The sequence below is a fragment of the Trematomus bernacchii genome, unplaced genomic scaffold (genome assembly GCF_902827165.1).
Source record: "Trematomus bernacchii unplaced genomic scaffold, fTreBer1.1, whole genome shotgun sequence".
NCBI lineage: Eukaryota > Metazoa > Chordata > Actinopteri > Perciformes > Nototheniidae > Trematomus > Trematomus bernacchii.
In genome coordinates this window covers 2488943-2559514 of record NW_022988098.1, presented here as the reverse complement: position 1 = coordinate 2559514, position 70572 = coordinate 2488943, and the positions used below count along the sequence as shown (strand labels likewise).

Below are 70572 nucleotides of genomic sequence, written 5' to 3'. Positions count from 1 at the left end.
TGCGGTTGACCGAAAAATAAAGTTAATCTGTCTACTATAAAACATTCACACAGAAAAGACTGAAACAAATCCACACACTGTTGACCCTGGGCGTCATAAAGAGCAGAATGGAGGAGAAAATAGAAATCCCCGTAGCAAAGTAATAAAATCACCTCTAAGACTTCCACTGCACACTTTGTGACTGCTGTTTTAAAGGTTTGGTTTCGATCTATAAAGGGACATCTCATGGGAACGTAAGGAGAAACGAAAGAAGGGAAACTGGTGAAGTGAACAGCACGAGAGGAATTGACAGTGTGCGTGCGCGCTGCAGCCACTTTGCTGGGCTCATGCTGGAGGTTTCCAGCTGGTCCGTTCGCGAGCAGACTGTCTGATTGCCACCAGAGGCTGGAATTGGGAAGATAAGGGGGCAAGGGTTGGGTTTGGAAATGGAAATGTAGAGAAGTAGTGAATTCTTGTTTAAAAGAGGGCATGCATCAGTTGGAAAAAGGACATCTGAAATACCTGCCTGAAAGCTGAGACTGATTACAGAAAGGGGAAGGAAGTAGAAAAGAAGCCAGCAGCAGCGGTAAACAAGAGGTCCCAGGGTGCAGAGGTGGCAGCTTCTTTTCCACTCTAAACTCTTACATCACCATAACTACTTCTGGTTTCCGAGTTGCCTCAGGTGCCCAACAGGCTGCCTATGTCCCCAAAGACCTGAACTCATGATTGCCTGAGTGAAAAGCATGATGGCTGCACGGGTTGGATGCTAAGCACAGGAAAAAGCAATTTGGTCGTAGTACAGCACAGTGACTGATATCTATATGATACACAGGTTTGCCTGTATCATACCAACTTTTTTTACTTAAAATGATTTTGTTATATATTCTTTCCGTAGGTGCCTCTGTTAAATCTATCTGAAGAAAAAGTTGAAAAGGACATTGATGTGAGGCAGAGGTGTGAAAAATCAATTGCTATGACACTGTTCGACCCGCCTCACGCCTGACCCTGGAGAGAACTGTGTTGTTTCACACTGTTCTTTATCCACAAGTTACTATTTATTAGTTATTTCTTAATTTAAAAAAAACTTGAAACCTTGTCAGAAAGCAGCTACACCACTCCTGGTAATGAGCTGTGAGCAAGAGGCGTGCGAGTGTGAAACCAGGTGCCTTTTCCTAAGATGGCGTCCTAATTATGTTGAGGAAGATGCTCCACAGGGAGTGCTCCAGGTGACTGTGTGTGTGAACATTTTCTCGCTTTCCAAATGGCAATAATCTCACCTAGACCCTTTCTGAGAAGCAGCGAAAGGTCAAATCAAGGAGATTGCATTTAATCAGCGTTCGCCCTGCTGCAGCAACACCTTTTCCACATTCGAAGGTAATGAGGTCGAATGTGAGCGCAATGACACATCTTCATAGAAACCTGAACATCGATGGCCTGTTGCAAAAAGTCTCTTCATTTAAAATGTTCCTTAGAAAAAAATCTGCTCAAGTCCTGTCCTTCATGTTCTTTTAAATAAAAGGCAAGGTCAATCATCCTTAACAACATCTTAAAGAAAAAACTTGGAGAAAACTAACCATAGTTACATTTCTTCGAAGAAGCATACATGCATAGCCAGGATTTTTCTAAACGAGGAGAAGAATGTGGTTCCAAAATGAAGACTAAACGAAGCTCTGCCCAATGTGTTCTTGGCGTAAGCCTCATGTAATTGCAATATGATGCAAATAAAGGCCAAATTGCACTCAGCTCCAACTTTTTATGGCGTTTTGTGGCCTTAACGGGGCCTTATTCTGCTTATGTTATCTTATTCTATTTCATATTTGTATTTTGTGTCTCTCCTGTGACATGTCTCCATGCTTTAATGTTCAAAAAGGTCTTTATTTTTCTCATACTGCCTATGCTGCAGCACCTCTTTTCACCCTCTGTCTGAAACCAGAGCCCAGTCTGCTCTGATTGGTTAGTTGGCCGGCTCTGTTGTGATTGGCCAACCGCTTAGAGATGTCCCGGAGCGTTGATCAGTAGAAGCCAAGTGTAACACAGTGATGTCACTAGGTTATTAAGGCAAGGCAAGGCAAGGCAAGTTTATTTATATAGCACCTTTCAACACAAGGCAATTCAAAGTGCTTTACAAAAAAATGAAAGACATTAAGAAAATGGCATTTAAAATCAGTCATTAAAAAGAAAAGATAATAAAATAAACATTAAAAGAAAAAATACATGGATAAAAGTTACAGTGCAGTTTAAGATGTGAATAGTTAAATTAAAAGCAGCGGCAAAAAGAAAAGTCTTCAGCCTGGATTTAAAAGTAGTCAGAGTTGCAGCGGACCTGCAGGTTTCTGGGAGTTTGTTCCAGATCTTTGGAGCATAATAACTGAATGCTGCTTCTCCATGTTTAGTTCTGACTCTGGGGACAGAAAGCTGACCAGTCCCTGAAGACCTGAGAGATCTGGATGGTTCATAATTTAGCAGTAGGTCAGACATGTATTTTGGGCCTAAACCATTCAAAGCTTTATAAACCAGCAACAATATTTGAAATCATTTATTTGACACACAGGAAGCCAGTGTAAAGACTTCAGAACAGGAGTGATGTGATCCACTTTCTTAGTGTCAGTGAGGACTCGAGCAGCGGCGTTCTGAATCAGCTGCAGCTTTCTAAAGAAAGTAAAGAAAGGAGTCCAATGGAGGCGTTTCAGTGTGATTACCTTTTGCACATTTTATTGTTTGATATAAATGTTGTTCTTCGTCTTATCTTGCTACAGTTGATGTTTGATATTTTCAGTGCAAAATGCCAAACATTGTACACATTACTATGCAAAAGTCAAAGATATTCATATTAAAAATCTGCACAGCACTTGCCATTACCTCTGAGTCCTGATCCCTAATCCTTTGATTTTGATTCAGTGTATCTGTGCTTTGTTTGATCTCATTTCAGCTCTATGTTGTGATAAAACTTACAATGTCTGTATATGTTGTATGTGACCGGTTTATGGATGCTTCATTGACGTCAGTGTTCTTCAGGATTAACAAGTTGAACACTTAAGCTATTCAGGGATTCAAAGTGAAATAGTAGACATGTGGTCTTGCTAACAAACTTACATAAAACGTTTGTTGGTGTGTGTTGCTTCACCAATGTTTAACAACCATGATATTTCTACCCAGATCTAAGTGATGCACTACAATCTTTTCCCCTTCAGTGTAGGAAGCCAGATTTAGGTGACAAGAGACTTCACAACATGTATAATTGAACAGCTAAAGCCCCATCTGCATCGGCAGCACAAAGATTAAAAGGCAGGGAAGATAATCTTACTATTCCTGTGAGACGCGCTGATGTAACAGGTTGTCAAAATCATAGTGACGAGACAGGAATGCATAAGACATATCACAGTAGAGGCACAAAATACACATATGAACCTTAAAACTAACATAATAGGACCCCTTTAAATAAAATCAAGCAACAAGTGCTGTATATATTTGTATATTTGAACCGAGTGCTAACATTATGAGATAAAAATGACGTAATGAAATAAAAAGCATGACTTAAAAGACTTAAAATCCTGCTAGCAGATCTGTGAAACTTGACTTCAAATCATGACTTGGTATGGTACTTAAAGTACATTTTAATTTTAATATGTTGTGCTTTTACTAAAGTAAACAATTTTGATGCAGGATTTTGATTTGCAACAGAGTATTAAGGTGGTTTTGTTGCGTTTACTCTAGTAAAACATTTCAGGGTTTTCTTGCCTACAGAACCTTTATCATTAAGATATCAACATATTTCACTTCACCTAACAGATGGTTATTCACATATTAGCATCGCGGGTTATAGCAGTTTGAAGTAAATCAGTTTTTCTTCATTAAGATGCAAAGTTATTCTGCAAAAATCGAATTACACCATCAACTGAACCGGGGGAAGCTCTGGGGAAAGTATTTAGTTTCTGTCCTGTACTGTTGTTGATGTGAGAGTCAAAACACAGTGCGCAGAAAAGAGCCAGTGATCAGGCCCGCCATTTACTGATCATATTTCATTTGGGCTAACATGAGATGACACAGGAATCCCATTACAAGAAACCCCAGGTGGTCTTTGCAATGATTTTTTTAAAGTTTGGAAAAAAGACAACATCTGTCCGTCAGAGTCTGTGCCAAAAAGGCAGCTTCAATCACTCGCCATGACAACGTGTAGTGAAAAATGTTTGTCTTCTTCGAATAAGCTGGACCGAACAAAGACTGGCACAGCGGTGAATTTATCAGGACATACCGAGGAGGAAACAAGAAAAGAAAGACAGCATTCCAGCCTGAGAGTCTGCTGTGTGAAGGGGGCCGCGGGTAATGACAAAACGGAAAAAATATACTGTACCCTCCCTCTATCTATGCAATAAACTCCCACCAGTATGTGTGCGTGTGTGTGTGTGTGTGTGTGTGTGTGTGTGTGTGTGTGTGTGTGCGTGCACTGGTGTAAAAGACTCCCTATTGAGACATCAAACTGTTATTTGAGCACTCTCTCCGTGATGGAGACAAAAGGTCAAGTCAGAGCAAAACACTCGCACACCACTGCTCGTCCTCAGCACAGCTGGCCTCGGAGAGCAACACACACACACACACACACACACACACACACACACACACACACACACACACACACACACACACACACACACACACACAGACACAGACACAGACACACACACACACACACACACACACACACACACACACACACACACACACACACACACACACACACACACACACACACACACACACACACACAACACAACACACAGACACAACACACACACACACACACACACACACACACACACACACACACACACACACACACACACACACACACACAAACACAAACACACACACACATTGATAGTAGTACGTTTGTGCACAAATCCACACACAGAGTTGTAGAACATGACACCTGCTGAGTCAAAGTGGTTTTGGGGCTGTAGATGAATACAGAGAGCACCAAAGTTTTATCTGGCGCAGCACTGCAGTGTAGGGCTGTAACTGCTAGCGATTAAATACAAGTTAAATACAGAATTCCCCACTGGGTCTGACCTACAGCTGGTTTTCCGCCTTCAGTACGCCAACCCTCTTGAGGCTTGACCTTCAGATGTGAGGACGAATACCATTATGTTTACCATTTTCAAGAGTATCTTAGTGTATGGAACGTTCTAAATGCAAATCAATTGTTGTATACAGCCAATAGGTCCACTTCATGCATGTACATAACTACACTCTGTGAAACCCTCCTGGGACAACATCATATTTACAAACCATAGACTGACTGCAATTATATAGCGCTGTTCCAGTCCTGCTCAGGGAAACTAACTTTCACACACATTCACACACAATGCTCTAGGAAGCAATTTGGGGTAAAGTATGAACTCTTATACTTCCCAGAAGCATCTCCCATCCATTATAACTAAATGTGTCCATGTTTTTGGCATGCTTTCTAATGGTACTCTCTGCAAAATATCTCCACTAAATAAATCCATTGATGACTTTATAACCCTGTGGTGAACACGTGATGAGTGTGTTTCTTCTCTTCAATCAGACTGAATTTAACCAGTGTTTCCGAGTATCTTTGAATGTGAAGCAACTGTGTCCGGGCAGGTGAATAGCTCCGAGGCAAAGAGTGTGAAGCTGTTTGTATGAGCAGTTCTCAAAAAACTGCGAACAGCGATATCACAGGTCAAACATTTGTAGTGTCTGAATGGGCATGTTTCAAACACGCACTGCAACAGTTGCAATACACAGTAAAAAGTGTTAAGCAGTTGTGTCCACAATCTGCATGCTGCCTATCACACTGTCATTTGTGGAGGTTTTCTTTTTCACGTGGCTTAATTCAATCAGAATTAAGGCAGGTGATGGACGACCATGGTTATAAAGAAATATCTCGAGGGAATTAGAGGTAATGTTAGCAAGTTAAGCTATAGCTTCCATAGACTAAGAACACAAAGGGTCCACCCAATGTTTAATGTTGTAAAGGGACAGATGTCTTACATTGCTAATGGTTGGTACTGCACCACAAAAGTCGAAACATCTCCTAGAACTTGCCTTCAGATGTCAGTAGGCCGCCGCTATGGGAGTCATTCATCGAGAGGTTTGAGGATGCCGTTTCCACAACTATGTCCAACTATGGATTTAACTTGGAATTGTTCACTTCAAATTGGAAAGAATTGCACAAGCTTCAGTATAATTAGACTTACTTACTTGAACAGTGAGGAACATACACATTTCAGTTGAATTCTAACTGCTTATGACCTCTAAAATATTCAAAAGTAAAATGAAAGAAGAAGTTGCAAGTTCTAAACAACACAGCATGTAAATTACTGCATGTCCCATGATCTACACACAAACAAATATCGCTCCTGGACACTCCTAACAATCATTACTGTGTTAACATCACAGCAAGGGCAAGGGTCAGGGGTCTGCTTCAATCTGATTGGTTTATTGACCCCTCCATCAAGGGGGTTGACAGCCATCAATTGTTTCTGTTGTTAAAGCTGCATCTATACTTTCTATACAGAAATCCATTTTCATTTCAGTCTTCGTGGTAAACATGTTCTACCTGTTTCTTAAAGGTAGGGTAGGTAAGAATAGAGAAACCAGGTCGAGTGCACTAGAATTTGAAAGTACGCAGCCGAAAAAAATCTGCCCCTTCCTTCAGACTTCCTTACAGAGCCCCTCCTCCAACACACACGAACCCGCACATGACCAATGAGGGCACGAGATAAGTTTGTGCACAGATGGAAGGCTGACAGGCAGGTAGGCCATCCAGTTATTTTAGCCGGGCCGGCTCAGATGATTGGTCGTGCTTTTTACAGTATTACGGCTTCCACAGATAACATTTTTTTATGTATTTATTGTCAAAGCATTTCATATATTCATTGCTATCGGGATGTTAAGAGCATTCCATGGAATATAACAAACAGTGTTTTTGAAGTGAATTACCTACCCTACCTTTAAGGAGAGTATGTGTATTTAAAGTATGTGTATTTAAATTGCCTCTTAAAGCAACTGCTGAGGAGAAATCTGAGAAATAACTAAGAGTGAATGCACAGGGGCCATTTCAGCCACTGACCAGACTACACTACAAATCCATTATTCAGGTGACTGTCCAAACGACAGGCAATTCAGGTTTGAGCAAAGAATCGGCTCTCACTGAGGACCTTTCTGTTGTCCTGTTCCCTGAATTATTTATCACTGAGCTGAAATATGGCCCTGATATAGCCAGCCATTGAAAAACATAAGCTTGGGGAAGAAGCAGCAAATAAAGGAAGAAATAGAGACAAGATAAAGGTGTGTGTTAACAGACGGATGACAGATGCTGAACAGAAGACCACTTGGTGAAAAATGATGAGGTTACTTAACAGCAGAAGGAGGCAATTAGAAGACGATTTATCCATTTGTGTGTGAGCTGGCGACAGAGAAGGGATGATGATGTGTTGATACAAAGGCAGAATGTCTTCAGCAGGATTTAGTTTACCTCCTTCATGTTCCCAATCAAAGTGTCTGCGGCAGAACACGGGGACGGCGTGGCGGAGAGACGCAGCTCAGGCCCAAACGCTTTCATCAAGATGTCTCTCTTTCTCTTTGCTTTCTTCCACCTCCACACTGTTGCACCCAGCCCCTCCCTTCTCCGTTATACTCCTCGTCACGCCTGCTGTGTCTTACTGCATTTAGTTTCACTTTTATAGTCATTATCTGTCCCTCTATGCATCTCTCTTTGTTTTGTTCTTTGTCGTTTACACTGTTGTTTGTGACAAACAGCTGAGAGAGAAACGGCATGATCCAGCATGTGGACAATATGAGAGAATAAGTCTGAGTTGATTGATTCTCAGAAGGCAGATTCCACCTCTGCAATGCTGAGTATTATCCCACGAATACTGTTCGCTTTACTTGCCTGACAAACAACAAATGCAATCAATTAAAAACTAAAACTATGCATGAGTTATGATTCATTGTGGATGTAATACATGTTCTTCATTTGGTGTGAAAAATGCTCTAGTCCAAAATGTTCACCATTGCTAAAGATCAAAGGAGATGACGATAAATGGCTTTTGCTATTATCTGTTTTTGCCGACCAACATTCAAAAGCCAAACAAGTTATAAAAATAACAACCACAGGAGACAACAAGGGCATTGCTAATCAAGCTGGTCGGTCACAAAAACTGAAACCTGGTTATGGATGGCAAATTGCCCTAAAAACACTCACACTGCGTTCATTGTGGTAAAATGTCATCACCATATAATCTTGAATATTGCAATATCACTCAACCTTTATTGATGCAGGGGGGCTTTTAGATGTATAGTTATCTTATTTAAAACTGTTTTTCACAACAACAACAAAAAGGATGTTCATTTAATAGATGTAATATCTGTGATTCATTATAAAATGTTTGCTTGAATCAATATGGATTATGTTTTATTGCCAACTAAGTATTATATAATGATTATAGGGATAGTAGGTTGAATTGCAATTATTTTGGCCATGATAATGGTTACAATACATCTGTATTTCGTTCCTAAACCAGATGTTTGTGTTGTTTGATGTTTTGTGTCTATGAACTTGTACATTTGGGTAAAATAAGACCTGCTAGAACAACATGTTCCATATTAAGGTCTAGCTTTTTATTACAGTAAAACATTAATATTAGTTTAAGAGGCCATGTGTCTAGTCTTATCTTGTTTTACTCATTCTGCCATGATGTATTGAGGTGATTTCTCGCCAGGGGGGGTTTAACCATAACTCAGCATCTAACAGACCGGGTCGGACAGTGATAAAAGACTACGAGAGGTTTTAAGGCATTTATCGGATATTTTAAGGTATGTTTGGCCCCCAGGCTGTGGGCACACACAACAGCAGCTTTGATGAAGCCCACAGTGAGCAGGATGGGGAGATGCTTCTGCGGTGAAGTCTCCCCCAGGAGCGTGGGAGAAATACAGCCTCAGAGCCCGTAACTGTGTCAAGCACCTATCCTCCCACATACAGCCCGTGGTTTCTAATAAAACACAGATTACTATGCGAAATCGATATTTCGTGGAGATCAGGGTGCCAAACAGCACACAGAGCGAGGTTAAATCCATCTCCGCAATAAGTCAACACAGAAAGTTGGAGACAATGGCGCTAACAAGTGGTTTTATTAAGATATGTGCACGATAAGTGATGGCTTAATCGGATACAAAAATTACGCTGCGTAAAAGTGCAACTACGCTAAAAGTTATTGCATGCTTTTATTGAGTCAAATGTTTCAATCATACATTATTTATTTGGCAATGTAAGTTATTTGACTGGATAAGGGTTACATGCAAATCGCTATTTATCTCTAGAATGTCTTTATCAGACAATCTGCTGCACACACAACAACAGACATATTGCAGAATAAAATAAAAACACATGAAATTGCTTTAGTAAAAGTGCTCTCTTACCTCTTGTTTCGGAGTCGTGCGCTCAGTGATCCATGTCCGCAGCGTCTCTTCTGTCCTGTGGATGTGCAGCAGCCGAGCACGCGCTCAGCATCACATCCAGCAGCTCCAGCAGATCCAGCAGGGGCCAGCAGGGGGCCACAAACACAGCTGCTCAGTGGGAAGGGCCACTACAGGAGGAGCTAAGGACCCTGTCAGGATGATCACTGACCGACTGGATGAGGAGGAGGAGGAATCTGGAACGAGTTTATCACATCAGGTCTTGGTCTTTGAACTTTAAAACCCCCACTCTGAACATGTTCTGGGCTAAATATTAATATTGTCAAATGCATGTGGAAAAAATGTGGAGCTTTGCACAGAGAGCAGCACAAAAAAGAGATGCAATGCCCCAAGTGATGACATTTGAGTCACCTGGATTGGGGCTGAAGACTAGAGGTTTAATGGTTTGGGTTTGAAGACTGCACATGTGGGATTTAAATAATCTAGGAGTGGGGGGGTTTATAAATGAGATTACATCTGTATGTATAGTCTATGATTTATGCTTGAGCGACATTAGCATAATACATCCTACTGTCTGAAGGTGGGCGAGTTGCTTTATGGGTATCGTAGGCACCAGGTTCTGAAAAGGGAGAATTCTTGAAATACATTTAAAAATAAAAATAAAGGAAATTATGGTGCAAAAATGTTTCTGATCCCCTTTTTTTCTATTGTTTCTATTGCTCATGGTCAATCTGAAGTCAGTGGAGCACTATACAAAGTATAACTGCAGATCATGTGATGGGATCACATGCCAAAGAACATACCAGGACCATAAATTCAGGGAGCCACTTCCAACCCCCCTACTTCCAGTCATTTTAGTCGGACCACAGCCATCGAGCTCTAACTTCATTTTGATGCTTTGTCTTAAATTCCTGCTAAGTGTCTCCAGGAATACAACATCATTTTGTTGTTTTTTATGGCAGAATTCATCTTGTGTTTCATTTGCTGGTGGTGTGGACGCTTTTGTTTCCTTTAGGATCAGACGCTGTGACTTTAGAATTTACAGTAAAGCTCATACTTTAGCGTTTGATCTGTGTGGGGGGATACTGTGAAGCACAACACATGTAGATCAAAGCACGAGATCTGTCAGACAGCATGCACCTCATGACTCATTCCAGTGCAAACCTAGCAACATCACGTGACTATTAGGTTTGCAATGTATGCTATAGTGTTTATGCATTCATGACATAAGGGGTGCAGTACCAATACAAAACAATATAATAGTGGAATGTGTTAGTTATTCCATCATTACATTCAAACAAACATCCACATCCTAAAATACATCTGCAAACAAACCAACTATTGTTTGCATTGCACATTAACATGAACTTAATCAGAAACTGTGGCCAGATTTCTATTTATTCCAGTTATAATATAGAAAAAAAGAGACAAAAGAAATATAACACCAGGTTTGTAGCCCACATTCACACTCCAACTGTTGACCTGCTGAATGTTAACCTCAGACATGTATCTTCAGGTATTATCAGAGAGCCAATTCAGTTCAAAACCCGTCCAAAGCTGCCACCGTTCACATCAAGATAGCAAAAGGGAACGATCTGCCACCAGCTGAAGCCATCATCTCTCTTTTCTCTGGGTATAATAGCTTGTTTCCGTCCCTCGCCCCCTGCAGCTGGTTTCTCTTCCTCTGCTTTTCTGAGGCAGGCTGCAGCTGACAGGACGGTGCAGGCCGGGGGACAATTAGGGGAACGTGGGAGGGACAGCTGGACCTGTTGCCAATTACAGAGACTTCAAACAGGAGTCACACACACAAAGCCAGCTAATGGGCTAACTCTGCACATACACTATAGGCCCATTCGTAGCTGTATGTATATTTAAATGGACATTCTGCAAGGGGAAGTTTAAAGAGGCGTGTTTTATAGGATTGTGTGCATGTTAATGGTCTGCAAATGCTAAAATCCCAAAGTTCCCTCAAAAGGAAGTTTTCTCTCCAACACCCCCTGCCTGAAACGCCTCCATTGGACTCCTTGGATTTCTTCCGTATCATAATGACATCCATATGCAAGACTTGCACTTCTATTGGCTAGGGCTACAACACATTGTACGTGATAGGCTAAGGGGCGGCACATCTTTAAGCGATTGAGCAATCACAACAGAGCCGGCCAGCTAACCAATCAGAGCAGACTGGGCTCTGGTTTCAGACAGAGGGTGAAAAGAGGTGCTGCAGCACAGGCAGTATGAGAGAAATAAAGACCTTTTTGAACAATAAAGCATGTAAACATGTCACAGAGGCACAAAACACAAATATGAACCTGAAAAAGAGCAGAATATGTCCTTTTAAAAACAGTTGTACTTTTATTTATTCATTACCCTAGGATGAAGCTACATAAGTGAGTAAAGGTGCTTTCTGTCAAATACAATGTGGTATCAGCGTACATAAAGTGCATAAAAATGTAACAGAGCAAGAAAGTGACAGACTGATGCAATGTCCGCAAACTGGGACATGAACATGTAGAGATCCCCATCTCATCTGTGACCATCTACATGGTGTCCTACGTCTCATAGTGGACCATTGTCAGCTTCAGTTCTTCATCAGCGTATGATCTTCGCCAGCAGCATGCTCTGCAGCTGCCTGATCCGGCTCGCCTGCGGCAGCTCGATCCGGCTCTCCTGCGGCAGCTCGATCCGGCTCACCTGCGGCAGCTCCAGGCTCCTCTCCGCCCGCTCCTCCTCCTCCAGCAGCTGCTGCTCGATGTAGCCGGAGGAGCCCAGCAGGACGTGTCCCGTGGCCTGCATGGTGAAGATGGCCCATCGCAGAACCTCCCTGGAAGCACAGACACAGAAACAGAGAGTGGGCATGGGTTGAGTAATGAGTCACAGACAAATGAAACAGGCCACATAACCTGGCGAGAGAACGACTGACAGGAAATACGCACAACCTGAGACGATCTCTTTTGGACACAATCTAATGAAACAATCATCTAAAAAAACAAAACCCTTATACTGCAATGTGAGCACAAAAGCCCAATGTTTGCCATGTCTGCAACATGTAATCCTCTCTGACAGGAAGCTCCGTGCCAAAGCTGAAAACCAGCAGATCTCAGCAACGATGACATAACTCCTCCCAAAATTAATCTCGGTAAAATCTAGCCTATGTTCTCCAGCAATCTGATCTTTTCAACCCCGCCACCCACGCAGGTATACACATTAAAATATGAATTTAGACTTGATGTTAGTGGCTGTGTACAGAGCACTGCAACTGGTGGTAATATGTCAGAAAGGATGCTGATACAAAGTGTAAAATTAAGCAGGAAAACAATGGGTGGTTGCATTGCAAATGTGATAATCTGCTTGGTATTTTATGGATTATCACCTCATTAAAATGAATACATTATCCCCCACTAACATGATTAAACTATTGCTAGTGATCCAAATAGCAGTTCAGTAAAACATAGATATGCTTTGAAGAAAAACAAACACAATTATATAACAACTCATCACAAAAAGCAGAGATATTTGGATGACTGTTTCACTCACTTCAGCATGTTTTTGGCATTGTGACAGCGCAGGTCGTAGGACAGAGAATAAACACCGTACATGGTTGCTTTCATGTTCAGGCAGCCGATGAAATCCTTGGGGTGGTTTTTGTAGAGGTCAAAAGTCAACTTGACCACATCTTTCCGCTGCTGTGGCTTGAGCTCACTCAGCTGGTCTTTGGAGGGGCTGTTCTGAGGGGCGAAAGGGACGGGTCAATAGGGAACAGACAAGTTTTGTTGACGTTATTTCAGACACAGCAGACTGAAGCAGCTCCTGCCGATGATGATGGGATAGGAAAATGACAATGAAGCAAGGTCAATGTGAGGTGACCGGAATAAACAGGTAGCGGGGGATGCAAATCACTGCATTTACATGGAAATTAATTTATTGTCCGTACACACAATTCAAATTTGATGACATCTGATTAATATTCGACCTTAGCTTTTAATTTTCCTCAAAAGATTATGAATGGAAAAAACTAATGTGTTACTGACGTATTACTCCCCTATTCAGTCGGAAGGGGACAATATTTGCTGATTTAATTTAACTTATTATTCAACGTGTTATTCTCTAGTCTACAGACGTTTTGTGCTTTCCATATTCATGTTAGCTGCATAAAATATATTTATTTCGGTCACTACATCAATGGCATAACCAGCGCTGCACAAAAGATGGAAATCAATTTGTGGAGCATCACACTGAGCAGCTGATCCACAGTGTCCCCCAGTGGTGGGATGTGAAAGATGTGAAAGATGTGAAACACCATCATACCGGAGGTGGGGTCCACTTGCATTCCTTCTCCAGCACCATGAGGACGGCGTTTTCAGGCAGCGTCTGGAAGTACTCCTCTGTGTCCACCCCTGTGCCGTCTTCATCCAGCACCAGGGCGCCGACACACGCTACATTCAACGAGTCGATGACCTGAGCAGAGGTGGAAGAAGTATTTAGAATCTTTGCTAAAAGGAAAATACTAATACTACACTGTGAAAATACTCTATTACAAGTCCTGCATTACACTTTACGTAGGCAGGAGTTTTTAACATATGATCTGCGCAGTAAGATATTCCCTGTCAGGGTTTTATGTGATGGTTTTGGATTACTTGAAACTGTGGGTGTTTTAAAATATGTTGACATGCTGTTGGGTAGTTTAATCTTCAGCGATTATTCATATTTTATAACTTCATCGTATGTTCATAGTGTTGCTGCCCTCTGAGAACCACGTAACTCTAAAGGGTAAAACTTTCATCTGTTTCCAAAAAAGAAAATGTCTGTTTTCTTACACAAGGGAACACAAATAATTAAAATGCCCACGTCTTGAGATACATGGTTCTAGCTTGACAGGAATGTAAATTTAAGTTAAAAGAACAATATTTATGAAATATAGTGGACTACAATTATAAAGTTGTATACAATGAAAATACTCTAATTTCTGTTATTTCCTTAGGTACAGTACTTGAGTAAATGAACAGAGATACATTCCTAAGGTGTTAGTTTAACACAAAAAAAGTTTTGAACACCAGTTGTAAAATCTGCTGCCTAACACAGAGGCCACCACTTTTCCTAAAAAGATAGAGTGGAGCATCTCCTAAATATGTATATAGAATACATCCACGCTATAATATCAAAATTCCCTTACCTTGTTAATCAGGTCTTCTAGCGTGTCGGCCATGATGCCCTTCTTCACGCTGCGGTCGGCATTTGAGACCCTGAAGGGCTTTGGCCGAGGAGCTCGACCCGTCAGGAGCTGCTGAGTCATGGAGGTCACAGAACTGAGAAAAATAAAGACAAAACCTTATTATTAACTATTAACTGGCAATTGTTTACTATCCTATCCTCATCATGAAGTAGGGCTCTTACCTGGAGAGGGAAGATGGAGTCGGCAGGGTGAGCATCTTCATGGCGTAATCCATCTGAGATCACCTCCACCTGTGATTGGAGGTAGCATCAGGTTTTAGACTTTAACTGCAGGTTCACATCATCACGATCAACATTACTAACAGGCTTCACAGAGGGAGCTAGTAGCGGCTTAAAATGTAAACTGCAGCTTGAGAATATAAACAAGCATAGAAGGTAAATTCTGGTAATTGATGAATAATGTATTGCCTAAATCTCCATGTCAATATAAGGGCAGCAAGATTTCTTTCTGTGGATTATGTTTTCAATTTATCAAGAAAATAATTCAGAAAATGTGTAAAAATGATCAGTGTTTTCTAAAGAGGCAAGATGACATGTTTAAAATGGTTAGTCTATAAATAGTTATATTCATTTTACTTTCATAGAGGAGTAAAGACAACAGATGTTAACATTTGAGAACTAGAGATTTAAAAATTATCAAAATAGATGTTGTCAATTTAACCGATGACAAACTCAAGTTTACATTTTATATAACTCACGTTGTACACACGGTAATGATCTGCTTAAAAGAAACAAAATCCACAACATATAACAAAGAATCTCCTTGTTATAGAAATGTCCTGACCGTGTTTGAGTATAATCCTTATAGCGGTCGATCCTGAAGTGCTGCTTACTCCACCAAACCTCTCGAAAACTCTTCTCTTGTTCCTCTGTCTTGCTCCACTTGGTCACTGAACTTTGTGCTATTGACTGTCGCAAGATGTATTGAGTAATTCTCCATGAACACTCCCACTAATCTTACCCTATAAAAAACTTGGATTCCAGTTATTATATTAAGAAACAGTTACATTAATTGATCCTCTTACAATAACCTTTATCACTTGAACTAATTTCTATTACATTAAAAGTCACTCAGGGTAGAGGTCTATTTGTTTAGTGGCTCTTAAGGAGAGCAGATTTTTTTACATTAGGACGTTGTGGGCAAAATGTCCGTTTCCAACTATATGTTCCAATAAATCAGATTTTAATGGGTCTTTTATTTCTTTATCATTAGTTGTATGGTATAACAAAAAAAGGTCGCAAATACAATAAAAAGCCCTATGTAAAGGCAGTCCATTCATAATGCTAAAATAAATGTATTTGTGATACTAAAGCATGTTTAAATTCACATTATTTCAAAGGGGAAAACTGATAGTGTTTTTAATATATACCTACTCAAACTTCAATTTCTTAAATCACTTTGAGAACCATTTTCACCCTTTGTATGTCATAGGTCACGGAGAATATGTGACATAGGGTAATGTCATCTCTTGGAAATTTCCCAAATTAGGTCATCGTTCATGCGCTATCTTGCACATTGGTGTATCCAGTTATAGAGAGAATGGGTGTAGTTACAGTGTTATCACTTCTTGTTACACAACTAAAGCTACAGGTAGTCACTCTGAGATCACCTGTGTGCACTACAATTAAAACTCAGTGACTGATGTGAACAATGACGCAACAGGAACTCACCAAAGTACAATCTTAAATCTACACATACTGAGTACTGACATTATGGTTAAGCATATTGTTGGTCTACTGGAAAATATAATCCTCTATTCGTGTTTACTAGCCTACTTCTGTGCGAGTAATACGTAACAAAACAAACTTGAGGAACAGTGAACAATCAGCCTATTGTTTTCTAAGATGATTAACATTCAGATAGACTGAGGTAGAAAATTAAGATTATACAACCACTTAAACAGGAAATAGGAGAAACTGGTCACCTTCCACCTCCATAGCATACATTTGTAGTAGCCACATGTGTGCACCAGCCTGTTTATGACCAAATAAAACGCAGTAAAAGACACCGTGACAAAGAATGGGGTTACAGAGAAAACATTCAGACTTACTGTTCCCCTGAGTGTTCCTGCTGTCACATACAGACATAAACCGGTCACTGCCTCAGCGTTAATTAACAACACCTGGATTGGATTGATTAGAGACTGGAGTAAGCGCCATTTTGGCTCCTTTCTCCCCCTCTGTTTGAATACTAGCTGCTGAGCATTTGGAGAACAGTCTGTCCTGGAAGTAAGGGGAACAACTAAATATATTAGACGATGTGAGGAGCCGTTTTTACCGAGCTGTAAACTAGTATTGGCCATAGTTAATTTCTGTAAATAATATGATGTGGAAGGGGAGAACCAATGAGGACACCGTGTGGACAAACGATGCACTGCTTCAGGACCAAAGCAGGCCCACTGATGTGTAACCCCATTTTATGTAAGTAAACTCTACCTTCAGTTATCTAATGTTCACAGACAGGCTCTCTTTGATATTATAAAGTATAATATATAAGTAAATGTTCTATGACAAATGGGAACAACACCATATTTAGCTGATGTAACAAGTACTATTGTGGCAGGTCTTTCTCTCATACAATGATTTATTTAAAGAAGTATTGCAATACCTGCACAAGAATATAGCATAATATCAAATATAGCTCCTGCAGGGAAGCAAGGTTTTTGACCAATGTTCAGTTAAATAGCATCAACTTAAATTATAGTATATGTAATAACATATTTTTAGACACATTACTCTGCAACTACTCGTAGGAAACACTGTTGAACTACCACTTTGTGGACATTCATTGGGAATAGATTTGGGCTTCAAAATAAATATAATATGATTTTTTTATGACATACTATACTTGAAATAATATATAGTATGACATTCTAAACTATGACTTTTTATTGACAAATTAAAACATACATTTACTTAGCTGTTTGTGACACAAGCTGTACTTTTAAGTGATATTATTTCACTTATTTTATGTATTGCTGAGTAGCTAGAACAACACATTGATTGACATTGACAACACAGGTAACTGTAAAGGAGCAATATAGTGGAAAGTAGAATTAAACGGAAAGTGATGTCTCAAAATTGTAGAGTACAATATGTATTTCTTGTATAGAAATACACTTGCCAAGGGTTATTTGTGAAACAACTTGAAAACCCAAAGTGAAATGAGCATTGTGGTTCCTCAGAGTAATGCAGTCATTACATAAAAGCCTCCATATGTAGCCTTGAGTTGTTTTGATAACTGCCTTTATTAAGATGAGTGGAGTTTTTATTTTATTTTATTGAGAATACAGCATTTTGCGACTGTATTTTTAATAAACAGAATGTCTCGTAGAAATTGCACTTTTCTTAATTGCCAGTGATAACGCTTAAGAATTAAGAAAAAGCTTAAGGAAAAACTATTTTGCCTTTCTTAACTAGATGAATGTTAAAATGATTTAATGGCAACATGGATACAAGTTTCCCTTGACGATATGACAGCAGCTGCAGCAACAATACACTGCTAATGTCGGAATAATTGCTGGATAACGTGTTTATTTTACATTACATTACATTTAGCTGACGCTTTTATCCAAAGCGACTTACAATAAGTGCATTCGACCAAGAAGATACAAACTTGAAGAAAACAGAATCATATAAGTACATCAGGTTTCATAGAGCCACAACATTTCAAGTGCTACTCAACTGGCTTTAGATAAGCCAGTCCTTTATTAGTATATAAGTGCTTTATTAGTATATAAGTGCTTTATTAGTATATAAGTGCTTTGTTAGTAATTCTATCGCTCGAAGTGGAGTTGAAAGAGATGAGTTTTCAGTCTGCGCCGGAAGATGTGTAGGCTTTCTGCTGTTTGAAAGGGTTGGAGGGTTTCTGTAATACCCAGTAGTGGCCTTACTTACAGTGCTGCATCATATCATAAAATATATTGTAATATGTGTAATGAAGTCGCTTTAGCTGTTATAAAACTAAAGCTACGACAACCTGAAGTTAAACAAGAAATAATTCAAGGTCATGACGAGACGAGCAGCTTATTTCCCTCTGTTGCTTCATATTTCATGCTCATTGCAGGAGCACAGATGAGTCATGCCACAGATATTAGTGTAATGTAGAGCAGATAATGCATCAGACTTAAAATAGAATTTATTGAGTAGTGAACAAAGGTCTTTAGAAAGGGTCTGTTCTTCTCTCAGAGGTCAATATCCTGCCCGTGCCTTTGTCCCGTTATCACACATCAGACGCTGCTGCGGGTGACGCAAGCTCATTTAGCCCAGAGCCATTCATTTGTGCTTTATGTGTTTGCTGATGCTTGTAATCATGCGCGTGCCTGACATCAATGCAGAGTGAAATGAATTAGACTTGGGCAAAAAAATAATATTTTTTATCACATTGGATTTAATTGAACAAGCTTTTCTTTGAATTCAAGATTACACATGGAAACACAAGAAACCTCATCACAGTTTCTGAGACCAGCTTCATCCTTCTCTGTTTGCAGTTTGTTTTCTACAGAATTATTTCTACTTTCTTCTCTTTTAATTCAGACCTTGGGTGTCGAACGAGGTAATATAATCAGATAATACAAGTATAAAAGTAAAGCAGATCTAAGCTCTAAAGGACAGATACTGACCATAATGACTGATTTCCCCTGAACTAACACTGTTTCTAAGCAGGTGTCGATGCCACGATGTAAGAGGCTAACTCCTCTGTGAGGTTTGTCCTTGGAGCCCCTGAAGCCTCCCAGGGGCCCCGGGCACTTCTTATTTCCTCTTGCCTATCCGTGCCATCAGTTCTGCATTAGCTGCCGCCTTGGTCCTCATGTCCTGGTTCTTGGCCAGGCCTATGAGGACGCTGAGGATGCTGGTGGGCACGTCGAGGGAGAGGGCGAAGCGGGACCCCTGCTGGGCTCTCTTCGGCACCTGGGAGGCCGGGCGAGGGGCTCGTTCTCGACGGAGCACCGTGTGGCGCTCTGATCGGAGCAATGAGTTCAACACCCCGCTGCGGTTTAGGATGTCGACAGCCAGCACATCCCTCTGTGTGTCTTCATCGAGTTTAGCGAGAGAGGAAGTGCCGCTCCTCTGGCTCTGGACACACCACGGCAGCAGCAGAGCCAGGCAGAAACACACACTCACACTCCTCATGGTCTGCAGGGAGGGAAGAAGAACCGATCAGCTATTGGCTCACAATTACATAACTGCACCCGGCATGTCTTCTCCGGCTGATGGCATGCAGCAGGAACTGTGCAATCATTTCAACAAGAAACATCTGGAAACAGCCATTCTTTGCAGATTATATATCATATTGAACTCTCTCTCCATTAGTGGACTTATAACTGGATCTTTCTTCACACTGTTCATTTTACATTTGATTAATATGCCATTCTTTACGCATTTAATGTAAATAATATCCTGCTTTTAAATTATGTTAGCTGTCATTTGGCCCTTCAGAGTGTTATCTTTCACCGTCAGCTTGTATATATTTTACTTTTACTCTTTTTATTTTACAAATTATGGGCAATGCCTTTGTTTTAACATGCTGCTGTAACGAAACTATTTCCCAATTTGGGATCAATAAAGTATATCTTATCTTATCTTAGTTATACAGGAGGCTTTCACATGGGAATACAGAGTGTAATGCAACCATAGGATGAAATTCCTAATAATTTGTAATTGTAATATCAAGCAGTACTCATGCAAGATTAAACTTCAGTTGTCATCCACAAAAAACACACTGGACGCTGATAGGTCAGAAACCAGAGGAGACTGTGAAGTCCACCGCAGACGGACCACTTTTGGACAAAATGTCCTCTCCATTAAAGGCAGCTCATTGTGGAATAGCCTCCCAACTGAGACACGGGATTGTCCCACTCTCAATAGTTTCAAAGGTCAACTCAAAGAATGGTTGAGAAACAAACAGACGTGCAATCACCGCTAAATGCACTTTAACACAGGGGTATCTCCTCTCGCACTTTAGGTAGCTCTTGTATCCTCTCTTGCACTTTATATGTCGTTGCTGCTATATTGTATTACCATGTCATAAATACTTGTATATGCTGCTCTTGCTCTTTTGCACTTTTTGCATATCATGTATTTTGTTTTTGCTATGTTTGTAAAATGTAATTTTCTTAAATGTTTTATGTGAGGGACTGCGGATGGAAATTAGCTCAAAGCTAAATCTGGCACTGTTACGTGTTCATTACTGTGCATTGTCCCTGCCAAATAAACGATTAAATAAATGAAATTGTCCATGCGGGGAAAAAATTACTGATATACCCATTTAGCAATACTTGGCATATTTGAAATCTTCAAAAAGGTATTAAAAGCAAAAATATTTATAACATTTTCTGTATAAATGTAAAGATTCTCAGAACTACTTTTGCTATAAGTTATCAATATTTTTTACAATTTTCTAATAAATCAGCCAATGTTCTGAAATATGGATAAACATTAGAAAGCATCAAGTGTCATAATCCCATTCAGTACTTACTCAGTGTCACTTGAAGTTGGTATCTTGTCAAAAAAGGCACGTCTCCTTCCTCTGGTCTAAAGCAAGGCTTCTGTAATGATCTGTTGTCTTTGCTCCTCAGATATCCTATCTTCTCTCCTCCAGCTTCTTCTTCTTCTTCTTCTTCAGCGACAGGAGGATGTGCCACGCAGTCAGATGTTCAACTGGACTTCTGCCCGCTCGTCCACGACTTGGTTTTTATCTACGTCTGTCTTCTCCGTGACACTGCCCCTTCCCTTCATTTGTATCTCTTACATCTCAACACCCCGTCACCCACCCCTCATTTCATCTCATTTCCTCTGCACTCATTGCAATCTTTCGTTTTCTAAAAATAACATGATGGTAATCACAATAGTTTGCCTTGAATGAATTGGATAGTTGCCCCAGTCTGCAGTCAAAGCACAAGTGAAACATACCGTCTCGGTTCAAAGTTAAGTACCAACGCTGCAAAATAAACCCTATCCCTTTCTTATCGTGGTGATATGAGTCATTGTCACTGATATGCCTAATTTTTATCCCATTACAAATTTAAAAATCTTTGTAGTTCCTATTGTGTTTGTGACATTTCTAATCCTTTCTTGTTTCAAGATTCTGTCTTGATAGAAAATGCTCAGTAATTGTAATAAACATTCAGATGTATTTCATAAGTATCAATCAATCAATCAACAACTTTATTAATCCCGCAAGGGGCAATTGGTTATGAGCAGCAGTTTATGTCATGTACACAGGCAGGAACATACAGGAAGAAAACACACAGATACACCCGGGAGCACAGATGTGGATCATTCCAATTTACACTATAAATAGTTCATAGCATCACAATAATAAATAAATAAATAAATAATCAAGTTAAAAGCCTTTCAAGAATTTAAAAGTTTGAGTGCAGAAGGGATGAATGATTTTGAAAAGCGATTAGTCCTTTGATCAGGTAGAGCATATCTTCGCCCTGATGGCAAATCACTGTCAGATTGTGTTTTAAGTGTGGAAAGTGAATGATAGTTACAAAGATCTATTGTTTACAAAGCCAAACATCACATGTTATTCAGATTACACCTGATATCCTGCAGCAGCTGGAGCTTTTACCCACCTGTAACCTGTTCAATTAAACATGTTCTGATGAATTAGTGAGACTACAGAAACATCTCCTGCACCTTAAATCAGATATTAAGTGGTGAAGATTTTTTTCTACATCACAAACTTCAAAAAAATAGTTCTGCATGAAAGAGCAGGCCCCCAAATTCAATGATTCAATTATACAGGGAGCATTACGTTGAGGGTAACAGCCGCTAAATGTGGTGTCATCAATTAGTTAAGGGAGGCAATTGCATTTCCTAAAATTTGATTTATGTGTTTCATAATAGTTAATAATGAAAGGACTGCAAATCTGCTCCTTTGGATCCAATTTTAAAATGATAGGCTGGATTTAAGATGCAAACATCAGTATCAGTTCTTTGTACTGATTTTGTGTTACGACAGCCCAGTTATATATACATGCGTGTCCTTGTGTGGCACCTTAAATAATACGGAAATGTTCAATCAAAATGCTGAACACTGCGCATTGTTGCGACTTAAAGGAACATCATGTAGTACACAAAGGTCTATTTAAAGCCCACAGAAGAGGAAGGGGGGGTAAGATGGGAGCAGTGGAGCTCTCTGGAGAAGGAGCAGGAAGAGGCTGTCAGACCCAGGAGGGACTCCGACAAGACAAAGGTTTCCTGGGTCAACTCCTGTCCGGACATCAAGGGACTAATCCTCATCCGACTAATGATGGAAATATTACAAGTGCAGCCTGATTACAATAGCTGGGCCCTCAGGGGCCTTCAGGATTACAAACCGTCTCAGTTACCCTCAAATAAACAAACATGGGTCACACAAATGTCAGCCAGCAGCACACATAATCATATATATATATACATGTTGTATTGCATTGTTGTCACAGATACTGGGTGACGCAGTATGTACACTCATAAGATTATGTCATCTCTATGATTCAAGATCAAACATATATAGCAATGTATACTCTATATCAGGGGTTCTCAACTGGTCAGGCCTCGGGACCCACTTTTTCCTTTGTCAATAAATCACGACACGAAATTTTGAACCACTCAAATCTATTCAACTAAAAATCGTGCTGTAATATGTACGCTTTTCAGCATACAATATTAATTAAACTGAAGTACAGTGCATATCAAATCAAGTTTTATTTATATAGCACATTTTTAAACGATTTTTGGTCGAGCCAAAGTGCTGTACATATAATAAAAATAAGAGATAAGATAAGATAAGATAGTATTTTATTGATCCCAAATTGGGAAATTGTTTTTGTTACAGCAGCATAATAGACATTTTACAATAAAACAAAACTACAAAATAAACAAGAATAGAAAGATAAAATAAAATAGAAAATATGCATGTTGAAATAGAAAATATACATGTTGATATATATATATATATATATATATTCAAAATATATGACATATGGAATATGGAGTATTAAATATTGAACAGATTATGTGTGAGATTTATTGTACAGTATTATAGCAGTGGGCAGGAATGTTTTCCAGTATCTGTCCTTGTGACAGCGGAGCTGCAGCAGTCTGTTGGAGAAGGAGCTCCGTTGACTGTCCAGCTGCAGGTGGAGAAATACCCTACAGTGAAGACACTTTACAGCAAATACAACAGCACAGTTTGTGCAGAATATCAGTATGAGAAAACGACACCCTCTGTCCTTAGACCCTCACATCGTACAAGGAAAGACTTCCAAAGAACAACCCACAGTTTAAAGGGGAAAATGGGAGAAACCTCAGGGAGAGCAACAGAGGAGGGATCCCTCTCCCAGGACGGACAGACGTGCAATAGATGCCGTGTGTAAATCGAAGAGATAATACATTTTATATATATCCCTTATATCCCTTCACAGAACAAAAGCATGCTTTTAAAAAAGGTTTAATGAGATGATGGAATCAAAGCTGAACTGTATAACATAAAAAGGCACACATGCTGAAAACCCAACCCCAGCAGGGGGTCTGGGGGGATTCTCCCCCAGGAGATCTTTAGAAATACTAACATATAAACTACGCATTCTGGTACACTCTGAGAAGAAAATAAATAAATCTATTGCTACCCGACATATTAATAATATTTTATGCCATTGTTTGTTTTTCACTTTGTTCTGACATCTTGCTGCTCCTCACAGAGAGAAGAGCAAAGATGAGATAGTGGGTAGTTTAAATTGTGGGTAAGGGTAGATAGCTCCCATTGTTCTGTGACCTGTCAATCATCAAACCGGGGGTCATATTTCATTACGTGTTTATTTTTATCTGAAGTTGTACCCATGGTTGTATAAAGAGTAGTTCTACCGCAAAGTTATTCTCCGTGGGGACTTCCGGCAACAATCGTGACAGTTTTCAAAACCTTTTATGGTCTCCGGTACTTCCAGTCCAACGCCGACTGCATGCACAGCGTTAGAAAATCGGGCCTTCCAATAAAAGTTTGATTTTTTTCCAAAAAAAAAAAAAGGAAATTCTTCACTCACACATCTGGGACCCACTCGAAACGGGTCCGCGATCCACTTTTGGGTCGCGACCCACCAGTTGAGAACCACTGCTCTATATCACAGGATATAGATCACTGATAAACCAGGTATATAAACAGACAGAACATGGGGGAAATGAAAGGATGACAAATGTGACATTAGAGGTCAATCTAAGACGCAGGGATGCTTGTTAATGTGGTTCATGTTTCCTAGAAATCTGAAGACGTGCAGTTTCAGAACACTATTTTTTGTTAGATGGTTAAATTGACCTCTAAAATCACATTTGTCATCCTTTCATTGTTCCCATGTTCTGTCTGTTCATTATATACCTGGTTTATCAGTTGAGTTTAGTATTCATGCCTTTGTCAACGTCTGACAACAGTAATACACCAACACTCATTACCCAACACTAATTCAGACATTAGTTCTGAATACACACGTACATTTTTGTTAGGGAGACTTGTCAGAGTGAAGAGGCTGCAAGGTTTTCTGGCACCAGGGAGCAAAGCCTATCCAGTCCGGGAGCAGAACCGCTAACCCTTCAGTTTCATGCATAGTACCTATAGATTGATCTACTGCCTATTTATTAATCCGTCTATATTCAATTCAAATTCTCAATATTTAACAACACATGTACATTCTCCAGTCGATTGTCTGTTCTCCCCTCTTCTCCTCTCCAAGTGGCATACAAATGTATTTTTAAGAGTGAAATATTTCTTTAACCAAACTGAGCAATAACCAGAACATATTGCTGTTGACTTACACACAACAGCGTGCTTTGTAAACGTGTGTATAGAATAGATGCAAGTTAAATGTACTGCAAACCTGTATATTTATAATACTATATTACTGCACACATGAGACAAACCACAGGTAAGTTTTACAGTATTTTTATTTTGTCAGAATGACAGCTTCTGTTATGTACAATAGAGGACAGAAACAAATGTTACAGAAATTATAAATATACTCTTGCTCCAGACTTGCTGTGTTTAGGCCGTGTCCAGTGGATTATTTCCTATTCAAGTCTGCCCTCTCTCTCTCTCCACTCTGCAAGTCAGTAGCAGGTAATGAGGAACTGGGCAATCAAGAGGTAACTGATGTTTGATTTCAATACTCGCATGAGGAGACTGGCTGCCCTCCTAACTAAGAGTGATCAGTGGGCGGGATAAGAGAGAGGATTATGTGCTGTTGAGCCAGCGAGTGGACAACCCTCAAGTGAAGTCTCTCTCGCAGTGATGGCGGAGGGAAGCGGGTTGAAGATGAAGATGAGAAGCAAACGTGGGACACTCGGAGCAACACAACAATGCTTTTTAAAACCTCAGCCAGTACATGGCACTGCGCACTCTGTTGTAGTCGGGAAGCTGCTCGCAGGGACCTGATGGAGAGAGGCAGGAGGGAGAGGTTAGAGAACGATAATACAGCCTGGGCTCTGACTGTGATACAAAATGACTAAAACCACAGAGAACTCACCGACAGCTGCCACAGCGGGACACTTATCGTAGATGTATTTGCTGCAGACGTCACGCACCATCCTGGGGGTCACGGCCTGAAAGAAGAACAGTGGAGGAAGTCAGATCTCTTATCCTATAGATGGACTAGAAGCCACTTTGAGTCTTTATTTGGGACTCACGTCGATGCGAGCGTCCCACTCTGCCAGAGGAACACGGCGTCCGTAGTTCAGGACGTGTCTGCCGATGTCGTCACAAATTGGTGTTGTTCCTAAAAAGACAAAAGGGTGTGATTATTCATTCATTCATCTTGTTTAACTCGTAGTAAAAAATTCAAATAACAAATACACGTTGAGCAGGTTGTAAAGCCCATGATGGAAAAGAGCAAGGCGAAGTCTTATTTCGCCTGCCCATTACTCAAAAGAAATGCTGTACCTGAAAAAGTTACTGTTACTCATATGCAAGTTGACCCAGACTTCACCACTGTAATTTAAATATGGCAAAACCAATGAACAATACAGAATTCGCATTGACCTTGAGTACAGCACGTTTGTTTAAAAACATTTTGTTAATATACTTTAAAAAATATTTGTTCAACTTATTTTTAGATTTGCTATATGAGCTATCCGTGTTAATGTATCATACATTATAACACCCACAAATCTAAATGCAGAATTCTGTTAGTATGCTTACTTCATCTAGACACAATGTCCCGTTGTCTTTTTGTGTGTTGACTTGGGATTTGGAGGATTTAGTATGAATGTTTTTGTAAATGCTTGACCAACATGTCACCCACCATTGAGCTGTCCCACCAGGCTGGCCTTCAGGGCGATCTTGCCTCTGACCACATCACTCTCCGTCACTGTGGTGCACAGGTTCATCCTGTGGGGGGCAGCAAGTGGAAGAAATTAGTTGAAATATGTACAATGTATAATTAAAAGTAAAATAAGATTACAGTTTTGATGTTCTGCGAGTGTCTCTGTCCCGCAGTCTCTACTGACCAGGCGTTCTGGGACCAGTGCATCATATCTTCAATCTTGAGCTTGTCGGTCACAAAGTAGATGCCCAGCAGGCCGGTGTTGCTGTAGGACGAGTGGAAGGCCTGGAAGCTGTGGCACAGGTCCTCCTCCACGGCCAGGCGGGCCAGACGGCTGCTCAGGTGCTGCAGGGAGAGGGAGGGGAGTTGATATACGATTTTAAAATACAATTTCTTGACGGTTTGACATTTAAATGCAAATTGGACCAGTTTGAAAACGTAAACAATTTATCAATGTTGCATTGGTTTGATTCAGGAACCTTTAGTTGTTCACTTCACACTTAAAACCTTTTTTTAGCACAATATATTTCTGGCTTCTGGCTTCAAAAGCTAATACTAGAAACACACATTATAGGATTTAACCATAACCCAACATATAAAGATATATATATATCAGGGTATATGCAGGCATCCTGAAGTCAAATGTAATACCTTTTAAGACCCTTTCCATACATGTTAAGACCTCATCGCCACTTTGAGTTTTAACCGGTTACATTGTCGACACACTTTACCTCACATTTACTATATACAGTATTGATTGTCCTTCCTCCTTATCTTCCAACCATTTGGACGCAAACTTGCATTTCCCCATAACGATGTTGTTTAACAACCGGCGTAAACGGACCTTCGCGCGCTATCAAGCAGTGAGCGTGCAATGTCCTGTTCAGATGGCGTCAAATCCAACGGGATGCCATAAATAAACTACACAGAATCACACTACACACCTACGCAATGATTACATTCAGGCAGACTGTAGAATACAACCTCTTTGGACAATTCATATACTTATTGAAAACAAGCTACAAAATGTAATACCTTGGGAAATGCCGTTTAATACTTTTTAATAGCCTTAATTTTCGCTGAATTGATTTATCAACTTTTAATACCTTTTAAGACCCTATTTCAGGTCTTGTTCCTCCCGAGATGTCCAGAGGCAGAGGGGAGACCCCTGACCCAGGTCATCAGAGAGGATCATAATCTACCCCTTTATAATGGCCACTCAAGGCACTATCAACCTCAAGTGGGCAAAGCTAAAAGGGGACACTGCTGGATACAATTCACCTGTGTCTTTTCTTAACTGCATTAACCACAATTCCAGCTTAACAAAAACCCATGTCACCAACCTTTCCACCGCCGTAGGTGAGGTCAAAGCTGCCGATGATGGAGTTGGCCACCATGAGAGTCACGATGTCCGGGCTGGAAGCATTGGCGCCTTCAACAGCGATGGCAACGTGACACAGAGGCAGAGCATCGTCACGCATACGGATCTGAGGAGAGGCAGGAGAGGACGAGTTTAACAAAACAATTCATCATGACAAAACCCAACACATCCTCTAAGATCTGTCACCAGGGAGAGCACATCTAATGCAAACAACACATAACTAGAAGGTCATTCATGTTATCTGTAAGTGCTTAATTATAGAACGTCATGTTCAGTGATTTCTTCGACTTAGCACAGTTATACATTTGAAGGATGGTGAATAATGGTTATGTTGAATAGCAGAAGAATAGAAGATCATGAACTCAACCTTTAAAAAACTCTCAACACACCTCACTGCCTGAGAATCTGCAGGGGGCCAGCACGGGGATGGCATCGCCCTCGTATTCGAACGAGACACCGCTGAAGTGAGATTTGGCCAAACCGACCAGCTCTTCGTGGTTCACACCTGAAGAGGAAGCATGCCACATTAACATAACATTTCAAGTAGAAAACCACAGCTAGCAGGGTGCCTCCTCGCAGTGTGTGCGTTAGGATGAAGAGGACGTACCTCCAGCAGCGGACAGCACCATGCGGGGGGCTTTGTAGTGGCTGCCGATGTAGTCCACCAAGTCCTGACGGGTCAGAGTCCTGGGAGAGTTAAATAATTGTTACACAATGGTGCATACTTTAATATAACATGGGATAGATGTACCGTAAGGAAATTAAGAATGACTAACTAACCATAATTAGCATCATCACATCACGGCAGTTTTTACAGCAGTGTGTCTGATGAAAGCTATTCTGAGATTGTGACTGATATTTAAAGTGGACTTATTATGCTTTAGGGGTCTTCCTTTTACTGTAGTGTGTAATAGGTGTTTGTGCGTGTAAATGGTCTGCAAAGGCTGCAAAGTTCTGTCCAGAACGAGTTTCTCTCCCACACACTCCCCCCCTGAGTGAGATCACTATGTAACACGTGTGCTTCTATTGGTTAGCACTGCAACACATTGTACTCATTGTCTCTAAGCCAGGGGTGTCAAACTCAATTTCATCGCGGGCAACACTCTCATAAAGGTTGCACTCAAAGGGCCGGTTGTAACTATATAAATATATAATATATATATCAAATAATGTATTATATTACATTATTGCCTCTGAATTGGATTATTATCGGATAGGATAATAACTTAGTAATTAACTACTTCTGAAAGCAGAAGTCCACAGCAAATAATTGCAAGTCTCTTCAGTGCGCATGTCACAAAACGAGATGCATTGTGGGACATGTAGTTTATGGGCAACCTGCTTCTGTAAAGTGGCATGTAACCGTATAATAAACGTATTATATTCTTTGCAAGCTCTTGCGGGGCCACATAAAATGAAGTCGCGGGCCGGATTTGGCCCCCGGGCCTTGAGTTTGAGACCCCTGCTCTAAGCAGTTGACTAATCACAAAAGAGGGGCCAGCTAACCAATCAGAGGAGACTGGGCTCTGGTTTCAGACAGAGGGTGAAAAATGAAGATATTTTTGAACATTAAGCATGTAAACATGTCACAGTCGAGGTACAAAATACAAATATGAACCTGCAAATGAGCACAATATGGCCCCTTTAACTGTGTGTTTGAGAGTGTGCAGATCCTCTTGCCTGGCATTGCTGGATGGTCCCAGCACGCTGTGTCCCAGAGGAGTGCCCTGGAAGGCGGTGGCGTGCAGTAGGTCCAGACAAACCTCCTGCAGGTTCCCCTCCACCTCCTCCAGCTCGCGCAGCACCACGCCTCTCTGCTGCTCGATGTCTGCCTCGTTCAGAGAGCAGCTCTGCACCACTTCGGACAGCAGCTCCACGGCTGGAAACACAGAGGGATAACTATCTTAGTATGTATGCACTTACTTCTGAAGGTCTTACTAACTTAGACCCATAAGACCAGGAATTTATCAAACTAAAGGGAATACACTTTTTTTATATAGCTCTTTTCAAACATTTTTACACAGTGCTCTCCAATAAAAACAGGACACATTAAAACACAAGAAACTACACACAAAATAAAACTGTGTAAAACAAAGACAATGTAATGAAACCTATACACATTCAATTATATTTGGGATTCTAGATCAGAGAATTTAATTCTTGACAACAATATCTACAATAGTTTTCTACGCAGAGACGGGTCTCCGTTACTAAACCAATGTTCAAGCATCTTCTCTGAACTTCATTTCTTGTTCCTCCCGAGATGTCCAGAGGCAGAGGGGAGACCCCTGACCCAGGTCATCAGAGAGGATCATAATCTACCCCTTTATAATGGCCACTCAAGGCACTATCAACCTCAAGTGGGCAAAGCTAAAAGGGGACACTGCTGGATACAATGAATTTACTTTCGGAGGTTTTAGTTTCAGCTTTTCCTCCCCTTTTCTTTACTGCATAAACCCAAATCCCATCATGATCTGAAGTTCCTCCCACCTTTAGGCAGGTCTTTGGCGAGGGTCTTCATGTAGTACGCTGTGTGCTCGCGGGAGGTGTAGGCGCTCAGGTGGGCTCCCATAGACTCCACCTGCTGCTCCAGGGACGTCTGAGAGTGATTCTTGGTTCCCTGGGGACCGAGACAAATGGTTATTAAAGGGGACTGTGTTATGGCTTTGTTTGGGTAAAGGGTGGAATACCTAGTGATGACACCATAAGACATTTTAGTTGACCATGAACTGACAGAAAAATAATCAAGATTGGTTATCTTTTTGTCTTCATTTTGTTAGGATTTGTTACAAGACCTAATTTCATGTTGTTAGTATCATGGACGATCATTTAAATGACGCGATAGGTGGAAAAGAATATAATTGGTTCTCCAAATAGTTTTCTGACATAATATTTTCTCTCTGGCAACGCGGCACTGATTTATTTAAATATAGCCTGTTATAAAACTGTTGAGTAGGCAATGTAACAAGAACATGGTTAAACAAGGTTAAATCATGTATAATGAACAAATTATGTTTGTTTTTTTCATTCAGAAGTTAATATTCAGCGTGGAAACAGAGCAAGTGTTCCTGCCTCAGCTTCCGATCCATTTGAACACTTTTATGTGAATTATGTCATTAGGAAGCTAAATGAAAGCAACAAATCAAGCCTGACTTTCCCCAGAGCTGTTGGACACACTGCGGCATATCTATGGACGCCTCTCTGTCATCATGTTGCTTAGAAATTAAGCATATATGGGGTGTTTCTCAATGTCGAGGAAGGCTGCTCCAGAGCCACTATTTCAAGCATACTACGTCATCGAGTGCCGCCGAAGGACTGTTCCAATGTCCAGCATACTTGGAATTCTACCGAGGCCGGCGTACATCGTAGCGAGAAATTTCGAGGCTGCACACGTGTATCCTCCGCGATCTTAAAATCCCCACAATGCTTTGCGCACGGACCAATTTCCAAATCTTTGGCGGAAATCGCGCTCCATTTAAGGCGGGGCCTCGCATATGACGCACACCTGTTAGCCTGTTCCACCATTCTTCGTTTTCCGAGGCTAGGAAGGATTTGTGCCTCCCTTCTGAAGGACCTGACTCGGAAGACATGTGCTACCAAGCAAGCGTCCTCGACATTGAGAAACACCCATGGTTTGAGGTAGACCCTGTCCAACATCAGCTCTCTTTTTGTCCATGTTTGTCTACATGACATTAAACTCAGTCCTCAGGTAGACACTTTATTTACCTCTACCCTTCCCAGCTGATGGAAACACAGCTTGCACTTTCTATTTGTGAAACGTTTTAACATTGCCTTCATCACAATCGTTTATCTATCCCTGGGAACAATCCTTCTTTGGCATTGGGTCCTTTAGTTTGTTAAGAGCGTCCTTGTGTGCATGCAGTTATTACAACTCTGTATTATGTATGAAGTATTTGTAAAAGCCTTCTATTTGGTTACATGGATGTTAATTATGCAGATTTCAAACTTTGGAGGAACATCACCTTTGCCAAAGTATAAAAATGATGAACCCTTAAGGTCATGAAGTCTAGAAATGTGTACCTTGAAAGCCATGTGCTCCAGGAAGAAGCCTGCTCCGTTGTTCCTCTCAGTCTCATAGCGACTACCAGCACTGATCCACAGTCCAACCTAGGATAGGGAAGAAGAACAGGGAAATATTAATCAAAGCCATTTTTAGTCAAACAGTCCAACCTCCTTAATGGCTGTAAATAAATCCACTACAATCGGTTCTTACGGTGCAGGTTGCATGTCCGGTGTCCTCGGAGGCGACCCTAAAACCGTTGTCCAGGGTAGTGAGTTGAGTTTCAGGGGCTCCCAGCAGGCTCTGGGCATAGCTGACTGAAGACTGTCCGCGCCTCAGAGACAGCAGGATGGGCTGCAGGGGTAAGACATCAGTCATTTTATAATCCTATACAATTCAAAAATAGTGTTCGGCATTGTTTTTATCTCAAAAACATTGGACACCGCTTTTGAATGTTTTCATCATCATAAAATATTTTTCACATGACTGCATTGTGCACACATGATTCATCTTCTTTGTATTATTCTTACCAAGCAAAGGAGGCCACATTTCAAGTTAAAATGACAAAATGGAGCATTTTAGAACTGTTATCTTGTATTGCAGTATTCACCTTCACACAACCTATTAAATTACTATGTAATACATGCACAAATAACACCCTTTAAAGGACTTCACATCAAGAATCTGAATTGTAGACCTGTGTTTCCTGTTTTTACACACAAAGTGGCAAAAGCAAGCTCAATTAAGTAATTTGTCAACATGCCTAGGTCTGATCGTACTGAAAACTTAAAGACTATTCATCCATTTAAATAGACAGCAATAGTAGAAAAGCTTGGCATAGGACAACATCTAACCTTAAAGCTAGCAGCTGACATTGACACCCCTGCCCTCTTATGCTATCTGCCAATGACTAAAAATAGACAAAACCATAATATCAGTATAATAAGTTAAATTCAGGTGAAAACATCTAATTTAACGCATCCATCATTTTACGCTGTACGGCAATGGGCTGTCATTATATAATCATTTCCCTTCCGGACTGAATATACAATAATTGGGATGTTTTTCTGAGAACATCTAGGATGAAGGTAGTTGCTAAATGCAGTATTCATAGAATTATAAGTAGTGCATGATTTAGGATGAACACCCTGAATCACATTACTTTTGAAGTAGTTGCACAACCACTAATATAACATCTGTGTCCCGTTGACAATTTCTTAAGGTTATTGTTCAGATTTGGCATACAATTACTTACAACAATCAAACATTTTGACAGTTGACATTAGTGCAGGATTGTCACTATCTTCATCTGCCTGTCCAAAGTCACAATGCTAATGCTGCTAGCCATGAAGCTTAGCTTTAGAAACTTAAAGAGGGCAAGCGAGGACAAGCGAGAAACGACACAGCTGATGACCTTGCGACAGACCGAAATGACGACCAGCTTATCTGGATAACACGTATATAAATCGGATGGTATACATGGGGTGTTTATTACAAGACGTGCTTTTAAGTTTGACAGGTGACCTTGCGTTCACTGCTAGCTAACTAATGCTAACCGCTTCCCGTTCGCTGAACATCGGACAGCTAAGCTAGCCGGTTAGCATGCTAGCCTGTTAAGTAATCAGGCGGTTTACCCTCTTCGGTTACTTTTAGCTTCGCGTCCAAACAAGTAGAGCATCGGTATAACGTTTACATATTTCAAAGCCTTTAAAAGTGAACTTACATTTCGGGATTTGGCGAGGGCTCGACCCACGGTGCTCCCTACTCGGCACACGGACGCCGCCATTTCTCAGTACGGTTACAGACGATAAGGGAGTCTGTTCTGTTGTCGTGGGTCTTCTTCGTCTTCGCTGTCAGATACATGTGTGTCACCTGTTCAACTAAAATGTGTAGTATCGCCACCAACCGGTCATGATGTGGTATTGCAGGTGACTTCAATTCAGTATTGCTACTTTACTTTGTTATTGACAACTGATTAGCAAGAAGATTTTGAGTTAGATTTTGTAATCTAAAACTGTATTAAAATGAATTATTATTAATACATAATCTGAACATTGATATTGTATAAAATACTCAATGTATACATCTTTCCTGTTGATATTTACATGTGCCGTTGTTTCGTTTTTTTAGTTTATACAAATATCTGCCGTCTGTGGTTATTTTGTATTTCATAAAACCCTTATGTTGTGTTCGGGTCTCCCGTGACCCGTTTCAAGTTAAAATTATATAATAACTACGCTCTAGTTTTTTTTATCGGAACATTTTTAGCCAAGTCTGAAGGTCTCTAAAAAAAAGTGTATAATTTGGTGTTCGGGTCTGGGGAGACCCAGCAGAATTGTTTTGGGTGACTCGAGGTCAAATTTGGCACAATGAAGATTCATCTTTGACTTTAGACACCCCTCCCCCACCCCTTCATACACTGTAACAATACTTTTTCGCAACATGCACCTGGGGCCTCAAACATCTCCAGGTTAGGAAAATCCGGCTTCGTAGTACAGGCCTCTGGTCTCCCCTCCCTCTGCCCCCCTCCCCCCACGGGAACTCCACCTTTCTCAAAGAATATGTACAACACTTGAACCTGAACACACACATGCACGTGTGCAATATGTGGTGTAATGTGTTTTGGGCCATAACATTACATTACAACAGGATTGTACGGTTGTGAATGCATTATAAGTTAGTTATGATGTAGTTAAAACAATATTGATAGTCATTTTTTGGGTGTGTTTTGGACTGAGATAAGTCATGGGTCAAAATTGACCCACGAACACCATGAACGGTAACAGCTTTTGAACACAACACAAAGGATAATTGTCTACATGCTGCTGTGACAAAATCATTTCCCAAACTAGGATTAATAATATAATATTTTTATCTTATCTTATCTGAATTAAAATGTATAACTATTAACACATACTCATACCCTGAAGGTATCTAGCTGAAATAACGGGAACGGTTGTCGTAGATCACATTATTGGAACAAATAAATAAATAGTGAAAAGAAGACTTAGTTATTGAATGTCATCTTTATTATGAGGTAGGCCATACAACCCTGCAAAAAGAAAGTTGAAGCTGTAGGAGTGTGTGAATTATTTGGTCACATTTTTTCATGCACTCGAGGAGCTGGTGGCTGTTTGTCTGGGCTGTTTTGGAATAATCTCTAAAGACAAAGAAAGACCCCGGCCGTTCTTTAATGTACAGGGTTGGAATTTCTGTGAACAGACTTTTTGAACCACTCGTTTCCTCTTCCACAAAAGGACAGAGCGAGACTGTATATTAACGGGCAGTTGGATGGTCCTCACGGTAATTGGCAGCTGAACTGGGAAGCCTTTATTAGTGACAGGCACAGGCGGATCAGGAGGAAGAGTAGTACGAGGTGGAGTAGAAATCCCACTGATGATGTTTTTGAACTGACTCTTCAACAAGATCTTAGGTAGAGGCTTTACTTTTTCTACCACAGGCTCCTTCTCTCTGCTGCAGCGTTTTAATCCTGGACGGTTCAGTGGAGGAAGTGTGCAGGGAGACCTGATCTTGTTGCCCTCAACAAGCAGGTTGACTCCTACATACTGTGGCACGTCTACTGCTGCCTGGAGACCAAAAGTGATATCTATGGTAACAGATATTACCATCAAATTGTGTAACTGTACACTATTATAACTCTTCCTTACCGGCTTGTATATGAGCTGGAAGTCCCCGGTGTTTGCAGTGCGGTCCGCTCTCCGGTCCAGGACGACTCGTATTGTGTCTTCCTGCACAGCAGAACAGAGGCGGGCCGTCACCGGGGTGGAGTGAGCCATCGTGGGACTGGCATTGAGTTCTATCAACCAGGGGCGCAGGTCATGGCCTAAAAACACACAACAAAACATCCAAGGGGTCACCTACACCTACCCTTTATTTATTTTTAGAGTAAATGTGCACAAAAATATTAGAATGAAATCTATATTGGAACAGTCAATTTTTATTATATTACCAATATATTATCAAACGTAAATTCAACTGTGATAAACCCTGGTTTACTCTTACATTAAAACTGCATTTATTTATACTTTACATTTCAACTTATATTGTTGTTTCAGGGTTCATACACTTTTTCACCAATGATTTTCAATGACTTTTCCACGACTTCTCCATGACCTTTACCTAATTTTCCATGACCAAAAAAATTACTCTTTCTCAGCGGTACCACATGGAACAGGAAAATAAGGTCTGCATATGAAACATGCCGTATCTAAAACAAATCCAATAGTTGGCTTACTAGCTTCTACACGCTAAAGCAACTAAAATCTCTCCCCAGCAAAATAACTCGACATGCAGTTAAATGCCATTTTACGTTTCATTACTATACGATACAGTATTTATTATCATTATAGTATTACTATTTCTGCGATTAGATAAAATATAAATTATATTTGATGCAACTTTAGTTACATTTCCATGACTTTTCCAAAACTTTGGGAAAAATATTGTTTTCCATAACTTTTCCAGGGCCTGGAATTAGCATTTAGAATTTCCATGACTTTTCCAGGTTTTTAATGACCGTAAGAACCCTGTGTTTATACTAGTCTTCAACACACTTAAACCATACATTCAATATTTATTTAGACTGCTGTTATATATTGTAGTTTAAATAAAACAATTAGGTTAACATATTTCCTATTTTTCTATATTTGTTATTTCTATATTGTAGTATAATACAAATATTTTACATACTTATTTAGATGTTTCCTATCATTTCCCTATGTTCCTGAAAATAATTGTTTTAAATATAAGTGAATGCATGCAAGCGCTTCATATTACATATTATAATAATAATAATTCCTTATATTTATTATAGCGCTTTTCAATGACTCAAAGCGCTTTACAGATACACATTACACATACATACATGTAATGGTCATGTACTGTGGACAATACCCACAGGAGCAAATTCAGGTGAAGTGCCTTGCCCAAGGACACAACGGCTTTACAGACGCAGCGGCGGCGGGTTTCGCCCCCTTGATCTGATGATCAATGCACAGCCCACTGCGCCACATATGCGCCCATCTTCACACCTCAAAGTCATCAAGGCGCTTTACAAGTACACATTAATATCATACATGTACTGTGGACAATACCCACAGGAGCAAATTCGGGTGAAGTGTCTTGCCCAAGGACACAACGGCGGCGGGAGCGGGTTTTGAACTGGAGTTCCCCAACGCCACTCCGCCTCATTATATGTATTGGACATGTAATGAATCAATACTGTATACAATGTATATAATGCACAGTGATATAATCCTACCTAGCATGAAGTCGGCACCGTACAGTTCGAAGGTGTTTTTGCGTGACTCCATCAGATCCTGTGTTGTCTGTAAAGCGTGGATCACAGCCTTCTTCATCCCGGGGACCACCACCGTCTGCCACTGAGCTCCCCTCCCCTGGCTGCACAGGAAGGTCCTGAACTGATCGTCAGACCACATGTTGTCTGCTGGGATACCGTGGTGGCGCTGCTGGGAGGGTATCAGGTGCTTTTGGATGGAGTTATTGCACAGGTGGACAGAGCTGAAAAGATGGAGTAAAGAGAAATAAGAGGAAATGGGTGATATGGGAATGAGAGAAGTATAATGAGACATGTTTTTAAAGGGCATGCTTAGAGAAAGGACTCAAGACTGACTACTTTATACTCTACAAGTGTTATTTTTATAATTCTACCAGGACAGAAGAACTGTAAGAAAGTAAGATGGTAAGAAGGTAAAGTGTCAAAGTTATTTTTCTAGTATTTACTTAGCACAGAAACTTAAATAAACCGGATAAAAGCTAATTCAGCTATGACAAGCAAAACCTGTGACGCCTTTCTTTCTCTTACTTCACTGACTTACTTGTCCATTGTATTGAGCGAGTAAGGCTGCGTAGAGAAGCGCACGTAGCACTTTTTGTAGAACCACACAGTCAGAGGGTTCCAGTCGGTGACCAGGAACCATTGGCGCAGGTCAAACTTGGTACCATGGACCAGCAGGGGGCGCTCCAGGTACTTCTGCACCACCCACTTGCTTTCCTTGATTAGGGTTGAATCTCCATCCACCAGCTGGAGGATCTGATCCAGATGCTTGGCACATTTGATGCCTGTAAGAGATGTTTGACAGATCAGCCGGGACTCGGTCACATTTTGTGTAAACTGTTCGATTGTGTCTGACTTCTCACCTCTGCCCCTGGACATGGCTCCCGGTTTGATGATCCAGATGTTGTGTATGCCGTCGATGTCCAGCTGGGGACTGACCTCCACCAGCCTCTCTAGCATGGCTTTGCAGCAGTGCACAAAAATATCACTGTTCTCGATCTTTTCCCCTCCACTAAAAGAGACAAAGAGAGTGGGGGACTGTATAAAATACTGAACGTCGCTTTGAATCACACGTGGGATCCCAAATGTGGAGATTAACTGGGTTAGAGCCCTAACTACTGGCTTCACTGAAATGGAGCGCAAGGGAAACGCTGCAGGATACCTTGTAGTCTGGCACATTATAGTTAGCATGTACGCACAACCGGACTTAGATGGAGGCAACGGCCCCACACAATCTATACAACAAATCACCTCTGGCTGGAAGAGAACTCTCTGCTCCATAGTTTCTCTAGAAATAAAACCACCTTGTACATTTTACTCACACATAATCTGTTTCATATTTAATACTCCATAATTCCATATATTTTGAATATATATATATTTGTATATATATATATATATATATATATAATATCTGTATGTATATTTTCTATTTTGTATTTTGACATGTATATTTTATATTTTATTTTATATTTTATTTTATTTTATTTCTATTCTTGTATATTTTGTTTTATTGTAAAATGCCTTTTATGCTGCTGTAACAAAAACAATTTCCCAATTTGGGATCAATAAAGTACGATCTATCTATCTATCTATCTATGATCAAATGCTCAAAAGGTTGGCCAAGGGCTGGAATGGGACTGAGGGGAGCAGGCTTAACCACCTGACTTGGTTTACCAGTGAGCTGGCATATGTGGCATGCTTTAACATAACTTGCAACATCGCGCTTTAACCGAGGCCAGAAAAAATAGCGTAGGACACGGTCATAGGTTTTTTTTATCCCGGTTGGCTTTCTTTTCTTACACACACACAACACTCACTGAACAACAAGTTGGTAACTGTGGATAAACTCTTCCCACTGCTCCTCTGTAAGTGGGGTGTCTAGGTTTCTGTCTATGTCACGATGCTCCAGACTCTCCAGAAACTCCTGGCATACTTTGAGAGCGTTGGTAATCATTTTGGAAAGGTCCATTGGTCTGGATCGCTGTTTGCTTCGTTTCCTCGCAGCCCGAGTGTTGTGGCTCATTCCTTCTGTCTGAACGCCTTCCTCCCTCTCCACAATATACTTCAAAAAACTGGTGCAGGCTGTCCTCCTGTAGTCCTCTGCAGAGGAAGCAGACAAAGAGGAAATTAAGCTTTTAGTACAAGGATGCTGGAAATCCATTATACTACACGTGAGTAGGATAACATTTCAATTAAGAGATATCAACATGAAATGTACCCATTTCATTCCCTAGTGCAAACATGAAATATGAAATTAGACATTATCTTATTAAATATGTGATTGTTTTCAGATAGTACAGTTCTGAAACAGAAATCTGATTATTGGATTCAAAGTTCTTGTTTCATTTTGTTGACATATTAGAGTCTAAGGTTTTACAGAGGGAACTTTGGATCTCTTTGTACCTCTAAAAAAGTCTGAATTTCCGGGGAACAAAATGTGATGTCAATCAGACTATACTGTTGAGGTCTCCATATTAGGTTGAATACTTAAAACGAAAGTTAATTATAATCAAATATAATCAATTATATTCTTGTATAACCCAAAATGAAAATGCTTCATATTTTATGATTTTCTATATTTACAGTAACAATGTTAAAAATGATGTATTCTAAATTTGCATTTGTATACATTTTGCATTTGGGTCAAAAGAAGTTTAGTTTTTAGTTGAATAAAACAAAGATTTCTATTTTGGATGTTTCCTTTCCACTAGTCTGAATGAAATCTTGTCATTAAGGCGAAATAGTCGGTCAGATCTCACAGATGAACGCATGCTTTTCATCCTGTGCTGCCAGTCTGTAACAGCGTGGAAAGAAGGTGTCCGGGTCAGCGGCGTCAAACCAGTGCAGCTTCCTCAGGTTCACACACAACCCCGACTGACAGAGAAAATACATTATTAAACATTAATGTTGGGTGTGAGACGAGGAGACCACTGCAGTCATTTTTGATGTAAAAAATGACAATATGTACCTTGGTGGTGAAGCTGCCTGCTTTTGCAAAATGATTGATAATCTGTTCTTTTTGCAAGCTGTTGGGGTTTATGGCGTCTCTACGCATCGTCCAATAGAAATAAACCATTTCATTCCGCACCAGGCGAGACTGCATGAGAAGTGGGGAAAGAGGAGAGCTGAATCTGTTGATTTCAGCTAATAACCTGATTTTCTGAAACGTTTAACATGGTAAGCAAAAAACTATTTTTAAATATTATATTTACCATGATATCATATATTCCATCAGGGTCCGGCTCTTTGTTGACATTGTCTGAGAAGAAGGATAAATGTTAATAAATGATGGGATATACACAGATATCCGCACCCAGTAAAAAATGGACTCCCTTTATTATAGCTGACCGTCATCTTCATCGCTGTCAGCAGAATCTTTAGGGCTGCCCTCCTCGCTGTGACGATGGTGAATGGGGGGCTTTGGGCAGTGCAAACGCTGCTCCACCCAGCCTCTGGCCCTCAGCGCTGTCCTGATGACAGGGTAAGGGCCCTGGACAGAGAACACCTTATGCATCTGAGAGGAATGAGAGCAGACACCTAAATATTTGTAGAACATTTTGACAGGTATGTGACCAGATAAATGTTTTGTATACAGGGTCGGGGTGTATATTCAGTGATGTGAACTCACCCTGACAGCTTTGTCCACCTGAGCTCTGGCTGTCTTCAGTCTCTCTGGATTGAGTACAGGTAAGCTGACAAGACTGCGGGGGACTTTGCCCTCGGGAGGTGTACCTGCCGCTAGAAAAAATTCAAATATATCAAAACAAAATGTGTAATTATACTGTTAAATTGTTATAACGCTTATCATATCGACATGTAGTGGAAACCTACTTGCTTGCAGGCCTTTGCCTTCATCTTGGGTGTATTTCTGGATAAAAGCTGTGACTTTCTGATCCTTTGACAGACCTTCTGTTTCCCCTGCAGTAACAATAGGATTTGCACAGTAATGTATAAAGTATTTTGGTGAAATGGCTCATGTAAACCGGTTTTTGCAATCTGAGCCAGAACAAAATGATGTAAGCTCTTCATAACAAACATGGCATAGTCTTCTTCATTACATACAGTAACATGACAACAAGTAGCAGTCCAGTACATTAAGGAGGAGAGACTAGAGGAATAGTCACAAACTCAAAATGTGATATATCTATCTCAGAAAACAAAATGTCCACAATTGTGATGATCAATATGGCATAAGCCTAAATGCATAAACCAAATATAACAGGACAGATAATAGATTTAATCAGGAAACACAGTGTGGTCATGGCCAAAGACAATGTAACTAAAGGCTGGCCATCTTTAGCTTGGAGTTAAAAAGAGCAAAGTCATGACACTTTAATAAGCAGCCTCTGAGTTCAAACATTTAGCCACCTGTCCTGAGTGTGACCTCATGTTTTATTCAGCATTCATAAGCTGCCTGTGTATGCTGTCCTTTGGAGGTGTTAACTCATACAGAAGTCACGTTTCACGTTTCAGTTTGGAAACAGGTCTGCAGCAACAGTAACAAACCCATAATTGCACCTATTGTTTGAGTTGTTAACTAACAGAAATAAAGAGACACTTTTTAGAATTGTCAATCAAATTTGCAGTAGTAGATGGTTTCAATCCTGGGTTATGAATTAAGGTGATAAGACCACCCTTTGACTAACATTTGAAGATATTTAGTCCGTGATTTCCAGTAGTATATATCATGTCTGTTCTTTGGGTTAATCACACGTGTTTTCTTTGTTGCTTTAACTCACCACTGTCTGGGCATGTTGTGTAGCGTCTATCAGTAGCCAGATGGAAAGGTTGTTTGGATTTGGTGGTCTTCATACCAACATTGGTCTTATTCTTCTGAGGAACCTCTGCTTTTGCTCTGCTTCATGGTTTAGGATATGCACTGCTGCAGGGGACAACATCTAGCATTTATAACGTGTAAAGTGTACAACTGTAACACAAAAAAGGTGTACAATACAGGGATTAAAACGATGTAAACAACTGCAGGTGTCATGCATCTCCAGCTACTGGTCGAGTGGATCCGTCTCTCTTCAAGTGCACTGGACTATAAAGTAGGTCAGCTTACTGTGCAGGAGAACACCCCAGGCTGGCTGTGATATTCAGTCTGATTTCCTACTTGCCCAGAAAATAAATGCTACTACAAAGCCGCCCATATTTTTAAACTAAAACTAGCATCAACGTCACAACCTGCCCACACTATTTTTAGACCTATACTGAGAAAGTTGCTCAACACTGTCTCTTAAACTGGAAGGATATAGTCAGCATTTAAAACCGAAGCTCTGACCTGTTGGTTTATTGTTTGTTTTCCTCTTACCTGCTGAGGTTCACGGGTGTATAATCTCCGTTGAAGCCGGTTCTGTTTCACCGGAGGAACTCACGGTGCGCCTGACCAGACTCGAGCTGACTGTGGTTCCCATGGCAACAGCACGACGATTTCATCCTGCTTCCTGCACCAACTGCTGAATAAAGGGGGGGGTTTTCAAAATAGTTGTTTACCTGTTTCACTAGGATATTAAATATCGTCATGCTTATGCCCACGTGGAGGAAGTACACCGATTATTTACTGAAGTAAAAGTAGTAGCAATTTAAAAATAGTCAGTTACAACTATAAGTACATTAATGTTGTACTTAAGTAAATAATATTCACCAATCCTGCACTCGGTAAAGATGGGGTTTATTTGTAATACATTTATAAACTACTGGTTAGCTTAAACTTTGCTAATATAATAAAATGTGTGTAGATTTACCTATAAAGAAACTGCCAATAAAATATGCAAAGTATCTAAATGTGTACAAAGTTTAGTTTAAAAACATCTTCGGTGATTTCTAAACAAAACGGTAGCAAAATAAAGCTTTAAGGCATTTTTTCAGTTGGTCAAAAATAAGTAGAGGTTTTCTTGTTCGTGTAGAAAATGTTTTACTTTACACCACTGGGAAAATGTCAGTATGGTTTTTTCTTTTTTTGTCTATTTTGGATATTTGTCTGTTTATGTCGCCATCTTGTGACAGGAGGAGGGACTGCTGTAGGCCACGTCACGGTGTCACGTGTGCTTCTGCCCAGGCAAATCCCCGCTCTACTTTCAGATGTGTACACATAGCCTACCTACACACATGCACAAACACACGCTGAAAACACAACACATATAGCTAATAACAGCAACTTAACGATACATACATATCAAACACACTCAAAAACAGGTAAGCCGAGGAACGTTGTTAAATGCCTTTCCAGCTATTTGAAATTAAATGCATTTGTTTGGACAAAATAACTCAAGCTAACATGCTAACATTGAAGAACTTACCTTGGAAATGTCTGTCTGTCAGGTGCATGCACAGTTGTTTTCTCGCAGTAAAATGTGTGGAAGGACTGCGTGCACCCTTGCTCCTGACGAGGTGAGCCGAGCCTGCAGCTACAGATCCCGGGGAGGACAGAGGAGAGAGCCCCGCTGGAGGGAGGGAGACGCGGATAAATACCGACCGTCTTACAACAAGAGCCCGCAGTCCATGAGCCCCGTCCTGCTGTCCCACAGACACTTTGATAAGGTAGTAATGTCTTTATCCTGCCCGCTAAGTAGAGGTAAAGGACGCCACATAGGTAGACAGGTGTACATTTCAAGAGACATTCCTGAAAAACTTCTGAAAAAACATATAACGATTTAATGTAATATTCTTTAGGAACAACACCAAAAAGAAGAGCTATAATAATCAACGAGATACTTCTTCATATAATATTATTTGTATGTCTTTACTAAACAAGGACCATGTATAAAAATACATTAATCTCTAAAAAAGAGAGGAGATGATTCATGCCAGATTAAGATAGAAAACAACACTTAAAACAATACTTTAACATTACTTTTTATGCAGAAAGGATAGAGAAGCGTTTCTCCGTCACATTCCCAATAATATTTTTCCATTGTAAGCCTCAAAAAGGTATGTACTCCTGCATATAGACATGGGCATGGCACACTATTAGCAAGTAGCTTATATATATTTACATCACTCATCAGGCACAAGAAACAGAAAAATAAAAATGGCCATTTTGCATCCTCATTGTGGGTGCTCATGTGTTCACTCCTTGTTTGTGTTCAGACTGCTCCTGTCGATGAGTGTGTGTTGGCCTCCATGCGTTGGGGTCTGGTGCCCGCCTGGTTCAAGGAGAATGACCCGCGCAAAATGCAATACAGCACCAACAACTGTCGCAGTGAGAATATACTGGAGAAGAAAACATACAAGGTACAAACGGTTTGAGACAATGCTAAGCTGTTGTCTTTCCTGTGTTTCATGACACAATCATTTTATCGTGTCCCCAAAGGACCCTCTGATAAAAGGGCAGCGCTGCGTCATCCTGGCTGATGGCTTCTATGAGTGGAGGAGGCAGGAAAAAGACAAGCAGCCTTTCTTCATATACTTCCCTCAGACTAAGGGAACCAGTGAAGAAAAAACCGAGGATGAGGACGACCCCATGACCTCAACCCGCAATAAGGAGAACTCAGAGACAGCGTGCCCTCCAGAGTTGGCCTCCCCTAACTCGACTCAGGTTCATATTGGGTTTTCTGCAGCAATATAAGCACTATGAACATTTCGCTTTCATCCAGAATAGAAGAATGCAGCTGTGGCGGAAATTACCACGGCTGAAAATATCCTGTGTGGGAGAGCAGCCAAAGCAAAAATGTGCATGTGTCCGCCAGGTGTTTCTTTAGCTTTCAAAGTAACATTACAAAGTCATGCTTTAGTTTGGATGCTGGTCTTTTTCTATTAATAAAATCAGCTAATTCTTGTGGCCATGCCTCTCTATGTTGGCCAGGGAGGAGAACCAGGTGAGTGGACTGGATGGAAGCTGCTGACCATGGCTGGACTGTTTGACTGCTGGACGCCTCCCGGTGGTGGAGAACCCCTCTACACGTACAGCGTAATCACTGTGAACGCCTCCAAAAGCCTGGAAAGCATCCATGACAGGTAAGGATCGTTCATGGGGAAAAGTGCTTTTTTTTCTATGTGTCTGAAATAAACCCTATTTCCTGATTGGTTGTGTTTTTAGGATGCCAGCTGTCCTGGACGGTGAGGAAGAAGTGAGAAGATGGCTGGATTTCGGGGATGTGAAGTCTCTGGATGCCTTGAAGCTGCTCCAGTCTAAAAACAGTTTGACTTTTCATCCCGTCTCCTCGTTAGTGAATAACTCTCGGAACAACTCCCCAGAGTGCCTTCAGCCAGTGGATCTCAACAGCAAAAAGGTAATTTAACTTTGTTTGGAAAATGTAGCAATAAAGTTTTAGATTTAAACTGAACAATCTGACTCTTGACCCCCCCCCAGGAGCCCAAACCCACAGCCAGCAGTAAGATGATGATGAGCTGGCTGAAGAGCAGCGCACCTTCAAAGAGGAAGGACCCCGACACGGGCGAGAGTCCAGAAGAGAAAGAAATCAAAGCAGAGGCTCAGAGCAAATCTGCAGGAGGCCTCCAGCAGTGGCTTCAGGGGGCCAATAAGAAACCAAGAACCAAATAAAGATGTGAACTTGTACATTTAAGCCATATTTATTCCTCTTCTCTATAGTATGCCTTTGCGTATAAACCAATAGTATTTTAAGATAACGCTTCACATGTTTGTACCATTTCATTTCAGTATGTTAATAAATGTCAGAAATAACCAGCATGTTTTATTCAAGATTTTTTATTACCCTTATTACTTGAAACGCGAAGACATTTCGCAACAATGTAGATTCTATGCATTTATCATATTAATAATATAATAATGATGAATGCCAATACTCCCCCCACCCGACATTTGTTTTCTTCTTTCAAAGTTACAGTATGTATGCTATCTTGTAATCTATAATGCATTTCAAAGTTTTAACATAATATGAACAGACAGTTAAAGATCTGATCGGTTAAAAGAAATGTCAAGCACTTAAATCGTTGGCCAACGAGCGACTGGCAGAGTCGGATATGGAGATTTACAACACCACGCTTTGCCCCCCCCCACACAATGATTGAGAGGTTTGCAAATATGCAAAGTCTTGCAATAGTTGACAGTAAAAAGAAACTAATAGCATCAGTTATGAATGGTGATGAGAAAGACCTCTCTGCTCAGGTAGAATGACATGCTGTCTTCATTTGGTTCATTCCCACGTCAAATGTACCAAAAACAATCGGGTATGAGATGCACCTTCACTTCCTCCAGTGGATAAACAGCGTGTTAGGAGCCCAGTCACACAAATGTCCTCAACCTGAGCTACAAATGCGTTTAGTGTGGCTCCAAAAATGAGATGTCTTCAGTAATTGTGGATTACAGCAAAGTGCAAAAAGAAAAATCTGTATTCTGTACACACGGACCAATCACGGAGCTGGATTTCTAATTCTGTGCCAATTAACCAGCAGACAGCATATGAGTGTGACCCACCTTCACACATTCTGATCCTTCACTACCAACTGATTTCTTTATAGATTGCATGAGGTAAAGTGAAACCATGGTAACAAGTGTTTTCTTTTTTAAAGTTAAACAAAATTAAGCCACAACACAAATGAGTAAAATGGGGGAGCAGTGTTTTCCTCTATTCATGCAGCAGTGAAAGTAGAAAAAACTGTTTAAGAAACTGATGAAAAAAAAACAAGAACTAAACATTAGTTTTCTAATTTTACTCATCAACACAAATATGTAGATATAATGCTTCGATTGACCAAATAAAAGCAGTTAGAACCAAAACTGGGCGTGAAAGCAGCGATATACATGGAACCGAAAATGAGGTTACCCCGAACCACCACCACCATGGAAAAGTACATGGGGGGAAAACTGGGAAGTAATAAGCATCATACAAGTAAACTCCATGATGTTTCCTCAGGGTGTTCTTTGGGCTAGGAGACTGATATTTTATAGAAAATGTGTGTTTTGTATACATAAGGAGGTGAATGCAGCATGTCTGTGTGTGTAGTATACTCAATGAGTGGGATGCTGCTTGTTTGTTGGGCATTAGGGTTAAACACAGTGGCCCATGGGATAAGGGATATATAGACAAGGCAAGACAGGGCAGTGAGGGCGGAGACGACCCCCCCCCCAAACCCCTGGAGATCTTCAGAGTCCTCAGCAGCTGCAGGTCTCCGCTGACGGCTTGGCTCGCTCGTTCCTGTCCAGCTTTATCGGCTCGGGGAACTCGTTGTACAACTCCACTTCGGTCTCCTGAAATCAGACGATGTAGATGCATCTTTCACGCAAATCCATGCTAAAAAATATGATTCCTTATACATTCAATAAGTGTTTCGTGCAGGCCTACGTTACCTGTTTAAGGGCGTTGCGTGCAATAGTCTGGAAGGCTTGCTCCACGTTGATCGCTTCCTTGGCGCTTGTTTCAAAATATGGGATGTTGTTCTTGCTTTGACACCACGCCTGTGCTCGCTTGGTGGTTACCTGAAACACAAAGGAAGTGATGTCATACTGAGAAACAGGGGTCTTGAGATAAATACCAGAGAATACCATAATATTGATATTATGTTAGTAATTTGGTAATATCATGTAAATAATCTAGTGCTTCCATTCTCTACTTTATTGCTTATATGTTCATTTACCCTCTAATGCTGCTTTATTACAATACTGTTTTTACCATGGATCTGTTGTTATTTAATTTTATGAACATGTGCTTGCCTCTCAACTTAATACATTAGTCTACTCAAAATGCACAATAAACAAAGTAAAAGACACGTTTGCATTGTTATTTCCTTCTAGATAGTAGGCTATTTTAAGAACCAATTTTAAAAAGGTCTCAAAAAGTACAAACCATAACTGTACTAACTTCAATTTTCTTGGAGCCCCCCCCATAAACAACACCGCTGGAAAATATAACTATGATGTGACTTTTTGTTCTTGCTCTGTCTGCCTTTTCCAACACCCCCAACCACAAATCAGTGTAATAATACATTTGCCAAATGAACACAAAATACCCTGATTTTAGATGGAATACATTTCAATTGGTGGCATTATTACATTTTCTATTGATATCATGATAATATTGTTACTGTAAATACTTTTGGCCACAACAATTGTTAAAATAGTGAAAATGTAATATAAAAAGACTGAAAATAATGACACGCTTAATCCAGGCTATTCCAAAACTCAGAAATAACCACTCACAACTGTTGATTTACACAAAAAAGGACATAAGGACACCTTAAATGAGATTATCTGGACCCACCTGTCTGTTCTCCAAGTCGATCTTGTTGCCCAGCACCACGAAGGGGAAGTTCTCGGGGTCTCGGGGGCTGGCCTGGATCAGGAACTCGTCCCTCCAGCTGTCCAGGGTCTTGAAGGTGTTCGGTGCCGTGACGTCGAACACCAGGACGCAGCAGTCGGCTCCGCGGTAAAACGCTACGCCTAAAGACTGGAACCTCTCCTGACCGGCTGTGTCCCAAATCTGAGGAACAGAAAAAGAAGACGCGGTGTTTACATGCACAAAATAATCAGATTACTGCAAATAAGGAGATTAAGGTAATACTCTGGCTGCAGTGCTAACGATGTTCAGGTTAACCAGATCTACCTAATTACATACACTGTAAAGAGACTGAGTAAATAAAGGCACTTTGATTGCGTTTCTGCCATAATTCTGTTTAGGTAGTAGGTTCATTTTCACTCTGTGGTGCATGTGTTGAACCCAAATACTGAAAGAATAAATGTCATTTTTTAACTTAATTCGGAACCCTAACTCAACTTGCCAAGAGTCTAAACCAGGAAGTATTGTCATAAATACTCCGAAATGAAATACCTTTCTACAGGGTTCATACGCTTTTTCACCAATGATTTTCAATTACTTTTCCATGACCTTTACCTAATTTTCCATGACCAAAGAAATTACTCTTTCTCAGCGGTATCACTGAAAATGGTTTATTTTAACATGGAACAGGAAAATAAGGTCTGAAACATGTTGTGCCTATCTAAAACAAATCAAATAGTAGGGTTACTAGCTTCTACACGCTAAAGCAACTAAAATCTCTCACCAGCAAAACACCTCGACAGTTAAATGCCATTTTACGTTTCATTACTATACGATACAGTATGTATTATCATTATAGTATTACTATTTCGGCGATTAGATAAAATATAAATTATATTTGATGCAACTTTAGTTACATTTCCATGACCTTTCCAAAACTTTGGGAAAAATATTGTTTTCCATAACTTTTCCAGGGCCTGGAATTAGCATTTTGAATTTCCATGACTTTTCCAGGTTTTTAATGACCGTAAGAACCCTGTTTCTAATTACTTCAAAGAAACATTTACATTATAGATTCTTTGGATTGATTTCTCTGGGTTTAACTAAATACGACTGTTACAAAATGATTGTGGTAATGAAAATACACAAAAAGTTGAAGCCTTGTGGTTTCTTTTAACTATTCATGAAATGCTTTTGACAGTTGTAGAACGAAATAATGCCTTTACTCTGGTACACATTAAAACCCTTGGCAGACCATTGTTGCATTTAGTGCTTGTTTAAGACATGTACATTGTGTTTCAATGAAAGATAGGGTAGCATGGCCTTTTTGTGAAGATGATTTTCAAAGTACCTGCATTGTGACGAGTCTGTCATCCACCATGACTTCTTTCGTCAGGAAATCAGCGCCTATTGTGGCTTTGTACTGGTTACTGAACTTCTTATTCACATACTGGTTCATCAACGAGGTCTTCCCAACTCTAGGAGGAAACAAATAAATCACAGGACAACATTCAGAGACTGTGATGAAGCCACTGAGGTGCATTGATTCATGGTGCACACAAAATCATTATAGGAATAGATTAAATCCCCTAATGAAGTGCTTCGATGCTAAGGCTCAACGACACTCACCCGGAGTCTCCGAGGATGATGACTTTGAGTAGAACCTTCTTCCTTGACGTCATTGTGCCACAGCTGTAAAAAAAAAAGTAGAGAAGATGGGAGAATACAAATCCTCTAGTAAAAGCAGGGCAACATTGGAAGTGCTCAAACAAGACGGATACAGCGATGCCTGAGTGATGACTCTTTAGTTATGGGCCAACAGCTTTGACTGAAAGATGATAACATGTGTGTGATCTCGAAATGAATGTCAAAGAAATGGGCCTGTTCTAGGAATGAAACCAACTGCAGTGACTCCTACAGTCCAGTTTCCTTTACTTCACAAAGAAAAATACAGCAATTGGTGTAAAACAATAAGCTGCAACACAATGTACCAAGAGGCTCTAAATACAGGCTCTCAAAACAATTGAAAACGCACAATTCACTATATTTGTTTTTTTTACCCACAGTTATTTGAACAATGCCCCGTGCTCAGGATGTTGATGAAATAAACTATTTTGAGCACAAACGCTAGCTGTAATTGTTATACTGTAAAGTGTAGATTTGGTGTTATATATTTTCACAAACCATTCAATGGATTAAAAAAAAAAAAGTATAATCTTGTTCCCAAGATTAAATGTGCAGCTTTTTAAAGCTAAAATAGAAGAAAAAAAAAATCAAAACCACATTTACTCGAAACACACTGAATGAAGGCATGGATCGTATCATCACATGTCTATACTGAATTGCTTCATGAGGACTTCCCAACTGAGACCTGTTATTGTCAAACCAGATGAGCAGGTATTGATGCAATCTTCCTTCCCCGATTGACTCATCTTTATTTCCAAGATCCTTAATAAACATCTTTAAATTCATCCTAACTAAATGTGCCAGTGTGTTTTTACAAGAGAAGCCGAAATGTGTCTTCTTAAATTAAAAAGACACAAACCATATATTCCTGTTAACTAATGATATTCAGAGGTACTGGTTGCTTTTGCACTAAATCTCTTTTATGTGCCTGCTCAAGACATCACCAAGCCTTTCTGATTTTGACTGAGTGTGCTGCATTGTAATAATAAACCACCTCGTACAGCTGTATGAGCAAAGTCCAAACTGTATTACCGATGGGCTTTAAATCATAATTCCCTTCTGTTAGACCCTGGAGAAAGCATTATGGAAGAAAATAACAGTAATAGGGTTTCTCTACACAACACTCAACCACTAATGTGTATCAAAAAGCAGCGTCTTGAATCCACATCAGTGCTATTATGAGGCAAAGCTAGCATAGAGCTATCGCTGCGGGCGGCTCATAATCTGCACCCCATGACACTGTGTCAGGGACTGATCACATGGTTTTAAAACACAGGACTAACGGAACCATGACTTGGCAAGCATGATTAGCACAGCAAATGCTGTAGTTTAAGACAAAACACACCGGTGTAATCCATAGGTATGATCAGTCAATATATACACTTTTCTGGTAGTATATATTTCTACTTAATAAACAGACTTCATATTTTAAATTGTAACCATTAAAACATCAAACAAACATGTTGGAGATCAAATGCCAGATAGCTAGTTAAGCATATGGAAGAACATTATGAAACATGGGTAGGTGAATAGTATTGTTATTAAATAAAGACTCTTTACAAATCAACTAAATACTAATTTTCATACCGTGTCAGCTAACAATTACCACATCGGTGACACTTCTTGATTTAAGCTAACGTTTAGTGAGCTAAGCAAGGATTTTACCAAATGTGAAACTAAGTTGACGACAGCTATATCGTTATTGTGTATATTGTTAGTAAAAAACAAGTACCACAGACAACTCAAACCAACCTGGGCGATGATCCTGCGGTAGAAAAGATCAAAAGTGGGACTTTTCTTCTGCCTCAGTTGGGAGCGCTAGCTAGGCTAACAGGCTAACAGATCCTGTAAACCGTCAGAAAACAACACTTTTTAGCGCATCGACAGCTCAATATTCTCCGATAGCGAGCCTCGCAGCTAAGCCTGCTTATCAAAGTCGACACTGCCACTGCCGATATATCCCTCCCTTCGTGTAACAGAAGCGATTTGGTACAATGGTCGGTTTCGTTCCCGTTGACGCTTTGCTTTCCCCTGTCAAGCTAACCGTGCTAACTGCTAGCTGAGCTCTGCTCACTTCCTCCAAAACAAGCTCTGTCGGGAGGGCTGACGTCACGCCATGGACACGCCTTGTTGCACAGGAGAAGTCTCAACAACACTTGACTCAAGATTTAAACATTCAACGGTTTTATCTCATAATAATAATATTAATAATAATACATTATTATTTATATAGTGCTTTTCCTGGTGCTCAAATCGGTTAGCATCGTAGCTACAGTGAAGGTATGGCAATTAAAATCCCAGTCTTCTTCAAAAAGGCAACATATAAGACATAAAACAATAAAAATAGTGCAAAAAGAAACAGAATAGAAGTAAAATAATGCAAGAGAATGTTGCAAGTGACCAATGTGAAAGTAATGCTGGAGAGGTGAACTAAATACATGTAAAATAGAATCAGATGAGCTAAAAACAACATCTGTACTCAAACAATATTAATTATTATTTAATTATTCATTGTTTATGTATTGATATCATTTTTTTATTTAATCATTGTATTTTTAATTGTCTTTATAATTTTTTTAATAGCATTTATGTACTCTGTACTCTGTCACCCACACACGCCATCTTGCCTCCCACCACACTTCACTTTGCCATGCTGGGAGGCGAATCACCAACCCTCTGGTTGATAGGCATCCATTTACCCCTTCAGCCAAAGACACCAGTACATATTATTCCAGTCAAATTTTACAGGATTGGCATCTACCTTTATTAGGGTTACAAGGCGACACAGAGATATTGTTAAAGAACATTTGTTTGAACTCATCGCCAGAAGTAACCATCAATTTTTCACATCTGTTCCGGAAAAACCCAAGGCTACCAGGACGTGTGGAGCAGGGTTTCCTGAATATGTCATTTAGAAAAAACTGACCCCCACATTGGTAGGTATCCATTTACTTCTTGTGCCAAATACACCCATGTATTTCATCAAAATGTTACAGACTGGGCTCATTCGTATATTAGGGGTAGAATGGGACTACCTGAATATGTCCGTTAGAAAAAACTGGAATCAAGCCTAAATATCTTTCTACCTTTTTCCGTTTTTTACACCGCAACTATACGTTTTTACAAGAGTTTGCGAGAGCAATTATTTTCTAAAGAACTTGCAAGAGTTCCTCCCCGGCAGCTCGGTGAGGTAAAATAACAAAACAATAGAGCATGCTCGGAGTTGGTTGGAAGACATCCATTTACCCCCTTGAGCCCCACACATATTGCATTAACATCTTACTATTACCTTACATTATAACATTATCTTAAATTAAAAGCTTATACCTTCGAGCTTTATAATCTGCTCAATGGTATTTTACCTTTTAAATAAATATCCGTTACAATGCAAAACATTTCTTTCATGACATTGTAACGATGGTACACTTTGACATGAGGAGGAGAGGGCTTGTCAGAGGAGATATTGTAAAAACATCTGTTGGAACTCATCACAGGAAGGGACAGTCCAATTTCTTACATCTGTTCGGAAAACACAAGTCTTCCAGGGCATCTGGAGTCAGGTTTCTTTAATATGTCCTTTAAAAACAATGGAATTAAGCCTCGGTACCTTTCCAACTTTACCAAACTTCAGGTTTTTTTTCCCATTAAAACAAAACCTCCATTCAAACAACAAAACGGTTATCTCGATTGGGACAGTCAGGCTATGACTTCATTATTTCTGAACAACAAGCAGTTATCATGTTGATTTATCCTAGTGTGTATTGTGCTGCTTGTTAAATGTGTGCGTTATCTCACTGCTATAGTGGAGAAGAGCTTCAAAATCAAAAATCTCAAACCTGTATAGAAATCCCATCCCTTTACTGAGTTTTAGGTAGTAGCAAAACCTTTAGCAACACCATTGTTGACGCTAATAAACATCTGGCTGTTGTTGAGGGCTCTGAAGAGAAGTGTACTTCTTGCGCCAAATACAACACAAATAAATCAAAGTTTATTTTAATAGCCCGATATCACAAATTGTACTTTTGTCTCAGGGGGCTTTAAGGTTTATACAGAACATGAATATGCTGGAAATTCCCGGTGCTGAAAGCTTTTGAAATATTTATTGAAGACAGAAGAGTAGCCATATGTGTTTCTCCTTACATTGTGTACAACTTGACACAAAGCTTCCAAATAAAAGGGGGACTGGTCTGAAGAAGTGAAATAAAATATTATAGCAACTCGAAGATATTGTTAAAGACATGTGCACAACTTCCAGAGCAACATTTGTTATAAATGTTGTCGTTTCCAAGGCTACCAAGCAGAACAACATTGTGTGAAACACGCAGAGTTTATTTATTCCTGTATTTATTTCCACATTTATTTATTTCTGTTTTTGTCACATTTACTTATTCATTTATTTATTCCTGTATTTATTCCCGTATTTATTTATGTATTCCTGTATTTATGCATTTATTCATACTTATGTCATGTTCCGTCTTCCACACAGAGACTAAAAGTCTGTTGCCTGCCGAAACCAGGGATCGAACCAGGGACCTTTAGATCTTCAGTCTAACGCTCTCCCAACTGAGCTATTTCGGCTTCATGTTGGGTCAAGTGGTGTGGTCAGACTAGTCAAACACAATGTGTCACAAACAAACCATATATAAAATAAAAACCCATTCGGTCAAACCGGTCAAACGCAACGAAATTCGGTGTTTTTGATTTGTTGATATTAAACTGGACTGCTGTCATCATCAACAGGCAAAGTAACTAACATTAATATTTCAGTTGGAATGGTCGGACAGTAGAAAAGGACAACAATGAGAGGTAAACCTTTTATTTTGTCATCTTAAAAAGCAGGTTTTGGTTTTATCCATAGACTGTATATATAAAGGTTTTATCTTAAAAACGTTGTTTTCCTGTTAGATTTCACAATCGGGTCCGACGCAAGGCGCGTTGTGAACGTGCAGCACGCACCGCGACGTCATGACGTTGGTCCGAATGTAGCGTCATCCTTTCTGATGTAGAGCGGCACGGCGGCCTTTCTTTGCTGCTCTACATATCCCTCCGTCTCTGTCTGCACTTATTATTCCCGGTATTTCAGTTCTGAATTTCTCCAAACATGGCTCGAAAGACGCCGGTTCTCGCAGCGTGCCTGCTGCTGCTTCTGGCCGCTGTGGGCTCGGAGGTTTCTGCTGACGGGTTGGTTTACGAGGACGTGAAAAGAACCGTGGACCTGAGCACTCATCTGGCTAAGATCACGGCGGAGATCGTGCTGTCCAACCAGGGACCCTCCGCCGCTCATAACTTCATATTAGCGATAGAGGCTGAACTAGTCCCGAACCTGGCGTACATCGGAGCTTCGGTGAGCCTAAAACACCAGTGAATCTTAAGTAACGCTAACACCTCTGCCTGTAACCGGCTAGCTAGCTTTAGCATGTTAGCAATCTCATAGTAGACTACAAAATGCTTGCCTGTGCAAAGTCTTGCTGCTCTCAAATGATGCATTTGCTTCTCATTTGGCTGCAGCAATACTGTAAATAGCAAGCTAGCATATTTTACAATGTGCATGCATTCAATCACAGCTACTAGCTAATCAGGCTTGTGTGATTCAGTGAGGGGAGTCACGTTATAGGAAGTCAGTTAGCTACTATTTCAGCATGTAATATTATATTGATTAGTGCACACTTTGGGGATCAGATGATTTGCAGTGCGCCATAATGTAACAAACAGCTCAATTTATATTAGATTCATTCATTTTGAATGACTAGGGATGTTAACTTCCGCAGGCTGCACGCTCTGTCAGTGGCTGAGCGACACGTATGAGCTGGGCAGATCGCTTCCGTGTGTGACTGCGCAGGCCGGACCCCTTTCATTATGTATTAAACTGTATCAATGCTCTGTTTGAGACAATAAACTCACATGGTACATTTATTTTAAAGTAACGAATTCCAATATTGATTGCTCATAAATGTATTTCGCTTGAAAGTGTTTTTTAAATAATGTATGCTCAAACCACCATGTTTCCTACAGGTAAAGGGTGATGAGGAGGATGATGGCACACTTGAACTCCAACAGACAACAATTCAGGGCCAAAGGTAAGAGAGTGGATTCTTACATTGTCTAAATAGATTCTGAGAACAGCCAGTAACACAATATAAGAGATTTTGGCAGCATTTTGCTATGTATAATGTAAAGCAATAAAACTCCATATCCAAAAAATAAATTCCTTAAAACAAGACTGCCTTTTTTAGTTCCTGAGAGGCTGATATAAGATAGATAGAAAGATACATAGATATTTTATTCATCCTAAATTGGGAAATTCTTTTGTGACAGCAGTAATAATCCACCAGCAGCAGAATTTAAATCATTATGCAAATGTGCCTTACCCATGCTCCTCTCTGTCTCATCCTTTTCCACACAGTGGGGCTTTCTACAAAGTGCAGCTGCCCTCCAGCTTGGCACCGGGGGCTCAGCTGAAAGCAAAGTTGGAGATGACCTTCAGCCACGTACTGCAGCCCTTCCCCACTCAGATCACCCAGGCCGAGCGCCAGCTGGTGGTCTTCCAGGGGAACCACTACATGTACTCCCCTTACCCCATCCGCAGCCAGACCACACGCGTCCGCCTGGCCTCCAAAACTGTGGAGTCCTACTCCAAGCTGGGTAACCCGAGCAAGAACGACGAGATCATCGAGTACGGACCTTTCCGTGATGTGGCTCCGTTCAGCGAGGTACAGCTCGGACCACATTCGACAAACTTCCGGTGAAACTGCGAGAAAGTTGGCTGAAATGCTCTGTGTTTTGTGTGTTCAGGATACATTGAAGATCCATTACGAGAACAACTCGCCCTTCCTCACCATCAGCAACATCGTCCGCACCATCGAGGTCTCTCACTGGGGTAACATCGCTGTGGAGGAGACTATCAACCTGAGGCACACAGGGGCCGTCCTGAAGGGGCCCTTCTCACGCTACGACTATCAGCGCCAATCAGACAGCGGCATCTCATCTGTCAAATCCTTTAAGGTATTGTATTAAACGTTAACTGCATCCACTTCCCATGTTTTTACTGTCACGATGATGTAGGCCTGTCGCGATAAGCAATTAATTGACTTATCGTACGATAATTCAAAATGAACTCGATAACTTTTCTGAGCTCGATAAATTGCCGTTTACATGGGTGTTTGTTTACATAAGGATGTGACCAGCATTTTAGCCAGGCGCGCTGTCTGCCGGCCAGGCGCGCCGTGAGGGGCGGGGTTCACACACAGCCAGGACAGGACACTCGGCGTGCAGCAGTGTAGCAGTCAAATGAATAATATAGAGACCAGCAGGAGACAACGTGTGACTTACTCGAGGGGAATTTGAAGTTAAATGGAATTGGTTGCGAAACCTAACTCCATCTCCAGTGTGGGAATATTTTGGATTTAAGCCAAATCAACGAGGCGAACGTACGGACTTGAATGAGCCGGGCGATGTGTCGCATGTGTTTTTCAAAAAGTAGCAACAAAAGGTAGCAATACGACCAACCTTAAACTGCTCCTGAAACACAACCACCCCATTCCGTTTTCCCAGCTGGGAGCAAACACGGCAGCTGGAGATGGAGAGCCCCCACCTTTCCCGACAGTTTGCAATCAAAGATGCATTTGCCCGACAATGCAAACATGTTGGTGTTCCTTGCTCGAAATCTTTGATTGATACAGATTTGGATATGGCCTTTTGATGTTTTTTTTGCTTGCGAGACAATGTGTGCTCATATTTATTTATTTATTTATTTATTTATTTATTTATTTGTATGCATATATTTTTTTATATTTAATTTATTGTTTTGGTTGCGTGTGATTTAATTTTTTTATAATTTAATTCATTTGTTTATTTATTATATATAATTTATATATTTGAATATTATTTCACATTTCATTTGCAATGTTGAATGTTCAATACAAAGTTCTGTTTGTAAGGATGTACTTGAATTATTATTATATATTATTATGTCAGTGGTCTAAAATGGTCTTACAACGGTGCCGACAATATTATCGTTTATCGCAATAATTTCCGGGAAAATGTATCTTCCAACAAAATTAATTATCGTGACTGGCCTACGATGATGATGACTGTATACTTTCTCCTCAACAGACTATCCTCCCTGCATCGGCCCAGGACGTCTACTACAGAGACGAGATTGGAAACATCTCTACCTCCCATCTGCAGGTTCTGGATGACTCTGTGGAGGTGGAGGTCCGGCCTCGCTTCCCCTTGTTCGGCGGCTGGAAGACCCACTACATGATTGGCTACAATCTGCCCAGCTACGAGTACCTCTACACCCTGGGTGGGTTGACTTATGATAACCGCAAGAGGAGTTTAACACTGAAAAGGGGAATATCCCAGGGTGTGTTGCTTATGTCTCGAATGCTTTTCTGTTTCAGGTGACCAGTATTCTCTGAAGATGAGACTAGTTGACCATGTGTATGATGACCAGGTGATTGACTTCCTCACTGTGAAAATCATCCTCCCAGAGGGGGCCAGGTTAGTGTTTGAAAGCAAATCCACAGCATGTTTAGTACAAATCTCTGCAGTATGTGATGCTGATTTCTGGTATTTTCCTTACAGAAACATCCAAATGGATACACCCTACAAAATTGATCGCAAGCCAAACCAGCTGCATTATACATATCTGGATACCTTTGGCCGACCAGTGCTGGTGGCCAGCAAGAGCAACCTGGTGGAGCATCACATCCAGGACGTTATGGTAAGAAGAACCGTAGGAAATGATGGGAACTGTGCATTCTATATTGTATGCATATTCATCATTTATCGGCAGATTTGCAGAAGATTGCTTTGACTACTATATCATTATTTACAAGATTACATGCAGAACTGTAGGTCTTTTTAATTTGAGAAATGTTAACAAATAAATACAAAACTGACACACTAAATGTTTTAAAGTCATTGTGAAATACTTCAAATTGAAATGATTTCACAACTCGAGACACTCCCCTCCTCTGCCACTTCCTGGCAAGAAATATCTTATCAGCCGAGTTCACGTGTAAGAGTAGTATAAACTTAATACAAGAACAAATGTTTTTACATCAGTCCTTCCAGATTTGAGGAGGTTGTTGAATCTCTCAGCAAAATGATGTAGATAAACCAGTCCGGTTGCTTTGTGAAACAAGACTTGGGACCGCTTCTAAGAAAAGGCAAAGGACCATTATGACTTGTTTGTGGGTTCTAATGATTATCACAGTCTTTAGTGGCTGCTTAGTGCTGTAAATGTTATGAGTATTTGTATGGCTATACTGTACTTTCATAACACATTTTTCACAGAACTGCATCCTCAAAGGGTCTAGTTAGAAAAAAAGTGTTCAATTACAAATGTGTTACAGAAAATAGCATCCAATTCCATTTTTGGAAAGTCATTCATTGTTTTTGTCTACTAACTAATCAAAATACTTATTTAAGCATTAGATATTGGGTTATATAGCTCTCCTTTCAGGGCAGCCCCATGATTTATAGGTTAATACACCGACCATTGACCCTCATTTGACCTTATCTCACTACTATAACTATCTAGCAAAAGACATTTTGATGTACTCTGTGAAATTGTACTCTAACCTAGTTTAAAAACGGTCTCTTGTGATTTTCAGGTTCATTATAACTTCAACAGGATCCTGATGCTGCAGGAGCCTCTCCTGGTTGTAGGAGCCTTCTACATCCTCTTCTTCACTGTCATCATATATGTCCGCCTGGACTTCGCCATCACAAAGGTACAGCAGCGTTTACGTCTTTTTTTTTTTAGAAAGGAAGCCTGGTTTGTGCCGGCCTCATTTGAACCCTGATACCCTCCTCCTTTTGGCAGATATTCTGCATAATTCTGTCTACACTTATTGGCATCATGGTTTTAAATGTGTGTTGCTTGTTTGTCCAGGACCCTGCGGCTGAGGTGCGTATGAAGGTGGCCTCCATCACAGAGCAGGTTCTGACTCTGGTCAACAAGCGTCTGGGTCTGTACCGCCACATGGACGAGGTGGTGAACCGCTATAAGCAATCTCGAGACACGGGGACGCTAAATAGCGGGCGGAAAACCCTGGAGGCGGACCACCGCAACCTGACCAATGAGATCAGCTCCCTGCAGGCCCGCCTCAAAGCCGAGGGATCCGACTTGGCCGATAAGGTGGGTGATGTGTAATGAAAGCACAGATAAGTGAAATAATCTGAAAGTCATTACAAAGACGCTAATGTTCCCCACTCTGTTCTCCCCCCCTCAGGTCGGGGAGGTGCAGAAGCTGGACGGCCAGGTGAAGGAGCTGGTGTGCCGCTCCAGCCAGGAGGCGGAGCGTCTGGTGGCCGGGAAGGTGAAGAAGGAGGCTTACATCGAGAGCGAGAAGACGCTGAGCGGCAAGAGACAAGAGCTGGTCGGCCGCATCGACAGTCTGCTGGACGCCCTCTAAACTACTCCTGCCACACACACACACAAACAGACACACACACCATCCATGCGACAACACAAGACCGACTATTGTATGAATGAGAATTAAATGAAATGTGACACATTTGCTTACACATTTTTTGTACCATTCTTGAGACATGGACAATTAAAATCTGATCTTTTGGCAGTGACGGGTTTATCCAAAAATGTGTGCCTTGTGATAAACTTGAGGTCAGCTCTGCGTCACAAAATTTGGCTTTTTTTGTTTGTATTTCAGTTTGTTGAGCTACACTTAAACTCTGACATACTGCTCAGACTTGACACTTCATTTTCATGTTCGGATCTGGACTTTGTCTTTTTTTTCTGTATGTATGTATGGTTATGGGACTTTTTTTTTTTGGAAACTAATTGCAGAAGGGCCCAAGTATTTTCGTCCTCATGTCTTTACTCGCATAAGCCGTATTCAAAGATTGAACCATCTCTCGCTCTGAAGTATGAAAGTGAATTTTTTTTCCAATCGTATCTCTTTTGCACTTACAACTGTTTTCTACTCGCCCCGACTGACATTTATATTTGAACAAATCCGAAGCTCTAAATTTGTCTCATCCCACATGCTTGTTGTTAATGTCCCTCAGTCACATTTTCTACATTTTGTATTATTTTCTTTTTGTAAGTGATGTTTTTTTTTCCGACCATGAGATTAGTGAATACATGAGATTAGGTTTATGCGAGAAGAGACACGAGAGATGGGACACGGATGTTTGTGGAATGGGCGATGACATGAAAAGCTGTCAAATTTGAAATAAAGTTTTGAGAAACTCGGCATTTAGCATGTTTTTAAGACAACACACTGGGAAATGAAGATGGAAAATGGAGTTAACAGCTGTTGGATAGATCATCTAGGGATGCAGTCCCTTGGTAAATCAAAAGAGGGCGCACTTGTGTCAAGTACCAACAGCAGGCTTTTTCTCAAAGCTTTGATTCTCCCATTGAATACTTTGCAGACATGAAGATATCATCCAAAATAAGCTACAAATGAGTTTTTCCTTATGCCCCTTTTTTAAAAACTGGCAGGGGATTTCCAGCACATTGTTGCATTTCTCATTTCAGAGAAACCGCACCTATCAGCCTCTCCTCCCCAGTGAGCGGAGCAGCCGACCTGCCTCCATCCCAGAGGTCAGTCTGAGGTCATCGCTTTCCCTCTGAGTTCACCAGGGGTCCCGGCAGGTCACTTCCTGCTCCATAATAACAGTTGTGGTTCCCCTCACAATGATAATGTTAACATATTGTATGTGCCATACAATAATCATTCTGAAAATACACAGCAGGGGGAAAGCAAAGACAATGTCTGTTAGCGCTGATGCTCGGTGCTGCTGAAAGGCCACACAATAGCATTTTTGTTTGTGTGTTTGTTCTGAGTGCAGATTTGGAGCGCTGAGAGTTCAGAGAGTCGGCGAGTCTCATTCACGTCCACATCAGCACCGAGACTGAGGACAAACGCTGAGCTCACGTCTGCTCGGCCTCGATGCTATCAGGTCTGTGAGTTTCAGTGACGTGATTGAAGGATTCCTTTGGAGGTTGTTTTTGATTTGTGGATTTCAGAGGGTTTATAAACTGACACTCTGGCCTTAAAAATACTTTCTTTCAAATAAAGGACTGTGAATTCATCTTAGATGTCGTAACATACCCCAGCAGCAAGGATTTTGAGACCAGAGCCTCTATTGATCAAATCGTTAAACACATTTTAATTTTAATTGTAAATAGTTAAAAACTATTAATCAATAATTTTCTCAAAAACTCACAGTCTTAATTAATAAGTTCTGCTATTTTTCAATGACAAAATATTTTAACGATTTTACCACAAGTCGTTGACTAAATCAAATATGCAGACTCTCAGTTTTTTCTCCATTTTGTATCAAATTCAAGTGACATTTAAAGACATCACCTTGGACTTTGAGTCACTGGGATGATTATTTTTCAATATTTTCAAACATTTTATAGACCAAAAGATGAATCAATCAATATATAAAGTAACTTGCAGATAAGTTGGGTTTGTTGTTTGTTATCAGAATGAGAAAGCCTTTATTCCTCCTGCAGTGGGGAAAAAAGGATTGGTTGGTTTTTGTGTCAACTGCTATTGGCGATATTAAACAACAATATCACACATAACAATTTAAAATGGTAATACTGCTTTTCAGAGATTATAAACTAAGTAAGTAATGTGAAATATTTCCTGTATAAATTCTAAAAAACTATTCATATGCTCCTAATCTGGAAGTCGTAAAAACCATGAAGCTACATTTTTCTTGTTTCCTCAGCTGTTTGGTCGATTAGAGTTAATGAGCTGATTAGAAAAACACTGGTTTATCAGGTGTTACATTTTACTCCATTACGATTAGATGGTGTTACTGTCTTATTTATGTGAGACCAAATATAGTCCCTGCAGTTAGTTTTTATCTTTGTTTTATTGTTCTTACAACGTCTACACTCATTTCTTTCCTTTTAAAAAAAAATGATGTTTCTGTGGCATGATATTTTATTTCCTTTGGTAAAACCATAAAGCATTATGGTCTTAACGCAAACGTAGGCAGTGAAGTTGTTACTGTTTTGGCTTTGTAGGCCTCTGCCTCTTTGATTGGCCCTTCATTGACAGAGCACACACGTGATTAACCATGTTACCCTCCTTAAATACGAATATGTCTTAAATGTCTTCTTCACTTTTAACAAAGGGCATCATTTCGATTCCTAAGTATCTCTTTAGAGTTTTATTCATACGGGCACAGATTTTAAGTAAGAAGTAAGGGCTTTTAGGATCTGATGTCATAACTTTACCTTAAATAGGCTGCATTTGAGCCCCTCCATTTCATCAAAAATCACATTTTTGAATTTGCTGTAAGAATGATACTGTTAGGCTATTGGCTGCTTCATGAAAGGCCTCACTGAACACGGCTTTTGTCATCACACATTGGTTTCTTGAAGCATTTGCTCTCCCATTTGACTGTTATATCATCGGGTGGTGTTTGGATGATTGGCCTTTCAGTCTTTTCAGTTCCAGGCCTGTCCTCGGGCGCAGGATGTGATTACCGGTCGCAGAGGAGCTGCGGTTGATCTGTTAGCCTGAGCCGAGCAGAATACTGTTTAAACCGGAATTCATGTGCAGCACTGTATCCTGATGTGGCAAACCGTGTGTGTGAGGGTGTGTTTCAGGGGGTTTTATGCAGGGTGTTGGACTGCCTGGGTTGCCATGTGGTTGAGCTGTCATGGTCCCCCCCTTCAGATTATTATCTTCCTTTCCTGAAGTAAAAGATGCAGAGTGTGTTCTTTCTTTATCTGCCAGAAAAAAATAATGAATATGCAAAAAAATAAATAAATGTGGAGTCAAACTAGGTATCAGTTGAAGGGGGTAATCCTGCAGCCCCCGGGCCCCGTCACGTGGTGGTGATTGATTACATTGAGGGCTCACCTGCAGTACTCTCCCTCTTAATCTTTCTCGCTGTGAAACACACACACACAGACACACACTCACAAAGAGAGAGGCAGAAGTCACCAGTCAGGGAACAATATCCTGCTCAGAAGACCCTTCACAGCACACTCTCATAAATCACTGAGACAGAGCCACCACCCTCACTGTCAGCCAGTTATTATGCACACACACACACACACACACACGCACACGCACACGCACACACACACACACCGAGGGCCACGTTCCTCACGACATACATTCATTCAGTTCAGTCAATCCCAGCCATGTCGTCGAAAAGGCAGAAATCTGAACGTGCCCTGGAACACGCCTCACCTGCGCTGATTCCCTCTGGCTCTGCTTGAAACACACTTCCTCACAACAACAGCAGCTCCTGTGTCCCGCTCTGCCCTCTGCACCGGCCATTCCTCAGTGACAGGGGGCCGGGATGAGGGGATGAGAGGCTCTGAAGGGCGAGGTGAGGGATGGATGAAAGCCCCATAGCGGCGAAGGTCCCGGGGCCCTGCGTCCTGTGCAGGTGGCAGGTGTGATCAGGCCGGCTGCAGAAGCGTGAGGGCGAGGAAGAGGAGGACAATGAAGGCGTCTGTGGCCCCTCGTCGCAGCTGCAGCAGGCGGGGAGGAGCGGGGTTGACAGATAAGACGGTCGGACAGACGGAAAGATGGAGGAAGGGAAGGACAGGGCGGTAAGATGGAGATGGGACTTCAAACGGGGGATTGGGCCCTGGGTGCGGAGAGACGCATTCTTGTCTGGCATGGAGGAGGTGGGGACGGGAAAGATGGATGCCACAAAAAAAGGCAGAGCATCAAAGTCCACAGCTCCACTCCTCTAAAGCAGATGTTTACATCAGAACGCTGCTGCCCGAGTCCTCACTAACACTAAGTGGATCACATCACTCCAGTTCTGAGGTCTTTACACTGGCTTCCTGTCTGTCAGAGAATTGATTTCAAAATGCTGCTGCTGGTTTATAAAGCATTGAATGGTTTTGGCCCAAAATACATTTCTGATCTCCTGCTATCCATCCAGAACTCTGAGGTCTTCTGGGAGGGTCTGCTTTCTATCCCCAGAGTCAGAATTTACATGGAGTCCGGTTATTATGCTCCAAACATCTGGGACAAACTCCCAGAAACCTGCAGGTTCGCTGCAACTCTTACCTCTTTTATGGCTCAAGACTTTTCTTTTTGCTGCTGCTTTCAATGGAACTCTTCATATCTTCCACTGCACTGTAACTTGTATTCATGTTTTTTATACTTGTGTTATTCTGTATTAGCTTGTTTTATGTTTATTTTATTCTCTTTGCTTTTTAACAACTTCCCTATTTCTTAATGTTTTTCATTTTTGTAAAGCACATTACATTTCCTTTGGTTGAAAAGTGCTATATAAATAAACTTGCCTTGCCTTGCCTTACATTGCGCACTTTTGGCTCAAAGCCCCTATGCTCTGCCCATATCTGTGCACATATTGATGTCAACCTCCCTCTCTGTATGGATTTGTATCGATGAGACAGTAATCCTCTTCCCTTGCCGCCCTTGTGTGCAACTGTCCACAGCTCCCACTAAGACCCACTGATCTCTGCCACATGGCGCTCCATCAAAGCACTGATGGTCATGCCTCTCAGGGCAAGTTTTGCCAGGGAAAAAAAGCACCCGTGTGGCTCATACATGTCCCTGGGTGCAGAGGATGAGCGGCAGATGAAGGTCTACTTTAGACTTTGTATCATCTTGGATCACAAGAGTGAAACAAAGCTGCTCTCTGTTTAAAAAAAAAAAGCACTCCCGTCTGAGCGTGTACGGACACACGCGCACGTTTCCTACTTTCTCTATCAGCGCTGATTAGAGTGACAGGGGCACTTCCCATTGGCTGTGAGAGTGGCCCTCTCCTTCCCAGGGCAGCCAATTTCCCCTACTCCAAAGCTGATAGGAAACTTTGATTGTCCACTGAGCTCAGGAGAGACAAAGAGATTTTTTCCTCTTGCAATCCACATATCGCTCCATCACATCTCTACCTACAATCTCCACCGCTTGCTCTCTCCTCTGCCATCTCTCCCTCTTGAAATTTCCTTTCTTGCCCAATATTTCCAAGATCACCACTGTTGTGGGCTGCTGAATGTGAGTCCATTAAACTGGCACTGACTGCTTTGATGGGCAGGAAGCGTCACTTCATGTGGTGACATCTGCTTCCTGTGACACAATCCTACCCTGCGCACATGATGTACTGTGTTGGCTTACCACTGTCCTCTGATAGCGTTCCCATAGTTTGATACCGTGAGCACATGGCGGATGCTGCTAAAAACATTTGGTATGGGCTCAGGTTGGGTTTTTGTGGAGGAAAACACCACTTTCAGATCAAATAGAAACTGGACAGGTGGATTCAGGTTAAACCAAACTGGATTATTCAATATATGTACAGGTCAATAATACAAACCCTGACTCTATGTGTTCTGGTCTTCTTTTATAGCCTTCACATTAGCTTCTACTCCTGTCCTAATTCTCAATATGGTGTCTAATGACATCATAGTCACAGTGACATGTTACTAATATCCTCTTACAGTTTATTTTGATTCAACAGTTGTTGTTGGGCACAGTGTGTGACATTGCTCAATACCTTTGATATGTGCTGCTAATACACTGATACGTTTTTTATCCTACTACAGGGTGTGAAGTGAACCGAGGGTGAGGCGGGCGGACAGAATGAGCGAGGCGTCTAAACATGTCGAGAGAGCCAACAGGAAACATCTCCCTCTCTCTGTGGCCCTCCCTGAGAACACACTTCCTGTTGGAGCTCCTCTAACTTCCTGTCCAGCCACCGGGAATCCCAGCTGGAACATTCCAGCTGTGCAATATCGCCCCCCCCCCCCTCCTTTTCTGGACTGCTTCATTATTACTTAAATGCTCTATCCCATATAGTGATGCAAAGGTAAGTAGCACACAGTGGTGTAAAGTAACTAAGTACATTTACTCAAGTACTGTACTTAAGTACCATTTTGCGGGACTTAACTTGGGTATTTCACATTTTTGCTACATTGTACTTCTACTCTACTTCAATTCAGAGGTAAATGGTGTACTTTTACTCCACTACATGTATTTTATAACTAGTTACTTTGCAGATTTGGATTAATGATAGAGATATAATCAACACTTAAATAAGACTTTAGTTACACCTGGAGTAACATTCACAAGCTACCCTGCATTATACAAAGTAATTACAATTATCTACACCTTTACCATATACAATAAACACATCATCAATAATCCTAATAAAAGTATATAAATAGATTATTCTGGAATTGGCCAATTTGCAGAATGAGTACTTTTACTTTTGGTTCTTTAATTTTGCTGCTAATACTTACTAACATTTGTAATTGCAGGACTTCTACTTTTTCTTAAGTACAAGATCTGAGTACTTCTTCCATCTCTGGTAGAACCATAGTAGAACACAAACTCTCAGGGCTCTTGTAGTTCTCCTCCTCCTCGCCAGGGGTCGCTCTATAACAGCACATTTCTCTGCAGCGTCTCTCCAGCAGTCTGAAACTGTGCGCCTCAGTGCTGGGGCTCTCATCCATTCAGAAGGCTCTCATTTATATTACTAGTTTTTGTTTTTTTACGCAGGGAAATGCGCAGTGCCATTAGTCTAATGGCATTACACGAAATGGCACATGCATGTGTATAAATGTGCCTTTACGCGGGGTCCATATGGGCTGGGGAAAAAGCAGGTTTGGTGACTTTGTGTATGACCTTTTCGGAAAGAGAGCTAATCCCGAGCTATAATAGACTCCGGGACCGATATGGAAAACTGCTGCACCGTTATCTCGGTTGTCTAGGAGACCATCAGAGCACCGGGGCCGGTGGAGATGCCACGGTATTAAAAGGGGAGTGCGCGCGCGTGTGTGTATGGGAAAATGCTTTTCCTTTTTTTGTCGTAAGTGTCACTCATAAATACTGCATTATGGACAATTTTTTTCCCTGTGTTGGCCCGCAGCATTATTTTGTTTAGTATGTTAAAATTATAAATTGAATCTGAAGACACATATAGGAAAAGGTCAGTGATTGCAGTGAACTGAACGAGGAGGGGCCCACGTTATTATTCGTTACATTTAACAGCACTCGCCTGACACGAGTTATAAAATGCATTAGGTCTTCTGTGTGCTAAATTAAAGCAAACAGACTGTTAACCAAATGCCATGGCACTTTATTTAAATGATAACACACAGGCCTAATGTGAGGCCCGAGTGGAGACAAGCAGGCCTTCTGAGCAGACACAGAGCAAATCAGAGGAGTCAACGGAGCATGTTAAGCGGCTTACAACCTGTCCTGAAACTGAATATAATGCTATCATGTTTCGATGTTTATTAGGAGGGAATTAATTTCACAAGTAGCCTACAATATAAAGTTTGCAATGAGGGTTATCGCGTTTTTAGAGAGCCTTTACATACACAAATCAAGGTAGGCTAAATAAAGTCAATTATCATAATTAGGTGACCTTTCTATATTTGTAAATGTATGACCAAATGTATTTAATGCATAAACTCAAATTGTAGCCACATCAGACTACATGTGCGTATACCCCAACACATTTGTTATAGCTACATCCTCGAGCACTAATGACTAATCAGACAGATAGGCATCATATCACAGTGATGTATGTTTAATATAGCTTGTATTGATATGTAAAGTGTGTGTGCCGATGGCCTCGCCAATAACCTGCCTCAGAAGCCAAACAGAGCCTTATATTGGCTGTACGGCTGCAGCGCGTAAAACGTGTAAATATTTCTCATTCCCTGCGCCTATCTGTCTCTATCAACCTGCGGGAGCCCTCCCCCCAACAAATGATGCATTAGATGCATTGAATGTATTTGTTGTGCAAGTTTGAAAAGGCGGCGATAATCTGGGAGTGAGAGATAAGGAACACCAATTTATTCAGCAGCACTTTGGACCCCGCTCCCAGCCTCGGTCGGTGCTGACACCCCCAGCAGTTTGCTGATAACGATTAGGCCATTTATTATCTTCACAGAGAACAAAGATTGTGTGCTGCCGATGAAATATTACCCCTGGTAATAATCAGAAGGAGAAGGGCCCTGGCATCTAATGCAGTGTGCATATAATATCGTCCCGTGACGAAAACCGTACACACACACACACACACACACACACACACACACACACACACACACACACACACACACACACACACACACACACACACACACACACACACACACACACACACACACACACACACACACACACACACACACACACACACACACACACACACACACACGAAATGCAGAAAATCGATTTACAAAACATGTGAACGTAGACGCAAATATAACATTAGACTATAATGTTGTGATTTGGATTTATAGATAAAGATAATCGTTCTTTTTTCAAAAAAGTAATAATTATAGGCTGATAATCATTATAAGAAAAAAAGTCTAAATTAGGTGGTTGTTATTCTATGAATATTTCCTGACAGTGCCTAAAATAAAAATGTTTATTTAATATTTGATTTCACTTTGTATTTATCTATTTGACATTGCCTATCTGGATGATAACTGCTGAATTGTTTTATGATCTGAAATATGGATCACAAAGGCTTTATTGTCACAATACTCACCTAATTAGAGTCTAATTAACTTTTGAAGGCATGATGCGACTTACAGTAAATGTATTGTGTTTGATCTCCTATATTGCATACTAATCTTTGGTGCAACTAAAAGACTAATATAGTAAACCTAATATTCAAAAGTCAACTTAATAAAGCTAATAACAGGCTTTAAGTCCAGACAAAGCCTACACACATTTAAAAAAAGAGAATTCTCATTTTGAAAAGCCTGGTATATGTATTATGAGATAAAACAAATTGTGAAAATAACTTCAAAGTTAAGCTGTATTTCCATACGTCCATTCTGTGTCAAATATCGATATTTTAATCTCTCGCATCTTTGCTCTGTTGATTTCAGACATTGAAACAAATGTCATTAATTCAGTCAGACTTCACATTTCTTTTTCTTTTCTTTCCCTTCTTTTTGTGAGCGTGTGCACTCTGGGGAGCACGAGCCCCGAGTTGCAGAGGTCCTCCTCGCGCCCCTTGCACCTGCCTGGCTGAAGCGCCGAGCACGAGCCCATGGTCGCGTGCAG

General features: G+C 40.7%; 7 protein-coding genes, 1 non-coding gene and 1 pseudogene across 9 annotated transcripts in view; 2 read left to right on the top strand and 7 right to left on the bottom strand.

Moving 5' to 3' along the window:
• LOC117475475 (G-protein coupled receptor 22-like) overlaps positions 1-9472 on the bottom strand; it is a 14324-nt gene extending 4852 nt beyond the window's left edge. The window contains exon 1 of the mRNA XM_034121696.1: positions 9424-9472. The gene's annotated coding sequence lies outside the window, so the exon portion shown is untranslated. The remainder of the gene's footprint in view (positions 1-9423) is intronic.
• Positions 9473-10800: 1328 nt separating this feature from the next.
• Positions 10801-16781, bottom strand: LOC117475484 (cell death activator CIDE-3-like). Of its 2 annotated transcripts, none has more exons than XM_034121710.1 (6): positions 16701-16781; positions 14812-14880; positions 14591-14723; positions 13726-13875; positions 12955-13145; positions 10801-12241 (listed from the first exon to the last, which is right to left on the bottom strand). In XM_034121710.1, exons 2-6 carry the CDS (start codon positions 14862-14864, stop codon positions 12010-12012), a joined length of 759 nt encoding a protein of 252 aa, XP_033977601.1. In that variant the 5' UTR covers positions 14865-14880; positions 16701-16781; the 3' UTR covers positions 10801-12009. The 2 variants fall into 2 exon arrangements, with proteins under 2 accessions (XP_033977601.1, XP_033977600.1); XM_034121709.1 differs by lacking the exon at positions 16701-16781 and adding an exon at positions 15434-15847.
• Positions 16782-19058: 2277 nt separating this feature from the next.
• On the bottom strand, positions 19059-21320 carry LOC117475489 (urocortin-3-like). The gene is made up of 2 exons (XM_034121714.1): positions 21128-21320; positions 19059-19785 (listed from the first exon to the last, which is right to left on the bottom strand). Exon 2 carries the CDS (start codon positions 19780-19782, stop codon positions 19402-19404), a length of 381 nt encoding a protein of 126 aa, XP_033977605.1. The 5' UTR covers positions 19783-19785; positions 21128-21320; the 3' UTR covers positions 19059-19401.
• Positions 21321-25554: 4234 nt separating this feature from the next.
• LOC117475476 (cytochrome b-c1 complex subunit 1, mitochondrial) lies at positions 25555-34197 on the bottom strand. The gene is made up of 13 exons (XM_034121697.1): positions 34071-34197; positions 32561-32701; positions 32368-32454; positions 30817-30946; positions 30007-30205; positions 28934-29013; positions 28716-28831; positions 28289-28432; positions 27130-27290; positions 26925-27010; positions 26311-26399; positions 26151-26226; positions 25555-26055 (listed from the first exon to the last, which is right to left on the bottom strand). Exons 1-13 carry the CDS (start codon positions 34131-34133, stop codon positions 25991-25993), a joined length of 1437 nt encoding a protein of 478 aa, XP_033977588.1. The 5' UTR covers positions 34134-34197; the 3' UTR covers positions 25555-25990.
• Positions 34198-35375: 1178 nt separating this feature from the next.
• On the bottom strand, positions 35376-44001 carry LOC117475471 (annotated as a pseudogene).
• On the top strand, positions 43723-46314 carry hmces (5-hydroxymethylcytosine binding, ES cell specific). The gene is made up of 7 exons (XM_034121706.1): positions 43723-43862; positions 43989-44207; positions 44757-44900; positions 44980-45204; positions 45472-45623; positions 45706-45898; positions 45979-46314. The coding sequence occupies exons 2-7, from the start codon at positions 44019-44021 to the stop codon at positions 46168-46170; spliced, it is 1095 nt and encodes a 364-aa protein (XP_033977597.1). The 5' UTR covers positions 43723-43862; positions 43989-44018; the 3' UTR covers positions 46171-46314.
• An 876-nt stretch (positions 46315-47190) lies between these two features.
• LOC117475485 (ras-related protein rab7) lies at positions 47191-52620 on the bottom strand. Its single transcript, XM_034121711.1, has 6 exons — positions 52301-52620; positions 50492-50554; positions 50214-50340; positions 48848-49066; positions 47938-48066; positions 47191-47838 (listed from the first exon to the last, which is right to left on the bottom strand). Exons 2-6 carry the CDS (start codon positions 50542-50544, stop codon positions 47743-47745), a joined length of 624 nt encoding a protein of 207 aa, XP_033977602.1. The 5' UTR covers positions 50545-50554; positions 52301-52620; the 3' UTR covers positions 47191-47742.
• Positions 52621-55053: 2433 nt separating this feature from the next.
• Positions 55054-55126, bottom strand: trnaf-gaa. The gene has a single exon. It is a non-coding gene; the product is annotated as a tRNA-Phe (tRNA).
• Positions 55127-55538: 412 nt separating this feature from the next.
• Positions 55539-61773, top strand: rpn1 (ribophorin I). Its single transcript, XM_034121695.1, has 10 exons — positions 55539-55892; positions 56561-56625; positions 56952-57258; positions 57341-57550; positions 58661-58853; positions 58951-59050; positions 59135-59273; positions 60169-60288; positions 60450-60695; positions 60790-61773. Exons 1-10 carry the CDS (start codon positions 55650-55652, stop codon positions 60970-60972), a joined length of 1806 nt encoding a protein of 601 aa, XP_033977586.1. The 5' UTR covers positions 55539-55649; the 3' UTR covers positions 60973-61773.
• Positions 61774-70572: the final 8799 nt, after the last annotated feature.

Excerpts from the sequence above, each read along its gene's own strand:
- LOC117475484 (XM_034121710.1), bottom strand. The coding sequence starts at position 14,864 with ATGGATTACGCCATGAAGATGCTCACCCTGCCGACTCCATCTTCCCTC. Across the intron at positions 14,724-14,811 it reads ACTCCATCTTCCCTCTCCAG|TTCTGTGACCTCCATGACTC; the intron begins GTAAGAGCCCTA and ends TATTTTTCTCAG. Across the intron at positions 13,876-14,590 it reads TAGAAGACCTGATTAACAAG|GTCATCGACTCGTTGAATGT; the intron begins GTAAGGGAATTT and ends ACCTCTGCTCAG.
- LOC117475489 (XM_034121714.1), bottom strand. The coding sequence starts at position 19,782 with ATGAGGAGTGTGAGTGTGTGTTTCTGCCTGGCTCTGCTGCTGCCGTGG.
- LOC117475476 (XM_034121697.1), bottom strand. The coding sequence starts at position 34,133 with ATGGCGGCGTCCGTGTGCCGAGTAGGGAGCACCGTGGGTCGAGCCCTC. Across the intron at positions 28,832-28,933 it reads GGTGCTGTCCGCTGCTGGAG|GTGTGAACCACGAAGAGCTG; the intron begins GTACGTCCTCTT and ends CTTCCTCTTCAG. Across the intron at positions 26,056-26,150 it reads TCCCGCTGTGGCAGCTGTCG|GTCCCTGCGAGCAGCTTCCC; the intron begins GTGAGTTCTCTG and ends TCTCTCCATCAG.
- hmces (XM_034121706.1), top strand. The coding sequence starts at position 44,019 with ATGTGTGGAAGGACTGCGTGCACCCTTGCTCCTGACGAGGTGAGCCGA. Across the intron at positions 44,901-44,979 it reads TGGAGAAGAAAACATACAAG|GACCCTCTGATAAAAGGGCA; the intron begins GTACAAACGGTT and ends GTGTCCCCAAAG. Across the intron at positions 45,624-45,705 it reads CTGGAAAGCATCCATGACAG|GATGCCAGCTGTCCTGGACG; the intron begins GTAAGGATCGTT and ends TTGTGTTTTTAG.
- LOC117475485 (XM_034121711.1), bottom strand. The coding sequence starts at position 50,544 with ATGACGTCAAGGAAGAAGGTTCTACTCAAAGTCATCATCCTCGGAGAC. Across the intron at positions 49,067-50,213 it reads ACAGACTCGTCACAATGCAG|ATTTGGGACACAGCCGGTCA; the intron begins GTACTTTGAAAA and ends TCTGTTCCTCAG. Across the intron at positions 47,839-47,937 it reads CACGCAACGCCCTTAAACAG|GAGACCGAAGTGGAGTTGTA; the intron begins GTAACGTAGGCC and ends GTCTGATTTCAG.
- rpn1 (XM_034121695.1), top strand. The coding sequence starts at position 55,650 with ATGGCTCGAAAGACGCCGGTTCTCGCAGCGTGCCTGCTGCTGCTTCTG. Across the intron at positions 58,854-58,950 it reads CGAGTACCTCTACACCCTGG|GTGACCAGTATTCTCTGAAG; the intron begins GTGGGTTGACTT and ends TTTCTGTTTCAG. Across the intron at positions 59,051-59,134 it reads ATCCTCCCAGAGGGGGCCAG|AAACATCCAAATGGATACAC; the intron begins GTTAGTGTTTGA and ends TTTTCCTTACAG.